The sequence below is a fragment of the Toxotes jaculatrix genome, chromosome 12 (genome assembly GCF_017976425.1).
Source record: "Toxotes jaculatrix isolate fToxJac2 chromosome 12, fToxJac2.pri, whole genome shotgun sequence".
NCBI classification, from domain to species: Eukaryota; Metazoa; Chordata; class Actinopteri; family Toxotidae; genus Toxotes; species Toxotes jaculatrix.
The window spans coordinates 24,228,971-24,293,328 of NC_054405.1; the positions used below are offsets into that span (position 1 = coordinate 24,228,971).

The following is a 64,358-nucleotide window of genomic DNA, read 5'->3' on the forward strand; positions in this document are numbered from 1 at the left end:
ATTTTTCTTCTCTAAACAGACTCTTGGTTTTTATTGTTTCAAATACAATAAAAAAAACAAAAAACAAACTGACTGTGATTTAATCCATTGTGAAGATATCATGCTCACTGAAATTCCCAACAGGTAAAATCTTGTTTAGTTAAATCTAGATGGACCAAATGGAAGCTGATGGAAACAGTTGTGGAGAACAAACCTGTGACATTTTGGTGTGATGCTGTTATTCACCTGTTCATTCACCCATACAAAGCTCCTCACTTCAATTCACTTCATGCTTACCAAACTAAAACCACTTCTTAAACCGCATACAGCCCCATGAAGAAGGGAGGATCCCCTGAAAGAAAGAGCAGGGGCGTTCCCACATACTCACTCATAACTTCATGAACTACGGCGAATGGAATGTAAACAGTGTTTTATGATGGTTCTGATCTGACTTGGGAAAGAGTTTCTGCTCAGTTTTGTGCATTCAACAGTGGAAAGACCTCAGTAGTGATTTCAGTTAGTTTAAATGTCCTGTGCCCGGATGGAACTGTACCTAAACAATTCATTCTACATACTGTAAGTTTCAGAGAGTGGTGTTTTTGCACCTACAAGAAATCAAAGTACTTTGCAGTTTTGTACTCCCTCTATGCAATGCACACTCAAACATCATTTCAGTATGCCTACTCAATCTGTTGAGTTTACTTACGTGCCACCAGCCACCAGCAGCTGGTTTTAGTTTGGCATCTGCTGCTTGTAGCAGCTACTACTGGAGCAGCTGCTGCTTCAGTCATTTTTTTTTTTTTTTTAGTCAACAGGGAGTAAATACACAAGACAACCCAGTAAACAACTGGAGTTCTGATGGCAGATCCCAGGCTCTTGTTCTGTTTATGTAAAGTTTAATTTAGACTGAAAATGCCTAAAAACGGGAGGAAATGGAGGCCAATGATCAGGCCAACCTGGTTTGATCAGTTATTTCGGCCAAATTATTTTCATAATCCCCTACTAATCCACTTTTTTACTGGAAATGTGTTTAGCTGTCTGCCTGACAGTTAACCTACACACATAAACATCATATATTGATGCAGCTGCACAATGAATCATCTGGGAAATTGATCTTACTATTAAATACACACTCGTTTTACTGGAAATAACTGCTCCAGTCTGGTACTTTCACCACAGAACTGTAAGCGGACCCACCGCTGCTGCTAATAATGACAGAATAATCCAGACGTGGTGAGACTGCAGCAGAATATAATGTTTCTAAACTCGCCCTCAGCGCTTCCTCCCTGCAGTGCGAAGAAGCCACCCTAACTGACTCTGTGGTTCATTAGTATAAAGGTTTATGAAAAGGCTTCATTAAAATTGCATCCAGCATTTCAGTGCCTGTAATGAAAGTTAGTGCAAGTGTCAAAACCTCTTCTGTTAACCAAACTCACCCAGCGCTGCGCTGCTGGAGACTCTTACATCATGTGGTCTGAGTCCTGGACTTTTTTGCTCTGAGATTTGCATCTTGTGTTTTTACAGCATAATTTATCCAAATCCTGATGGTGAAGATGGCATTGTTCAGCAGTTTCTGTAGTTACACACGAAGCTGCAGCACTTTTATTTTGTCCTCTTGCACATTAAATCTCATTTACAGGATGTTGCTGCTGTGTAAAAGTAATTAGCTGTGAATTGTTTATTAAATTTTTAAAATTAAATTTAATTAATTTATTTCTTTGACAGGGAGCTAAAGCTTTGTTCCACTGTAGCTCCAACCTGGTTTCATTTTACATCTAAAAATTTGGATTTTCTTGCTCCTAATCACAGGATGGTGGTGAGAGGTAAATGCAAACTCAAAGCTTCACAATCTCAGAAACCACACATCGTCACAGCTGTCCATAGAGCTCCTTTCCCTGGTCTTTGTGTCCTATGCTAAGGAATCTGGTACTTGGAATCTCTTAAAGTGAAAAATCTCTTTATGGTCCAGAGTAGATGATGGTCTGTATTTGCTGTGTTCATTAGTTCAGAGGTCTGAGTGGTAGCAGTCACTCCAGGTCCATCATCACCAATCCTCGCTCACTCTCTTTCCTGTTCTAATTGCATGAATAATCGTACTGCTGCTGCCCATTAGTATAATATCCATTAGTCTGCCTTTCCTTCCCCCAGACCACCACTCCCTGCCTTTACTACACCTCTGAGACACACACACACGTACACACACACACCTACTTATATTCAAAACATAACAGAGACATGTACTGATGCATGCAAAGGCACACAAACATGTACAAGCACAGTAGTAAGAGCCAGTTTTTCTGTTCACGTTCATGTTTTTTTCCCTTCATATTCATCTCTGTTCGTCGCCGTCTCAAACTCTTACTTCTCCGCACACCACGACCATCCTGTCGAGCTAATGTCGTGTTCCTCCGCAAGCCTCATGGTAATAGCTGAGCTCTCTGCCAACATGCTTTCATGAGAGTGGAGAAATGGAAAATGGGAAAATTATTTATCCCACTAACCCTTCAGGAGTGTCTTAAAACCTTTCCTTTTACTTAGCATCGGCTCATTCTCTGACACTTTCCAAGATGAGCCCATTGTGTGAGGAGGGAAGAGTTTGCCAGTCAAAGAGACTAAACACACCCAGGCCTCATTCACAAAGGTTTTCTTATTTTCCTCTTTTCTTTTTACAGGTATGTTGTAACTCTGTAATTTGCTGGAAATCAAAATGGTGGAGTAAGCAAACGATGGTAATGATAATTTTATGTGCCACCTCTTTATACTGTGGCCATGAAGACTGTAAAAATAATAACTTCTACAGTTACCCTGAATCAGGGTCTGAGCCACTTCTAACTGATGTTTAATAAAAATGCACAATGTCAGCTCCACTTAAGAGGACATCTTAAATTATTAGGTATATTAGTGGGTATATTATATTAGGGATATTAAACTACATGCAACCATAGTTACAATACATACGGTCCCTCACCATGATCACGCACTTGATATTAGCATGAGAACACACACCACGCTCTTTTTATGTAAACATTTTAAAGCTTGTCCACTATTTTAATACACAAATACATGTTATTATGTATCACTGCTGCATTTTGTTCCTGCATCTGATCACAATTTGCATTGTTAATGACCTGTGAAATTCACTGAAGTATAAAGACGACTTAAGAGGAGTAGCGAGAGAAGGATAACACGAAGAAGAGAGGGAGCAGGAGGGAACAGGGTACAGAAAGAAGAAGAGGACAGGAATGAGGGACTTCTGGCATATGATGATGAGAACTCATGGACTGGACAGACAGAAGTGGAGAAGCGATGGGGGATTACAGCATCATTATTTCATAGTCTGAGGAGGCAGGTCCACCTAAAGCTTCCCACAATGTCAAGCAGTCAATCAGCATCAGTCTGTGTGTGTGTGGGCGGTCACTGGTACATTTTAAAATTTTTATTCAGTGCTATGTATCTGTCACTTATTGCTTTGGGGCAATAGAACAGGTAGAAGTGTGGGTGGATTACACAAAGTGGAAAAAAAAAAGATTAAATATTAAAGTTGTACTCATTTGACCGGCCCAGTGAAGGCAGCAAACTGATCCGAAGGAGGTCAGGCCTTTAAAGGTCAGAGGCTGGGGCGCGGGATGAGAGCACAGACGAGGAAGAGGAGCTGTGGGACTTGCCCGTCCTCCCTCATCTCCATCCTCCTCCGAGTCCATCCCCAGCCTGGAGCCTCGGGGCAATTCACTGCAGCGGTTTCAGACAACTGAAGAGCAGTCGGAGTTTCAGCTGTCAGTTGTCGCAGGGCAGGAGATGTCGTAACCATAAGAGGTGCCAATCACAGGAGATTAAGGGAGGTCACTTGAGCGGCAGTCCGCTGGGATCCTCTGCCGTCAGGCTGTCGAGGCAATGAGACGACTACAACCTGCTTCCCTCTGAACCTGCGTTCACGTGTGAACAAACAAATATGAGCAGGCGAACCACACACACTCCCCTCCGGCATGAAAGAAAGATGATGGCATGAATGATGTATCGTACTGTTACACACTACAAACATTCGCTCAGACATAGATGGTGCAGGGCAAAAATTGGAGTGATATGATGCCTGTGATGAAGTCTGTCTTCTGCAGAAAGAAGAAATGGAAAGCAGAGAAAGAAAGACAGAGAAGTGAGTGACAGACGACTCAACCCCCAATCTATTCCTTCTTTGCTTGTAGAAGAAGAATGATAGATTTCTCACATAAGGCTGCTTTTCACCTCACCTTAAGGTGATGAGTACAAATAATTCAAAGGTGGTATTTGATCAGTGTGGTATTTGACCACTTTTATCGAACCGATAAAAGTGCGAATTGAACTGCAACACTTTAAAAGAGGAAGTCATTCTTACCTGAAAGCTGTTGTCCCCCCCGACTGGAAAATCAACCAATACCAAAACCATTTAAAGCTTTATATCAGGGACTTGGAATAGGGACATCATCTTCCTGTGTGAAAGCCCGAAAAAAGTTGGGAAAAAAAGACAGTTGGGTGTTTAAATACAGGTGTGCAAAGATTTCTTTTCCGTGTGCCTGCTTTTGGAAATCCAAACCAAATAAAGGGAGGAACTGAACCAAACATTGCTTCTGTTTTTATGGGCAGAAACTTCCTCAGAAACCACTGAAGGACTCTTATCATTAATCCAGGATTTACATTTACATACCAACTGTCATCACATGACTGATAACATCTTCAGTTTTCTGACTGAGCTGGGTGGAATCTCTGGAAATATGACCAAACATCAACAAATAGCGAGTGTGTTTGCCATTCCTTTGTACCACCACTATTTGTTCACCACCTTTGATTCATCACCGTTGCTCCATGACTGTTCCACGGCCTTATTATCATAACCATAACAACAAATGTCCTCCAACCTTAAGGAAGTACTTATCTGAATGAGGGTAAGGACAAGTGACCTATATAGTCGTTTAGCTTGGAGGACTTATTGTTGTGGGATTGATTCAGAGCTTTGCTGTGGGCACTGCAGTAGGTGTGGAGGAGATGTATGTCTCTAATTTTAAAGTAGCAGATTTCAACCATGAGGATCGTAATACATAACTGCAAGTTATAATTGACATTTGTCAGAGTCAGTTTACCAGGTGAGGCACTTTTACAGTAATTAAAAACAGAACATAAATTTGCATGAGTTACTACAAACATCGCTGGCGTTCAACGGAAGCCTGTTCTGTGCGGGTTCCTCTTTCTCAGGTGACTCAGATGGTGACTGGTAACTGCTGCACTGCAGTCCTGACATGACCATGCCACACCTAAGTGCCTGTTCACCATCTGAGTCAGCAGAGATAAGAACTTGGTGAATGATTGTTGTTGAATGAATGTATCAGTAGAAGGATTATCGCCAACACATTTAATTTGTTTTCCATCATAATATCAAACATTACGATACAATATCTGCTTTTAGCATCTTCAGCATTTTTTTAACTTTTTTATGGTCATGTCTGAACACTGGCAGCCCCGACACTCATCTGACTGAATACAGAAAAGCTGCTTTGTCCTGAGGTGCGATGTGTTTGTTAACACTTGACCAAAATCACAATCTTTCTGAACCTCAAAGTGCTTTTAACCACAGATGGAACTGTGGGTGGGAACCTCAGAGTCTGATATCACAGTCCTGTGCTCTGCACACCTACTGTACACCCTGGCCCCCTCCCAGTGTGCTTCATAAAAGCAGTGCTTCATTTACTTAAAGAGTTGCCTGATCCAGGCATCAATTACGCTTTTTAGTACAAAGTAATTGGGAAAGACATTATGATTTTATACCTGGCCTGATGTACGTATGGAGGGTTCTTGGTGCAGGGAACCAGGATTTTGGACATTAGCAACAACAACAACCCTAATAACCCTGACAACCCTTTTTACTCATGACCCCAGGGCTTGGACTGTTGGCTGACTGGTTGAGAGAGAAGAAAAACAGCTTATTTAACAGTTACAGGACCAACACCACCCACCTGCTCCCCTCCCTCCACCCCATTTCAAAACATAAAGGAGAAGCTTTTTATCTACTAACTGTCTCAGGGCAGGGTTTGGGATTTTATTACAAAAAGTCCCTTCTTTAATTGACAATCTGATGATCAACCATTGTTTTTCAGGTCCACTTGTTGAGAGTACTGAAGAGTACTGTGGCACTACATTCATATAACTGGATTATCAGCTGCTGATGATCTGATCTGATGATCTCACGTTAGCCTGTAAAATCAGAACTGAGCCAAATCCTCTGAGGTTTCTGCGGTTCTCTCTCAGGCAGCTGAACTGACATGTTAATGTCAACAGCAGTAAAACAAACAACAACAACAACAAAAAAAAAACAAAACCCATTCAGTGCAGGTTAAACACTGAATGCAAGCAATAAAACTATTTGTATCACAGTTTCTTGATTGTAATGTCTGATGCAATATGTATGTATGTTGTGTAGTGATTTGTTTTTTTTGTTATATTAAACAGTGATGCATGACAAGTTTCAGAAAAATCTGACAACTGTGTGAAATCGAAATAATTAAAAAATATGCTATAATTAAATCACAGACCACGATGGCCTATCACTGTCATTGCACTGCCTTAGTGATTCAAAGTTGGTCAGACCACGTTGTTGAATTGTTTTTTTTTTTTTTAATATAATCTCTCTCTGTCTCATTCTGCGAAATCAATACAGAGAAAAGCTAAAACCCAAATGATGAACTCTAAATGACCAAGTAAGTGGTGTAAATTGATTGTGTACCACAGTGTATTTAAATGTGTGTCTCTGCTAGTGCATGGATGTGTGTGTGTGTTCCTTTCCCTGGTTGTGTCCCTGTGTGTGTGAGAGTGTGAGAGTGTGTGTGCCCCACAGGGAGTGTGTGCTCTGTGATCCAGGTAATGCAGACCAGAGAGTGAACAGGAGAACAAACGAGAGGCGACCACTCTCCATCCATCTTCTCTCTCACTCATTGACCTTGTTCGTCCCGTCTCCTTTTATTGATCGATGGGATGACGCTGTGTTGTGTTTGCAGGGCGACCGTGACAACCTGGTGACAAGGCTCCACAGGGGACACAGGGGAGAATGTGTCCCACAACAAGAAGAGACAAAGAGATCCTCTGAGCCCCAACCTGAAACTGCAGGAAACGCAACATAAATGTTGAATAGAGCGTTGGCTACGAGTTCGTCTTTGAAGCTTAATATGCAAATTTAAGCTGATGATCAACAACTGCAACAACCAACTGCTTTAAGGACTGTAAAAGTAAAAATCTGCAGTAAAATTTTGGACTAAAAAATTTTCATTTCAGTGGGTTTGGTCACTGAAGTGAAATCAGTTGGGGCGAAGCTTTCATGTGGAGCTCAGCTTGCAGTGCTAGTAAAGTTGTCATGTTTTTTTACACATGTTTCTAAATCACAACTATAAAGTCACTATGTCACCATTTTAGTTAATCTGGTTTTTAAGATTTTCATATTTTCATATTATCTTTGTGGTCCACTCAGGCCTCAGTGCAGATGCAAACAAAAAGGTTTGTTTTTTGTTTCAAATGTCTATAGCACTAAAATGAATGTTCCTTATTTTGCTTTATTTTATTTTATTTTACTTTATTTTATTTTATTTTATCTTATTTTTTTTTTAAATCTCTCAGGTAATAATGATTTGTTGGCTAAAGTAACATGGTTAAAGGAATTCATGGAAACTCGACAATAATCCCCTTTTAATTGCCTTATCAGTGCTTTGTTCTCTACAAACCCATTATTCATCCCATCTGGAAGGTATTTCAGAGGCTTCAGTGCACAATCACTGCAGACATTTCCCTATCGGTCAGTCAATAGCGGTCGCATGCAATCTGTGCTCAACATTTTAGCATGTGCAGTCCTTATTGGCATTCCCTTCAAAAGCAGCATGTGATTATGGGTGTTGACATTCAGAGGGATCAGCTATTACACTGATAATTAGTAACACTGCACTGATTCAAATGATCCATCATGGCGATGCCTTGCAGATGAAGCCAGTGATTTATCATCATGTGCAGTGTCTGAAACATGGTTTCTTAAACTGCGGGCTGAGGACCCCAAATCAGGACCCTGTTTGTGAACCATCAGGGGAAGGTGTGTGTGTGTGTGTGTGTGTGTGTGTGTGAGAGAGAGAGAGAGAGAGAGAGAACTTGAGAAAGTGCAAGAAGGCAAATAAGGATGGTGAACAAAAAATGAAACCATTGAAAACCCAGTGATAAAACTCAAGTTTGCGAAGACGTTTTCATTCAGCTGAGGGCAGAGTTATAGTCTGTCACGACAGGCTCTTTAATGAGAGTCATTTAAAGTGCTATTTCAGATACGATGTGTTGCAGACGGGAGCTTGGACAGATGGACAGGCTAATTAATAAACACTTGGATTAAAGTGAGTAACTTAACACTGGACTGAAACGCAGAGTTTTGCTGCCCTCTCTGGTTTAAAGTTTCACCCTTGGCCACGCCTCATAATGATGTCACAGTGTACTGACACACCCTGGGGTACACTAATACATCATTTTTACAAAGTTAAACCACTAGATGTGAGGGGTGTTAGGTTGCTCTTTAACTATATTTCAAAATTTGTCTTATTTTAATATGACTGGAAACCTTAGAAAAAAATTTGTTGCTCTTGAACAACTTTAGATATTTTAACATGTTAAACAGTTTTCTTAGTCTTATATTAGGCCATCAGTGAAAAAAAATGGCTGGTGTTGAGTCAAGAATTATCTGTTCTTCAGATGTTAGTTGACAAATTAAACTGTTAAACATGCTTTAAACGTAGAGGTGTGGTTCTTCATGAAAAAGGTTTACACAGCACATACATCTTGCAATTTGCCAACTACAACATTTATTAATTCGTGGGACATTTTCAAAAGTAGTACACTGAATTGAAATAAACTGTAGTACAGCTGGGGATGGAAGATAAAGTCTGTTAGATTCAGAACCACAAGAATTGTTTTGTTTATAGTAGGAACATGTCTTGCTGTAAAACCATTTTAATGTTCACACAGATCAGCCTGTTTCTAAAGCGCAAAATAAAAGTTAATCATTGAGCGTCACACACCATTTAGAATAATTCCTGAGGCGTAAACAGCTGTGAGGCTTCAGTTGGTCAGATGTTTTACAGACGGCGACAGACACCAAGCAGAGAGAGAGTTAGGTCAATAGTGATAAAAGCACCAGTCGTAGGTTTGTCTGAGAGCCGGCAGGACAGAGACAGATGTGGCTGCTGCTATAGATCCACGCTGCATTATCTGTCAGGCCTCAGGCCAAACGACAGCCACTCAGGGCACAATAGGAAGCATAGGTATACACACACACACACACACACACACACACACACACACACACACACACACAAAGAGGAACATTTATTTTGCAAATAATTGTTGGTTTCCTGAGAGCCCATGCAGACTTTATAGGTTCAGTATTAAGTAATTAGTAGGAAGGGCAGCTGGAAAACTATAATTTTTTTCACTGAGAGAAAAATCACTGTCTGTTCAGCTCTCATTACATTTGTATGATCTCAGTGGTTTGGAGTTTAGTTTCACTCCTGTTTGTACTGTTTGTACAGGTATCAGCTTTATTTTACTGTTTATTGATTCACCTGTAACAGAGCTGTTATAAGTTTATTGCTTTTACTGCGAAGCAAACGTCAGCATAAACATGAATAAAACTTTACCTTAAACATTTAGTTTACGTTATGTTGACTGTAATATGCACCATGTCTGTGTCTTCACACACACTCTCACTCAGAAACGCTATATATGCTTTCACCTTTTTGAATCTCCCGCCGGCTCAACACAGCCAGGATATCCGATACACACACCTGAAGTGACACACACTCCTTGAAACAAAAGTCTGATCTCCTACCTGTGTAGCGCCACGCGCCACACAAAGCTGAAGAGATATCAGAGGTGTGTGTCGGTTTGAGCGGCCACCATCGCTGTTGTCTTGAAAACAATGACAGAGAAGAAGAAGAAGAAAGGATTTTTTTTTTTTGAACAGTCCACCCACGCCTGGAAGAAAAATCTTTTGTTTGAATTCAAAGAGATGAAGTGATTTGTTACAGATGGAAGATGAGGGGTTAACGGAAAAAGTGTTGGATTCGAGTTAAGCACCAGAAATCTGTTGGCGAGTGTTACCACTGTTTCTCTCAGGACGTGGTGCATTGATAACTCATAGAAATTACTTTATGGTGCAGGAGATGATCACATAGCTACAGATGGATGTGGTGAGTTGTTCATTATTTGCTGAAAGCATGAATTAAAAGCTTAGTAGCACTTTCACTGGCTAATTAAATACAACATTAAACTCATTCTTGGTCATTTACCAAATACATTTTCAGGGAAATTTAATTTCTGCCTGAACATGTGATTCAGGCAGAAATTGTGTGTGTGTGTGTGTGTGTGTGTGTGTGTGTGTGTGTGTGTGTGTGTGTGTGTGTGTGTGTGTGTGTGTGTGTGTGTGTGTGCAGTGAAGCCAGCTCTAAGAGGTCCGGACATGAACGTATGGCAACATGGCTGACCCCTGGTGCTGTAACACTTGTAGAGGAGCGCGCTGGCCTGCAGGTCCTATTGTTCTGCTCAAATCAGGCCCAGTGGAGACCAGGCAGCATGGGTCAGAGGGTGATATGGTCTTTTAAAAAAGAAGACCTTGTTTTCCAGATGACCCCCAATTAAATACCCCCTCCCCCTTCATATTTCCTGCCCCAGCTGACCTGACAAGACTTTGCTGGCAGAAATGTGGGGGTATGAATATGAATATTAGCTTTGTCACTGTGAGTAACAATAGCAAGCTTTGTTTTCTTTTTTCAATTTTATTTTTGGAGACAAAGTTGAGTTTATTTGACAGGATTGATTTGGGAGCAGACATTTTAATGACTATTGGTCATTTGATTTATTTTTCTGAGCTGATGAAGGAGAAATTCATCACCTCAAGTTATCAACAAAGCAAGCATATGACATGTCAGAATCTCTGTATGCAATTAAAAAAACAGTCAAACATGTTTGCACTGCAAATGGTACCTTTACAACTGTGACTTCTGTATCATTGATAGTTTTGTGCGTTTTTAATCTGTTGTCAAATTATTAGTATTTTTTTTTTTGTCCGAAAAATAAAACTGAATGAAAACACACACTTTCCTTCCATGTCGCCCATCATATATTTTGTGCCTGGAGGAAGAGCTGAGGGGGCTGGAGGTGGAGGAGAGGAAGAGACAGGAGTTATATGACAGCCTCTATAAAACAACACATCATCACCCGCCCTCCACCCTATTTTCTCTCCTCTCCTACCCCTCAGGGGCCTCTGTAACTCCCCCTCCTCTGTCCTCCTTTCTTACCCTTAATCCCTACTCTGATCTTTGGGGTTCATCTTGCTACTCTTTAATCCTCTGTCAGCTGCTCTCTTAAGCTGTGTGTCCTCCGTGGGTCATGGTGACAGTCAGCCAATGAATGCACTGGAATTTGTCTCTAGATCTGAAATGGTTCGAAGACAAAGTTACCTGCCTGAAATCAGGAATTTGGATTAAATGCAAATCAAACGATTAATGTTTTTATTGCTGCAGCTGAGCTTGTCTTCAATAGGGGAAAGGCCCTTTTTTTTAATAAGAAAAAAATTATTTCTTTCAAGCCTTTTATTTTGATACTTCCACCCGATACGTTCAAGAGTTTTCATGTGGTCTCACACCATTTAAAATGTGCCAAAACACACCTGTGTCCTGTGGTCCCACCCACTCAGGTTCAAGTTAACCAATCAGATCATTTCTGCCTACATCTGTTTAAGTAACACTCTGCCAGATCTGCCACATAAAGACCCAGACAGTGAGGACAGTGTTGTGGCCTGTGGAATGGCCTGTTGAATGTGAGAATGTGTAATGAACAAGAGGCATTCATTATAGATCACACACATCATTTATTCATCCGTCTGCTCTGTCTGTCTGTCTGTAAACATGCCTGTGATCCATGGTGTGTGTGTTGCTATGTAACTCTGTGGTTGCTTTTGTAGTTTATGTTCTTCTATGTGGGTGTGTGTGTGTGTGTGTGTGCGCGCAGTGGAGTGGAGTGTGTGTATTTTACATATGTTTTGCATGTCTGTAAATGCCAGCGATACATGTGTAAGTCTACAGAATCTTCTGCAGCTTGTAAATCTTTCTTTAAACTTTTAAATGTACTTTCTGTTGTAGATTAAATATTGAATTTAAAACTTATATAGCTAAAACTAGGTAAACTAGGTCTTTTGTGCAGTAATCTGCTCTCACTGGACATATTGTAGTTTATGATTAAGTGTTAACATGTTGCACAAGAGAAAATAATGTGCTGCAGATACATGCAGGATTTTGGTGTTTCCCAAACAGCCAGTATCCCAGTAATCTTCTGTGCATTATTATGGTAAAAAAAGAAAAAAAAATTGCACTGACTCCAACCACTGCCTGTCAAAACACGAACAGCTCACCATCAGGTAGCTCTGTAACTTTCTGTGCTCCCTGTTTTCATACAGTTTTCCTAACAATGCTCTCTGCTCATCTTAATGGCCTCTAAAATGCTGATATCAACAAAACGCATTAATGCTCCTGTGAGTGAGACAGCTTAATGAGTGCCGAGTGCACATGATCTATGGATCAAATCTTAGGGAGTCTCTCACCAAGACGGCAGGATGGTAATTTGTTGTGTTTTGACATGTCCAGATATCAATATGGTGCATTATGCCTGTGCACTTCATTTCAGCCAAACACACCAGGGAGTATGATTTGGAAAACAGAACAGATCTCACATGAACGCTGTGAGGCTGTACTTTGGCATGTTATGGGTATAATGTTTATCATGTTCACCATTTTTCCCCAGTTTAGTGTGTTATCATGCTTATATCTGCTAACTACAACTACACAACGAATTTGGTCATAAACCAACAAGTATAAAAGAAAATAAAGGAAAATTTTGATGATGGTGGCACAAGTATGGAAGTCAGAGGATTAAAAAAACAACGTGTGTGTCCTCTGGGGACCATTAATTTAAATATTTCAGTCTGAACCAATTAGAAAAAATTAACTTCAGCTTCATTGGAAATGAACTTGTTGGACCTGGCAACTGCACAGGTTATGATACAGGATGGAAGCAGGTTAAAGCTCAGAGAAGCAGGCAGCTAAACGCATTTGTCGGCAGGTGAGTGACAGGATTTGATGAGCGCCAAGTGCGGATATTATGTACTTGAGGTCAAGCAGTGGCTTAGCAAGCCTCTAAGATGGGTCAGTAATTTGCTGTGTTTTGACATGTCATATATCGATATGGTGCATTATGCTCTTGCACTTAATTTTATCCAGATACACGAGGGGATAAGAGCAGAAAACTGCTTAGAGTGCGTGATAGAAAACTGATGGTGACTTTTGAGAGTTTTGAGAGTGAGTTGCTGAAATAAAAAAGTTTGTTCTCATGGGACATTTGTACATATATGTATGTGTATGAAAAGGAAAGTCAATTTTCTGGCACATAATAAGACTAAGCAGTAACCATGTTTTGACTTTTCTTCCTGTATATATGTTGCTGTTGTTGGAAATCACTTGTCAATTAATTCTTACTTGTTCCATCATATTAGTCACATCCTAAGATCTTTAATTCAAGACATACATGTTGTTCTGGCTTGAGAATCAAGCCTGGTACAAGTGTGCCATTCATGTGCAGCAGCTGTCAGTGACAACAACTAGTTGTATGTCACCACAGAGTAACAGGATAGTACTCAGCACTTTGCAAAGCTGATCCTTTGGCCCATGTGCCATATGCTCTCCCATGGCTCCAGGTAAAGCTTAACCAGAAAGGCTGCTGTATGTGGTGCAGGTTCTTATTTCCAAGTCACCGTGTTCCTGTTTTCCAGATGTGATGGGGCTTCTCAAACTGTATTTCGAGCGTATTCTTCACTAAAGCAAACAGGAATTATAACCGTTGAAATGCCCCACACCACCATTTGCTATTGTCGCTGTACCTGCTTTTCCACTATGATGTGACCATGACTGTGTCCTGGTGACAGGTTTTATGAACCACAGAATTACACAAAACAGAAAAAAAAGTCAAGAACTACGGGGATAAAGTGAATTTTTTTTTTCAGACAGTGAGAGGCAGTAAAGCTGTTGAACAAACAAACAATCAATACCTTCCTCTGTTCAATTATGAGCCTTCCATTATCGCCAAAACAACCCTCATCACCATAACAACCCATCAGCGGCCGACCTCCTCCTCCCCTAATCAATCTGACTCTTTCCACAGATCTGCCCCTGAACACTGTCATCTTTTCAATTAATAATTCAGACATTTGATTGGCAGTTGAGGATCAATTAACCAATTAAGGGTCTTGCGTTGCATTTGGGTTTTTTCTCGTGTTCTGTCCTTCTCAGTGGGCAGCATAGATACTGGGGCCGATTTTGACTGACATGCCATGGAGCAGCCATCACACTTGTCACCTCAGGGCACAAACCGAAAGGTCCAGCTGATCAGAGGGCTGTCTGCCATTTTTCATTCACTGTAATTCTGAATTCGATTCTGTTGACTGAAGCGACAGAAGTTACTCTCGCAAACAAGAGCAACGATGCCCCCGTGGAGTAAAAGGCAAACAACTCTCAATTTCTTCATTCTCTCATTTCTTTCCATTCGAAGTGCTGAGAAGTTGTATAAATTGACTGTGTTTCTTCAGTCTGTTTCGATTCTGGTGGTAGAAGTCAACAAACACCCGGGAGAAACAGTGCACAGGTTCCTCAACCCAAACTTCTACCTCGGGGTAAAAGTACAGTAAAGTTTGGCATTAAATGAAGAGCTGAAAAAAGAGATTCTTTAGTTTTAAAGAGCAACAACAAATCAACCGCGACAGGCACAGTGATCTCTGGTAACTGTACACTAATTAAACAAGTTGGCAATAGACAAAAGTATGAAATAATGTGGTTACTGCTGAAGCTCTGTCACATTCATCTCAGCAAAAAGTTCTGGAATGAATGAATCCTGAATCATTCATGTCTAAGTTTACTTTGGTGAACTCTGACATGCAAATTCTCACTGCTGACCAATAGAAAGTCGTCTTTACAGTCAGTGCTGACAGGAACAACGAGGACGCCATCATTGTTTAACTGTTGGCTGTGTTGCATCATCGAGTTTTCTTTAATTATAACATCTTAAGTTAGCTGACAGCTAGCTAGCTCGGAGGCACACAGCCTCAACAGCTCAGTTCTCCAGGGAATTACATCCAAATTGGACAATTTCTCACCCCACCATTAATACCAGTGCCAATGTTCAGGGCCAGTGTTGGAAGTAGTGTGTAGAGAGGTGAGATGTGAGGGTGTGGAGGGCATGTAGGGCATCTTTCCCTAACCATAATACTGACGTTCAAATCTGGTTACAGCTTAAAACATCCTCCCACTGACTGGCATTTGTCTCCTCTTTCCTCTGTCTGTTTTAGCCTCATCACTCCTCCGCCCCAGGTTTCCCTCTCTCATTCCTTGTTTTTCCCTCCATCTCTCTCTCTCTCTCTCTCTCTCTACCTTGCAGTGGATGTCATTAAATATTCACAGCTCCATTCTGGGCTAATTGTCCTCAACATGGCAGAGAGCAGTGGAATGAAATTAACCCATTAGCCAGGAACTGCTTTCATCAGAGCACCAGGCCCAGGAAGTGCGTGTGTGTGTTTGTGTGTGTGTGTGTGTGTGTGTGTGTGTGTGTGAGTGAGACACTCATACAAACATGTGCACCCTCATAAAGCATGCTAAACAGATGCATGGCATGCAGCCGTCATCATTCGGGGAGCTGGAGACGTGTCTTAAGGCAGATGTGTTTGCTTGTTTGTAATTTATTTCCTTAGAGTCGGTGTTTTTTCATTTGTTTGACCTGTTTTTTGACTGGTGTCTCTCTGTGGAGTGATTCACAGCACATCTGTTGAAAACAAAATAAACAAATAAAATAATGTGCACAACAATATATTGTGTAACCTAGTAACCTGTAATTGTTGTTTTGCATAGGCAAGGTGATGTCAAACAGTGGTGAAACAGGCTGATAAATATAATATATAAAAATATAATATAATACCAACTTAGTTAAGTGTGAATACATTTCAGTTTTTAAAATTGTAATTAAAAAATGATGATACGATGATGAAAATGTTTTACAAATCTACTTTAATATCAAGTATCACACTTTGTCCTGGTGCAGCTCCACTGTTTGTTTTTTATTTTTTTTCTTTCTTTCCTTCTTTCTCGGTCACCAGGAGCCCCTCTCACAGCTCAGGTCAATAGTGATCTATTGAATGTATTGACAGGGTAAAGTGGTCCTACTTAACAGTGCAAAGCGTCTTGCTCTCGTGACAGTCTCCAGAGGCAAAGGACGAGTGAGGATGAGGAGAAAGGGAGGGTGAGTGTGAGAGGGAAGGAAGGAAAAATCAAAGCAGATTCTGGAGGTTTGATTATGATATTATGACCAAATGGAAAGTGGTGTGATACAATGACAAAACAACTGGACTTTTTTCTGGAAAAGTAATGGTTCAAAATACTGCTATTCTGCTTCAAATCATATGAACAGTATATGAACAACCGACTGATCCATGAGTCTGAGCAGTCCAAGTCTGTCTACGAACATAAATAAAATCTGATGAATCTGTCTAATGGGATCAGTTTAGCACAAAGACCCAATTGCGACTCAGTGAAAAGATGTGAGTTAACTTCATCTGCCTCTGGGACTGAGCTGCTACCTGTTGGCTAATTAAGACGCCGCCTCATTTCTGCCTCATTAGTGGTAATTTCTCTTCCCCTCCCCCCTTTGTTTATTTCCCATTCTCTCTTCTTTCTCCATCTCAGTGTACCCCCCTCCCAAAAAACAACCATTTCCTCTATTTGTTTGTTTTCCCTGTTCCACTGTATCTGTTGTGGTGGAGAAATTAAATTTGATAAACGAGTCGATCTTTAAATATTAATTATGTATTAATTACATTCGCAAGGCAAAACAAACCTTGCTTAATGATTTATGAGGATCAGTCCCACTTTACTCCTGATTTCATTGTCCAATGAGAATCAGGAGAGAGGAGGGAAATGGAAGGGCTGGCAAATTAAAACAATGAAACAAAATGTGATTAGAGAGTGAGAGAGAGACTGTGACTGTGCGTGCATGTGTGTGTTTATTCATGCTAAACGTGCAGGATTACTGTCGTTCAACTAACTTCCACACTGAGAAAGAAAAGAAAGAAAGAAAGAAAGAAAATCTTCAGCGTTAAAAAGATGAAAGAAAGAAGAAAACGAGGGAAAAATTCAAGATGATGAGGTGAGATGATGAGTCGCCACTCTCTGGTCATGTCTTGACCTCTGACCTGCGAGCCCTGTCGTCTTGAGTTACATCCCGTGTGAAGACCTATGACCTGTGACTTCACCATGACCTTGGGTTCTCCAGAATCTGAGTCTCTATTGTCTTTATTTGTACTTTCTTCTCCATTTGATCTTTTCCAAAACTAACCAAGTAGTTTTTAGACCTAAACCTAATGTTGTTAATTAGAACGCAGCTCAGGCACATGGGACACACATGTTGATGGAAACGGTTAAATTTCTGTGTTTTCCGTGTTATTTTTATGTTTCCATGACTGTAAATGTTGAAATACAGCGGATTTAATTTGACCTGTGGTGAGAAACAAATTCTCTCAAATATAGGCTCTGCACACACACACACACACACACACACACACACACACACACACACACACACACACACACACACACACACACACACACACACACACACACACACACACACACACACACACACACACACACACACACACACACAGAGGGCTACTTCTGAACTGATGCTCATTTCCAGACTTGCTCACACGTTTCTCTCTCTCTCTCTTTCTCTCCCTCTCTCTTTTACCCACACTTATCACCTGTTCCCCTGATAGTTGGCTGTCTCTTGGGCAGCCTCCCACTTCTGCACACAAACACACACACACACATGCTGAGCCTCCCAAATCTAATAAATATTTCAAAGGCGGAAAGTTTAGTAAACAAAGGTGTGTGTGTGTATGCATGTGTGTGTGTGTGTGTGTGTTGTACTGCAGTTTCTGAGGGATGCTGAGAGGAGGTGTCATATTTGCCTTCTACCCCTCTCTCTTCCTCTCGTCTCTCTGAAACTCGACCTTGTTGTTGTGCTGTTTAAACCAAACAAACACTGACCACTGCTGCGTCCTGTGTCGAGCGAAGAGGAGGAGGGAGGCCTGACCCACAAACCACAGCCTGCAGCATCATGAACACGCAGATACATTATTAGTGTGTGTGTGTGCTCCGTTTGAATGTGTTACAGTGAGAGTGTGTGCTCTGCATTTTCATGTGGGAAATTCAGCCTAATCTAAATGAGCCACTTGGGTTTAAGGCAGTTTTGTTTTGATTCTGGACTGAGATGCTGTACGTGGTCATGTTTGGGATTTTTCCTGTAAAACACAATGTTGTGTTGAAGTTCACATCCCTCGTTTCTTACCTCACATTTAACAACAGATTTATGTTCTCTCGCTTTGCGTTTTCAGATTATTAAATGAGACGGTGGAAAAAAAACAAACCAGAGGCTTATTATCACCCACAGTTTAGGTGTTGTTTTCTTTTTGTTAGATGAAGTTAGTGACCGTAGCAATGATGACAGGATCAAAGGAGGAAGTCTTGACGTAGTACATGGAGCGACAAAGTCCAAACCATGGGTCGACAAAACACAAGAGTTTTCACTCTTTGTTTCCAGTGTAAAACCTCTGGTCAGCGTTGTTTCTTTTATCCATGACTGACCCAAAATGTTGACCCTGTGTTTATTATTGTTACCATGGCAGCAAAGGTCCAGTATGCCCGCTGCTGGTACTCTTCTATGGGTCGTATCTAATGGTGGGGACAAACAATATAGAAGATCATTCAGGACAAAGGACTTGTTATATTGAATCAAGGACACAAATCAAAACTTTGTGTGCATGTACATGTACACTTGTTACTGAATCATTTACTAATGCTTCCATTATAATCTATTAATAATAACAACTGATAACAGCAGGTAGTGAAAAATCTCTCTCCCTCCAGTCCATTTAACAGAAATCCATTTATTAACAACTCATTAACATTAACAACCCATGACTTCCCTCATGGTTTCCCTGTGACCTGTGTTTTACACAGTTAGAAATGAATAAGCAAGTATAGTATTAATGAATTACCAACAATTATAAATATAATCAAATTGAAAGAATAAACTCCAGAATTAGTGAATTTTTATACCCTGCCTTCCCAAAACTGGATTTTATTTTGGCGTGGAACTGATCTATAAAGCATTAGTGAATAATTTATTAGCCATTAAAATGCAAGTTACCATTTATAACTGTTAGTAAGGCCTTATTAGAAGATATCACAACTTCATACCATTGTCCATAGACAGGTATTGCATGGTTACAAGCAACGACACAAAATGTGCGTATTGATTTTATGTGTGTCTAAATCCATGTTTATGTATTTCCTCTTGTGCATGTGCATATCAGTCCATATGTTCTGCTATGTGTGTGTTTGTGCTGCAACACTACACTGTCAACCAGAAGTGTGTGACACAAGAAACCCCAACTCCCCACAGCAGAGGCAGAAATTATCATACCGCAGCTCACCAGCTCCAAGTAAATAAAACATTAAAGACTCACAAATTTGGCTCACAAATTTGGAGAGTGGGAAAAATTTAAAGTGCTTAATACTTAATACACACTTTACAGTATGTTCTGCTGTATCAATATGTAATGAGGACTAACTGCCAGTCCGCTAATCCAGTTTCACTCCTCTATAGTGAAGATATGAAGCGTGACAACTTATTGTCCTAATAATTTTTTTTTCCACACGAGTTTCAAACCTTTCATCAAACACAGAAGTCAGTTGAAAAACATGGGAAACTCAGAGGCTCGCTGGCAGACAGAGCAGAGACAGAGCAAGAGCTTTGTCACGTGAATGACCTGGATTTGGCATCCAACCTCTTGTTTATCAAGAGTTTAATTGAATTTCTTTTAAAAAGTAATGGGACGTCTGTTTAAATTACAGATGTCATACAAGTCAGGCTGTAACAAAGATATGAAACAATTATGAAAACAGAGGGTGGAGAAGATGGAAAAGCAGCATCGGTGGTATGGGTACATGGCTTGCTATGTGTGTGTGTGTGTGTGTGTGTGTGTGTGTGTGTGTGTGTGTGTGTGTGTGTGTGTGTGTGTGTGTGAGTGTGTGTGTGAGTGCGTGGGGGGGTCAGCTAAGTAGATAGGTGACAGCAGTGAGAGCAGGAATTGTGAAACTGTAGCCGACCCTGAGCCGCTGACAGGGGCCCACACAGGATGAGAGAGAGGGAAGGAGGGTGAGGCTTAGGGTGGAGACCCGGGGGGAGTAGGGCGATGCCTGGGGGGTAAATGCTGAGAGGGAGGGCGAAGGGACGCTGTAGGGTGGCTGAAAAAGGCTCGAGGTGAAAAAGAGACTACAACTGAAAAAATTTGTCCTGAATGGAAATTCAGGACTGATCGTGGTCACATTTAAGGAAAGATCATCCTAATGCTTAAAGACAACGACCTCCAATCTAAACGACTAAATGACCTCTTCGCTAAATGGACTCATTTATCGTCTATCTAGAAAAATGTCACCTGACCTGCTGCTGTATTACATGACTACTTAATAAAACGTAACTATGGGTTACCACATCCTCTGGTGTTAACATGTCATTAGTACTGAATGCTAAATGGCAAATTAGTAGTTGATTGACCTACTCACAGTCACACAAGTGATGTGTAGGAATTCCCTCCCTCTCAACAACCGAATACATACAACAGAATAAATACGAGACAGTAGAATAGTATAGATCGCAGCAAACCAAACAACAAAATATGCTGTTTGTCATTGCCTCCTGAAACTGATCAGACGTGTCTGTTAGCAGGACGCCTTCATTTGTCAGTGTCTCGTCAGTGTGTCGTCTGTCTGGTGAGGACAGTCTACGACCACCAGTCTCTAAAATCAAACAACAAAATATGGAACTGTAAAGTCAGTCTACAGTAAATGTCTGGTAAATGTTTTTTCTACCACAATAGTTGTGGCGAGGGCTGAAAGTGGTGGTGGGGTGGGGGAGAGACACCATAGTAATGGTGGTGGTTTGGGGGGTGGAGGGGGGGGGGGGGGGGGTGGTGGTTCTGCTGCACCGAGGATAATGGGAGCAATGGGAGCAGCCCAGGCAGCATATGGCCAGGCTGGGCTGCCTGCTGGTGCACCAGCTGTGGAACTGGTGGCCGAGATCACACAGCCACTAAAGAACCCATCATCCCTCCCTCTCTCCCTCCTCCCTCCCTCCTCCCTCCATCTCTCTGTCACTCTCTCTCTCTCTCTCTCTCTCTCTTTCGGGAGTTCAGTTCATTTTACTTTATTTCTATAAATAGTAACAAATGCTTAAAGCCAAAATGGAAACAAAAATACGAGTAAATAAAATATGCCTGTCATTTTACATAATAGATTACAACCTTTTTCCAGTCTGTCTTCATGCATTACTCACATTCCATATGTGCACCGAAAGTTATTGTTATAACTTGTCCTGTTCTTTCCCTGTGTGTTGTTTTTAGTAGTTTATAAGTGTGTAAAGTGAGGTATGAGTGAGGATACCCGGGTTCTCCACAGGGAACATCATGAATAACATGTTCTCATATGTGTCGCCCATTTTATTGGTCTTGTTTTTAGGTGCATCACACATGACGGCCTTTTTATTAACTCATTAGTTGCGTTTACAGGACATTGTTGGATAGGTGGATTTATTGTTTCTCTTCCAGAACGACATTTGTGGCTGTGAGGTGAAGCCTTCAAACCACTATGTTTAAACATGAAAGGTATAGGAAACAGAACTGATTTGTTTATAGTACAATAAATAAATGTTAGTGGAAAAAAATAAAATAATATTGACAGACGAAGCCCTGTAGCTGTCACAGTAATTATTTTGTCTGTCTGGAACAAAAGACAAAGTAAGGTGATAGATGTTGAAATATTTTGTCTGAGTGATAGGGTTGTACTACATTAGGACTCATGACCTCAGTAAAATCCTGCAGGGTCAGAGCCCAGCAGGGGCAGACTGACATATCCTAGAGTAAACTTGCAGCTATAACGCTACACCAGCAAAGAACCAGGATGAGGAAACTCCTTTGATTTAGCTCATTATGACTGATCAAGCCTCATAATAGCTTCAGCTGCTAGCTCCAAACTCTCAGTGTACATCTGGCTTGTGAGTATTAAACAAAAACATTATGTAGAATTGAATGAAATTATAAATTATATCAGCATACAACATACTAAACCCCAGCCTCCTCCCCACCATGTTGCCCCCTTGTCACCCTGGCTGCTCCCATGTACTCCCTCAGCTAACTTTTATTTAAATGACAGCTCTTAACAGGCCGACCCCCCCCCCCCACCCCCCCCACCACTCTACTCTCTTTCTCGCTCTCTCAGTATCTCTCTGCCTCGCATGCCCCCAGGCAGCTCCTAATGCAGAGGGACAGGAGGTTGATGGGAGTGTGTGTGTGTGTGTGTGTGTGTGTGTGTGTGTGTGTGTGTGTCTGTGTGTGTGTGTGTGTGTGTGTGTGTGTGTGTGTGTGTGTGTGTGTGTGTGTGTGGAGGGGGGTTAGAGAAAGATGACTCAAGAGTCTGGTGTGTCATTTAGCATAAAAGCTTTTCTTTATCTGTGTTTGAACGTCTTCCTTTTCCAGTGTGATTTTTCCTTCCTCTTTTCTTCCTCATTTCCTCCTTCTTTTCCTCATCTCTTTCTTTCAACCCCTTTTGAATTCTCTCCTCATTCCTCCTCTCCTGCTCCCTTCTTTTCTTCTTCTTCCACCCTTCACTTCCACTCTTATACTTTCCCCCCATCACTCTCATCACCCATCTCCTCCTTTCCTTGCGGTCTTCCCAATTTGTCCTTTCGTCGTCGCCTCTTTACTTTTCATTTTTTTCATCCGTTTCCACTGCTACTCTTCTCCTTCCCCTTCTCCTCCCTTTTTCTCCACCCCGCTCACCCCCCCTCCTTCACTTCCTCTCTCCATGCTCCTTTATGTCTCTACGAGGAGCGATCAGAGCTCATGGTAAAGATGATGTAATATGTAATATGAATGAGGTTGTCTCAAAGGCATCAAACCGGCAGCAGAGCATCCCAGAAGGCCGAGGGACCGACTTCACATGCAGAAAAATGCTCAGAGACGCTTTTTGCCGCCTGCTTTTATCTGCACGCGCTCCGGCGGCCATATTGGAGGTCCAGAGCTCTTTGGCAAGAATGACGTTTTACACCTGACTGTAAATTATCATCACAGCCAACAAAAATTGTTGTGTCACTACATTTTGTTTTTTAGTTTAGGAAGATACTTCCTAACACTGAGACAAATGAGCACAAAGAGTTAAGTAATTCGACTTTGTACAACAAGACACAAATATCAAAACAATTGAATAAACTAAAGGAAGATGAATCACTACTCACCTGTTTCATGGCCCAGCTCTTCTTCCACTTGATTTGGAAGAACCCTGTAAAGCTGTAGATAAATTCCTCTCCTGAAATACCCTCATTCCTGAACATCTGACTTTGCAGATGGTAAATCATGAATACAAACAGCGTTAACTTTAAATATTTATATTCTCTCAGGGGAAGTCATTGTCTTGTGGCTGCTGCGTGGGGGAGTCATGGCTTCATAAATACATGTCTCTGTATGCAGAAAACAGCATCATACCATAATGTTAACTTACAAATGACAAATATTTAAAAGGGAAACTATACTTTTTAAATTTTAATAGTGTTTTAGTCTGTGAATCAGAATTAAAGCATTTTCAACTGTTGCTTTACAGATTACAGAGTTTTATCAGTCATTAGTTTGTATGTATTTCTGTGCTGCTGGCACAATTATCTGGTTTCAAAGAGAAACAATGATTCTTCAAATTGAGGAAGGATTACTGAGGGGTTTCCCTCTGCACTGTGATCAGTGTGTTTTCAGAAATAAAACATCAAATTACGTAGTGAAAAGCCATAATATCACTTGGGTTATCGGGGAAGCTGCAGGGGATTGTTTCAGTGTCTTGGTGGTATGAGTAGATCTAAAATGTAAGTTAGCAAATTTAAAATATATTCAGTGGCTGTTAAAATCACGAGAAAATGATTACAGATGAGATATTTACTAGTGAGAACATACACTATATATAAACTGAGTGCCTTAAATGGTTTGAGCATCTGTTGATTTCCACCAGACCTCGTAAATAAGAAATCGCTCTTGTACAACTTAAATTAAGGTCAAGTAAAAACATAAAAAATGCATTCCCTCTTCAATGGAAGACTGTCAGGGCGGCCAACAAAGGTGATAGTTTATTCTGGAAGGCAGAAGAATTATTTATGATGATGTTGCACTTCAAGCGGACTGCCAATCAATAACATGTGGCCTTAATCACACTGACAAAGTTGTATAAAAACCCCTCCACACACACACAGGCACACACAGAGACACACAAAGAGTGACATCTCCCCACAGTCTTAAGCATCCAGCAAATGCTGCCGTAGAAAGGATAGCTATCATCGCAGCATCAAGTATTAATCATGTTTTAGAGAGAGGAGGAAGGAATCCCTATCCAACTGCACCATCCCAACGGAGAGAGAAAGAGAGAGAGAGAGAGAGAGAGAGAGAGAGAGAGAGAGAGAGAGAGAGAGAGAGACTGAGGAGTCCCAGTCCACTAATCCCAATCTCTGACTGAGAACGAGAGACTTAGAAAAGTGGTCACCAGAAACGAATTGACCGGCTTCCTCATCAGGCCTCTCTGCATCTTACTCATTCTCCTTCCTCTGAAGCAAACATCCTACCTTTAAAGGTACGATGAGGAAGATAGTAAAGATTTAATTATTTAAAGGAAGAAGTAACTCCCAACTGAATGAATTAAGTTGGTGACAAAGCCTGTAAATCTGTGATTAACAAAAAAAAAAATGTGTAAAAGAAAAGGCAGATATCCACCATTTGAATAATTAAAAACTGGGTGAGTGCTTAATAATTCACTGGTACAAATGAGGGGAGAAGGGGAGCGATGAATGTTTTAAACACAGAGAGAAAATCTCTAACTGACCGCTGACCTGCTGAACGGACTCACACACACACACACACACGAACATGAGAGTGGTATTAGTCCTATCATTACTTGGCAAATATGCATGTTTCCCAAAATGTTGAAATATTCCTTTAAAATGGTCACACCTGTGGCTTGGTTTAGTTATCCCATTTATGTGTGTCCTGGTTATGTACACAGTTCAAATTTGCTGTCAGGTGGGTTCTAGCGTTGAGGTGCAGCTTATGAAAAGCTATAAACAGGAGGGGGAAGTAATGTGGGCAGGTGTGACGGTTTCAGGTGCGACACAGTGAAAAGAGCTGAGCACTGAGGGCTCGTACACACATACGGTGTAAACTTCCAAACGTTTTCTAAAGTTTAAAGCAGGCACTTTATTTATTTTTTTAAAGTGTCAACTACACTGACTCAGAAATAAAGATCACACACACACACACACCTACACACACACTGCCACTATCGCTGCAGACACACAATGCTGATGCAAAGCTGATGTGCAGTTCAGAATACCATGGAAAACAGATGGGCAGCCAGACACAAAACAAAAACACACACTATCAGTGCATCAGGCTCATTTGCTGCTGCTGCTGTGAGTGTGTGTGTGTGTATTTGTGTTGTTCATTCAGATTGTGAGGAGTTGCAGTGCACACTGTTTGATATACAGGTGGTCTATAGGCAACACACACAAACGTCAGAAAGATGAGCACCCATGGGAGTCCTTCTCTCCCATCTCTCCTCTCTCTGGCTCTTCCCTCGTCTTTTTTTCTTTACTTCCTCCTCTCCCTCTTTCTTTTACTGCTTCCCTCTCACTCCCTTTTTTCAACTTTTCCTTGCTCTCCTCATTCGCCCTTCCTGCCTTTATCCATTTCTTTTTCTTCTCTCTCTCTCGTTCACTCCCGCGCTCTCCCTCACATACAGGATGCGAGTGCTGCGCCTGTGGTTGCCAGGCAGTTACCACGGAAACATTCTGCATTATTGATGGAGCGTGCTCATTGCGTCCCACCAAGCAGCACCCAAACTGTCCCAGCAGAGCTCACCAAGCAGCACTGCTTTCTTACAGGCAGAGAGAGCATCAGCCAGCAGGAGCGGAGTCAATAAAAGAAAAATATTAACTGTAATGCCTCTGCAAAGCTTTAGAAACCCACTCAACCAAGATATCAGTTTCATGTGTCAAGCAGTTTTCTGACAAAATAAGTTTTTCCTGAAGAGGTCCTGTGATAGAAATTTCAGCTTTTACTGTTTCGAAAGAAATGACAAACAGGAAGTTAGCTGTAAAATAAATAAAATTACAGCATGGTCGTGATTATGAGACAAGTATGTTTATTTTATGTTTGTATTACAGAATGCACCAAAAACACACTCTAAGCATAAACAAATTTTTATAATTGTATTAATGTTTATTTAAAATGCACTTTTCAAAACCAGCATTTTACAAAGTACTTTGCAAAACGAAAAACATAAAACAAGAAAAACAGGAAGAAACAACTAACAAGAAAACATTTGATTTTAGAATTGAAAACACTGCCAATACTAAAAAAACCTGCACCAACAAAACTCAAAAACATACATGAGAAGCTGAGATTACATACAAGAAGATACTGGTTTTGTTGAGTTTATCATTTGTGCCTTTAGTCGAGGTGCTCTAACAGCCAGCAGAATCTCAGACCTCAGCAGGTTGATAAGGGCAGAGTGGCTCAGCAATATAATCTGGGGCCAGGCCACAAAGTGCTTTAAATGTAAGGAGTAAGATCTTGAAATCAATTCTAAAAACAAACTGGCAGCCAGAGTAAAGATGTTAAAAGGGGAGTGATGTGTTTTCTTTTCTTTTTGTCAGGGAGTTTAGCCACTTCACAGTTCAAAGTCTTCTCTGATACATGTCTGTGTACATGTAAACATGTGTGTTGCAGTTGCAGTAGCACTGTAGCTCTAATATTTGTGTGAAATTTCAAACTGATGAATCTGTATTTATGCTCAGTAAATGAGAACAGTAACATTAGATATGGATTCTGGAATAAATAAAAAAAACCCCCAACAACTCAGAAATGTTGTATTTCTCTGCCTAGAACAACGGTTTCAATTAATGTTGTCACAACCAGTGAGACTGCCAACACGTGTGTCTGACACGCAGTGTGAGGGGAAACAAGATCTGCTTGAACATGACACTTGGAGGCCATGCAGCAGCAGGAGTCTTTCAAGCCACCCAGCCAACGGACCGGTCAGCCATCCAGTCAGCCCGTCATTTACGGTGACTGAAGGTGAAGGTGTCGGGATCTCTCTTTTGGGCCTGGTTGTTCTTACAGTTGCTGACATTTTAACTCCCATCATGTTGTTGAACATTCTCCCATATGTGTAAAAAAAACAGTGGTGGTTGCTGAATTTTATAAATGTCACTAGTAAACGTGTTAAGATAAAACAAAGCAACATTTTTCAGACTTCAGTACCCTAAGCCTTTGATATTCTACTGTACTTTCACGGTTTTTCATATATATTTTGTTTATTGTGACCTGATCAAGACGCAGGCTCGTGTTACCTGCTCTCCTGTCCAAACCTCTGTCACTGGTTTTAACTGTGTGTCACTTACTTCTTTGTGAGAGCAGACTTCATTCAAACAGCACGTCATCAATGCCAGCCAATCAGTAATAATTAGCAAACGCTCAGTGCTTCCAGTCAGCCAGACGGACAGTCAGCCGGGCAACAGCATCACTCACCTGTTGTGCCCCAGGCGTCGCCTCCCCCGATCCCCATGATGCAGCTGTCATCCCAGCCACTCCACCGCTCTCTCTCTTTTTATCCTTCTTTGTTGTCCCTTGTGCCACCTTCACATCCAACACTGCCACTGAATGAGGCCTATTGTGCAGCATCCATGCTGCAGCGTCATCCTCCACGACCCTCTGTGCTCTAAGTTTTTCCTCACAGTCTATAGCGAGTTTGTTCAGCCATCATGTTGCATACAAAATTATCCTGCTTCCTTACACCAGAGAGAGCATTTCTTCTTTTCTCTCCTGCCTCCTGTGCAGACCTGAGCGAGATGTTAATCTGCAGTCATTGGGGAATACTGAAAAAATGTGCTACATCCTTTATATGCTGTAAACATCTGGTCTTGGCCAAAGTACGTGTATGGAAACTGAGAATGCATCCCACAAATCCCAGCTATTTCTTGTTTGTAGTCCTTTGGTAAAATTGAGTGAAAAGAAACAACAAAAAAAGAAAAAAACCCCCAGAAAAACAAGAGAGAGCAAATAAAAAAATAAAGATGAGGGCAAGTGTAGCGCGTCCACAGCTGGCAGGCCGGAATGTGTTAAGGCCTCAGGGCTCCGATGGATGCTCCCTGTGCCTCATCTCGGGAAGAAAAAACAACAAAGAAAAAGAATGAAAAAAAAGAAAGAATGAAAGAAAGAGAGCGAGCAAGCAGGTGCCTCTGCTTTGAGCAGCAAACAGGAATGAGGAGGAGAGGAACGAGGCTGGAAGTTTATATGTGTTCTCTCCCCCTGAACCAGGGGACTGGCTGAATAAATAATACAATAGATATTGCTGTGATGAGGTCTCGGCGCGCCATTCATAATTATTTCATTGTAGCTGTAATGAGAGCGCTGGCCCTCCCGATGCTCCCTGCGCTGGCAGGTAGGCCTCTCCAGAAACAAGGGCCCAGAGACAAGATCCAGCAAACCTGCTCGGCCAGTAATGGGGAAAGTAACTTTTCTAAAATAACTAGTTAATCTTTGTTACTTTCCAAAGTCGGTCCACATTCTTTAAGACCCTGGATTATGTTCAGTTGCAGTTTCTTAACATTAAGTGCCAATGTTGTTTGATTGTTACAGCGCGAACTTCAATACGTGTCCAACAGGATTTAACAAGTTGCACAACTCTTCTCCAGTGCACCAGGCTTTCCTCACTAAAAGCTTTTGGCCGTCTTGCCACGTGATGGTTGCCAAAGCTGGGTGTACTGGAGAGGAGTTTGTGCAACCTGTTTAATTCTGATAAATATTTCAAAAAGCAAACATCAATGCAAGGTCTGAGACAGGATGCAAAGTGTCCAGTGTCCAGAAAACACTGGTCATTAAAGAAAGTAAAAAAAAAAAAGGTTCAAGCCCTGAAACACCAGGTACATGTGGAATAACTGTTGCTGTGAAAGACTGAACAAATGCTTTGCTTTACATTGGCTTTGTCAATCTTTGGTCCTCGACTTGGGCACGAAAAAAGATGGGGGTTAACATTTTTTTGGGGGGCTGTTTTTTTTTCTGACAGTACTTGACAACTGACTGTTGCCCCTGAATAATCCAGTATCTGTCACTATCTAAGCAGGCAAGGTGCGTGATGAACTTTTTATTTCTCCCGTCAAAACATTTCTTCACAAAGAAACAGTACATGAGGATTTTTATGGTCCCGTCTTTCTTATCCCCTCGTCCTCATTTCGTCTCGACCCTGGTTTGAAGCAAGCTGCTCGTGACAATACGTCACTCATTGGGAATTCAATCTCATACATACGTACAAACACTCAGACCCATGAAAACCAGGGAGACTTACACCTTCAGAACATTCATTCAACCACACCTTTTTGTCTCTGATGGCATAACAAGCGTGAAGAGGACACTGTTCAGTGAGGACAACAGGGACAGCTGCTGTGGCTGAGGGGACAAAAGGGAAGGGGATGTTGCATTTATCTCAAGTTTTACATTTATTTGCCCAGGAGAGGTTGAGGGAGAATGCGATCCTGAAGGTCTACATACCGTCCGTAAAATCTTTTCCCGTCACAAGGTTTTCAGCCATAATGTCTTTCCCTCCAGAGATTTGTAGTTTAGTTATGGGTTTAATTCATTTTCATCATCTTGAGAGAAATGAGCTGTGTGTTTTCTATTTTGTCTTTTGCTGTGATTTGTGAGGATTAATCTTCTGAATTTACTGAGCCATAACAATAAATGTTTCATAGTTTTGAATAAACATTTTGGGGGTAAAAACAAAAAACATATGTCAAATCATCAACTGTACAAAAGAACACGCGGTTTGTTCCACGAACATGCACACACAGCGTGCTTAGACACATGGTCCAACACAAAAACACACAGACTCCCAGTTGTGTCTCCTGTCCCTAGGGGCCTCTGTCTCAAAGCTTCTGGGATCCCTCAGAGCTACATACACTTTCCCACTGTGCCCCCCCACACACAGACCACCTTTATAGCTGGCTGTCTCTCGCATGTATACGTCCTGAGGTCTGCTGAGCGAGCACCTTCCGTCCTCTAATCCTGTTAGTGGGAGACGGGGGAGTCAAGGGGGTGTGAGGCAGTGTGTGTGAGGGGGTGAAGACAAGAAATGGGGAGGTTATATGGGACACAAAGACCCCCACCGTCCCACACCAGCTGGAGCCCTGCGGTATATGTGAGACCTGAATACCCCCTCTTACAACACGCACATACAGTATGTTGATTCATGCGATCATTCATTCATTCATGGTTCTTTCCTGAAGTGAGGCGGTTAAAATCAGCCAAAAGACTCTGACTATACCTGAATCTAAATTTTGCACAGGCCTGAAATTTCAGGCTGAGCTCAACCTACAGACTCAACTGGACCAAAAGCAACTCTTCAGCATCAGAACTCCCAGAACAGACTGACACAGGTTCTGGTTCTCTCTTCATTGTCCGCGGTGTCATCTGGTCCATCATGAGGCCATGAAGTGGTGTTGACTTGTGAACATCATCACTTCGACTAAGACAAAAATCTTTAATGTGTAAAGGAATTTACATTCATTTAACATTTACAAAATACTGTTACCCAACAAAACTGAAATATTTCAGGCCTTCACCACCCAGCCATGAAAGGTCAGGGCCATCAAATACATTTTCATCACTGGTCAAAGTTGTGTCTCATACAGTGCATGTGTACATTCAGTGAATTGCTCAGACACATGCTTTTCTCATGACTTTGAGCCAAAGCAAACACACTGAAGCAAAGCTAAAAAAAAATTTAACCACTGACCTTGCTCGGGGTATTTCAGTTATTGCACATGCCCCACTGTGCTCCATTAAAACACTGGACCACACTGCTTTGTAAAGGGAGTGAATAATGATTTGAAAACAAAGCGCACAAAATAGATAAACAACGGCCGGGAAGAATCAAAGGGAACGTGTTACTTTGCGTTTACTTGCGTTACATTTTGCACCAAGCTTTTTAAGTGCTATTATGGGTTCGGGTTTGGGGTTGGAAAACCACCAAGGAGCTGAAGAATCCTGCCTCAAGCTTCCTGTCACATCAGGTCCACAATGACATTTCTCATAACACTCACAGTATCAGCCAGTGAAAAAAAATAAAACTGGATGGAACAACTCCTCAGGAAAACTTCTTTTCCTTAGCATATTTTCTTAATGCCTAGCAATTCAGATGTGATACACATAGGCTTACTGTTGTTCACAGTGCAGCTGTGCTATTAAAGTGGAGCCACAGTTTCACACATAAAGTTCAGTTTGTCTGAAGTACGGTGAAAAACTTTGAAAACTTTGAAAGATACAGCCATGGTCAAATGAGCAGATGCTCCTGTTTCTGGAGCTGGACCCATATTCTCTCTCATCCATCTCAGGATCATTCCTTCACGCTCTGCTGCCTTGTCATTCATCCATTTGAAGGTTATTTACTTGTCGTCATATCACGGCTACATTTGGGAGCAGAGCTGAAACAAAGCCTCCACGCAGCTTCTTCAAATAACTCTGACACATTTCCTCTGATTCTTCTGAGCATCACTGTCTCTTTTCCTGCTTCTCCCTCCAGTCCCAAACACCAGAGACATAAGTGGAAAAAAAGATTAATTTTAATTTACATACATACACTCTTCTAATCCTTGTTATTTCCTCCTTATCCCAGTGACATGTTCATACATCATTTTGTTTGTTTACTTGTTTTCCCTTTGTTCGACTGCTCTCTATTCTTGTAGTACAGAGCAGAGAGGAGCTGAGGATTTTGTTTGTATGGAAATTAGCGTGGTGGCTCTCTGGGGAAACGCTCTGAGGGCTGAGCTGTTTGATGCCTGGCCCTCTGCGGCACTTCGGGATGTCATTGTCGAGAAATGTTGAGCTTAGGAGAAAGGCAGAGCAGAGGGAGGAAGACCCCTGATGTTGCATTAAGAAGTCAAAATTCACTCTGTCTGGCTGAAGCAGAGAAGAATAAAGTCATTTTAGTGCATTTTATTAGCGTGGCAGATCTTATTTTATCCCTATCCTTCAGAGGATTATTGACTCTGACTTTTATCTGCATGTAGGAGATGAAGCTTGTTTGAGTTATCAGATAAATGCCTAAAACATAAAGTGAAATTCCAGCAGGATGTTGCTTTGGTACAGACTGATCACTTGTTGGGACAGAAGTTGGAGACAGGTAGTTTGATCAGGCAGAAGGTTTAAAAGTACAATGCTCTTTTGAATTAGATTTTCATTTTCTCCATCTTTACCACAAAATAAAAACTGAGACATCTGTAGTTGTCCTGAGCTGCTGCCTGAGTTTTAAAGTGTTTTCGAAACAGTTTTGACTTGAGTTTTTGCACACTGTGGGACATTTTGTGCATGTTTGAGTTGATGTTGAACCTGGCTGCTTACTACTCATCATTAACTGGAAGGTGGACGCAGGATTGTTTCCAGGCAGACCCCGTCCCATCACAGTTTGCTCGGTTCGGTTCGGCATGACAGCGGTCCCCTTGTACTCTCAGAGTAAACAGGCCCGCGGTTATAAAGCTTTTACACGCCAATCCTGCCCAACATTCCCTTTATGTGCAAGTGCTGCAGGGCTCAGATGCATAATACATGAGCACTCAGTTAATCTATTGATCCAAAATATGTCTTCTCTCTTTCTCTGTCTCATTTACTGTCTATATTTCTCTCATTCTGTCATTCTGTCTCTCTTTACTTGTTGTTCACTGCTTTTCTCTTCTTCTGTTCTTTCTCCATCAGCGGGGCCAATTACAGCACGTGAACAGACACGACAACAGATTATAAAAGGAGGAAATGAGTGAGGGACACACATGAAGAGGTGGAGATAATGAAAGGTGTAACCATGAAAAATGCTGAAACCCTGAATAAGAAATAACCCTGTGAGAGAACAGTGGCTAAAATAAAAAAGGGCAGAGTAAGAAACACTGAAAACCACTGTGATGATGAACATATACACAAGTACAGCAGTAAAACCCAGCGCTATGTAAAGAAGGGTAGAGATACAAGCAATCTCACATTCAAAAATGCCACAAATCATAAGCCACACGGCGCAGGCAGAGACAGCATTAACATCCCTGTCAGCCACAGGTTGGAGTCCAGAGCTCGGCCAGACCCTTTGGAGATGCAAGAAAAAATTTAATTTGACATGACTGAGATAAAACTGGGAAAATAAGGCGCAGGGTGAAGTTGAAAATGTTTCCAAACAATACCAGGTAAATGTTAACTCTTAGTAACCGTCATCTTAACCTAAACCCTCAAAGAAAACAGTCCACACTGGCAAATACTCAAGAGTTTTATAACATGAAAACTAAACAAAAACTAAAAATCACACCGATCAGAGTGAAGGCTGTAGATGGTTAAGATTGTAGAAAGATCATGACTATAACAAATAAATCATGGTTGAGCTATGATAAGCTTTAAGCAACTAAAACCTCAGGATTTTTCTTTTGGACAATCAAACAAGCGCGCTCACTTCACGCAGCAATCATCTTTTAACCAGAATGTAGACAACAAGGAAATTCTTAACACAATGACAGACTCGTCTGCCTTCTCTGCTCTCTGAGAGAAAGAACGACTTGTGAGTTAATGGATGAGCACACTCGTATTCCACTGAGATTCATCCTCAAAAAACCCCTCAGCGCTCCCCAGCCATTTCACAACATGACCGCTCTGACAAAGCTGCACCAATACTGTAACATCCTGTCCTGGTTGCTCAGTTTACAGTCCCACCTTCATGCATATTTTACTTTTCTCTCTACCTCTTTCTCTCTTTCTCACCCACTCACCTCTCCACAGAGCCTAAAGAGTGATGACATCCTCCTGTAAAGAATCTCTTAAAGCTTGAAGTCCTGCTGTGGACTGATGAACCCTGAGATCCTGGCCCAAACTTCACCTGAAAACTCAAATACAGGACCTCTCTCACTGACTGGGGCTGTCTCAGAAACCATGGAAACATCCTCCAAGCATGATTTAGCAGGTGTTTCTAATGTTTGTCAGCTGATCTACTGCCAGCCTTGAATCCTGGCAGAGTAGTAACTAGTTAGCTAGTTACCTGCTTCTGCAGATAACCCATTAATAGACATCTGACAGACCTAAACTGGCTGATTAATGAGCTGATTGCCTGGAAGCAGAGCGCCGCAAAACAAATATGGTTAAACATCATATGATCACTAAATACAGACTGTGGTTCTGTTGGACAACTCTCTGCTGAGACTATGCATTTACTGAAATCATGGCACTACTGAAAAGCATTACATGCAAAAAAAAAAAAATATTTAAGAGAACAAACAGATCATGTCTCTAGGAGCTAAATTTATGCAAGTTGTGAAATCATCCATGTGTCTTTAGGCAATCGATGGTGGTGCTAGCACTCCATGCTAACACTAAGTAATATCAGTGTGTTGTGTTGTAACTATTAAATCAAGGCATTAAAAATGGCGTCCAAGCGCGATTACCGTCTCTCTCTGCACATGCGCAGTAGTGCGCAAGGAAGTGACCGTTTGACCTCTCTAGATCTCGCGCGAGACCACACCTGCAGCTACGGCTGCCAACCGTTCGTCGAAAGTTTGTTTTCCGACCAGCTATCCATCGATTTTTGGGTAAGAACGTCAGTATTTATACTGTGGAATTTACCGATGCATTAGCAACAACAGGCGATAAGTGTTTTTTTTCTACTTTTAATATGCATTAGGTCGTGTAACCGTTACTTTGATGTATCATTTCAAGAAGCTTGTTGCTAATGTTAGCTTAACTCTGCTTATGTTTGACCGCTTGTTGTACCTATCCTTGGTACATTAACTTAGCTGTAAGTTGAGCCGTCTAACAACGCGGGGTCTCTGGCGTTCTGTATACATTTAACATTAATGTTAGAAGGGTGATTTGAAAACGGGAATTTTCCTCTTTCCTTTGCACAAAATATTCCCTGGGTGTTGACATTAGCTAATGTAACTTATCGCGCCCGCCACATTTTAAAATCAGAGAGGCACCAAATCATGAAAGGTGAAACCAGGGTGTTTCAGTTGTATTGTAATACAATATTGGTTAATGGTGATGATTTTGAAACCCTCAAGCTGGGATACCGTGTGTTCGCGCGCGCGCGTGTGATAGAGGGGAAGAGAGAGAGAGTGAGTGCGCGCGTGCACGCGTGTGCATGCTTGCATGTGAGTTACAGAGAGACAGGGATAGAAAGAGAATTGACTGTGGATCATTGTGCGGCAATTACAATGTGCATAATATAATATACAGCAGTAGTAGTAGTATTGGCATTTGTATTGGCTACTACTACAAATACAATATAATACAAATAATCCTATATAATACGTTGTAATATCATATTAAGCCTAATGTTATTGCCATACAGTGACCCACAGCGTCAGTTCTGTCTCTGCCTGTCTGTGTCTCACTCTTAACATGCACATGTACACACACACTCACACTGCCAACTACTAAATGTGCAACCACAATCAAAAAGAACAACACAGTAAATGCATGAAAGTACAGTGTAGCAAAAAAGTAATGTAAACAAATTGCAAAGGTATTTTACCTGAACCCCACAATGCAAGATCATAGATGGCTACTTCACAAAGGCAAGAGTTTTAGAAAAGTCACGCAGCTGCATGCGATTTAATATTTTTCTCACTTTTTAAGTTGTGCAAGTCGGCTACCATCATTCAACACGGCATGACGATCTACTAGTGATGCACGGATGACTTTAATGTCTATGTTCTCATCACTCAAGGCTAAGTCAAGCAGAAGGACAGTCTACCACAGTCTCCCACTCTGTTTCCTCTAAGAAAGGAGAGAGATGAGAGGCGAAGCCCTTTTCCAAACCTGCAGGCGCAGGTAAAGTGCTGAGGATCTCTCCCAGTGCAAACCAACTAACCTTTTCCTCCAGCCTCGTGTCTTTAATTTGTACTGGCAGACAATGAAATATTTACAAGGAACCCTACAGGCAATTACATTAAAAGTGTGCGGTTAGACACTGCCTACCCTTCGGCAGGCCCCCTTGGTGAGAAGCTGAGGCCGATTTGGTGAATGGTCGCAAAGTTTACAACGTCAGATTTTACTCACTATCAATAATTCAGAGCTGGAAGAAGCAGAGAGGGGGAGGAAAAGAGGACAAGAGTGAACGGAAAACAGGGGAAGGAGAGGAGGAGGCGAGGGCAGGAGAAGGGAGCGACATGAGGAGGTGTGCGTTCAAACTGTGGTGGATGCTGGTGGAAGGCTCCACTTCAGTGTCCATTTGCTAAATGTGGCAGAAATACGCAGTGTGGCGGCCATGTTCTGCTCGCTGAAAGCTTCGCTGGACTTTTGATCCCTCAGAGTCCATCCTGCACACACACACACACACACACAGCCACCTATGCATGTTGGACATGATCTACACACACTCACGTTTTTCTTCTCTCACACACATACCGTTCATCTGACACATGCACCTAAACACACGGACAAACACTCACACACAGTCATTTGACATGTCTGTTAACTGGTGTAAAGTCCTGACTTTTTTCTTTGATCCTCAGTAACGTGTTTGTAGCATGTTTTAAGAGGAAAAATAAACTCTGCAAATGCTGTTGCTTCCGTACAGGTGTACTCCATACAGGTGTACTGCATGATGCAATTATTGAAATTTCCTTCTGTCCAAACAGACCCAGCAGGAGTGGTCAAAATGGACAGAGGGAAAAAGTCTAAGTGACTTTGAAAGAGGGTTCACCGTCAGCAGATCTGAACCCAGTCAAACATCAATGGGAGACTTTGGAGTGGCCTGTTAGAGGATGCTTTCCCCCGCCATCATCAAAATCATCACCAAATCAGGGAATAACTTCTGGAAAAATAAATTGAGAAAACTTTCATCTTTCTTACAGTGGACAGCAAGTAATACATAATAAGTCCAAAGCTGAGCAAACAGTGGAAGTAGACTTAATAAATTGTTAATTCAATTACTTTCTCTTGCAAAAAGTGATGAGTTCAAAGTTTGAGCTTTGAGGAAAATCCACTTCCCGTTCCTCTGACTGTTTATTTCTTCTTTCTCTCTAATCTCTCTTGTCTGAACTCTTCCTCCATCCATTCATTCTGTCTCTCTCCTCCCTCCCACCCCAGATGGACTCCCTCCATTTTGCCCATCCGGTGTCGCCTTCCCAGAGGAGCGTCCCGTTTGCCGGCGTCCCAGTGGAGGCGGGTGATGTATATTTGATGAGCGGGTGCAGGGGACCCTCTGATGGCCGCAGCTACAGCAGGACAATGGGCCTCGCTCAGGTTTCCTGCTGGCCGTCACTGACACTGCTGCTCTTTTTGAAGGCGAAGCTGGTGAGTCAAGGCTGGAGTTTCAGCCAGGAGCAGACCAGGAGGCAGAGTTACAGCACAGTCCAGTCTGACGCACATTTTCAGGTTTTGAAGTTTAAAATTAAAGTTAATTAAAGTTGTTAAATTAAAGTTGAAAAGTTTACTTCTGAGCTATTGAAAAGAATAATATTAATAAACTGATTTATTTAATTTTTAAGAGTTATTCAGGAACTTATTCAAGTGGTAAAGTAGAATTTTAACAGAGTAATCTCAAGGCAGCTGTACAAATTTTTCCATCCACTTCCATCAGGTCTCTTTAAGCTTTGCTTCGCATCTCTCCCTAACATCACTGCTGTATTACCGTTTTTACTTTTCCCTTTCTGTTCATTTATTTTCTGTCCTCTCCCTCACATTCATATTGTCACTGACACTAAATCAGCTTCATTCACCAACTTAAAAGCAGAACATTAAACTGTTTTATCAACACAATAAAAGTATTTTTATTATATTTGATTTGTTGCTCCCTACTAATTTAATTTGCACCATAAAAACTGAAATCTTCATAAAGTTTTATAGAAGATTTAACTGTGCAAAACATGCAGGCCTGTATGAGTCAGTGCAGTTTAATATATTTTTTTTTTATACCTGTAACACTGAGAACGCTGTACTACAGTTAAACTGTGGTGCATTTTAATGGACAACAAGCAGAGATGAACAAATGTGGTGAGAATGTTATGTTCACAAGGAAGTGAATGAATTCCTCAAAGACGTCCAGACATTTTCATTATGGAGACAACATGATTTAAAACAAGGCTGATACACACTGAGCACAGGGTGGTCTTCCTCAGGGTCAAACAATCACACGCAAGTGAAAAGTAAGATAAGGCTTCAGTCACAGATGTCAGAATTTGTGTAATTATTATTATTATTATTATTATTATTGTTGTTGTTGTTGTTGTTACTATTGTTATGTAGCCACAGCCCGTCCAACCCCTCCATCCATCCTTTGACCCCTCCTCCTCGGGGAAGCCTTTAGGTGATTATCGCGATAATTATTCCACCTTATCGCCAGTGTGTCTGCCCGCCGGAAATCCGCTTTGTGGCTGACAAGCTGCCGCCCCGGTAACCCCGGTTCATCTGTGTTTCATCGTCTGCTGCTTGTGCTCTTTGGGGCCCATTCGGGCCTGTTATTCTTTAATTGCGAGAATTCTCTCTCTCTCTCTCTCTCTCTCTCTGTGTGTGTGTGTGTGTGTGTGTGTGTGTGTGTGTGTGTGTGTGTGTGTGTGTGTGTGTGTGTGTGGGATGGGATGGGATGGGATGGGATGGGGGCATCTTTAGGTTACTACAGCCACAAAGTAAATGAAGCATGATTAATTAATGTATTAATTGTCGAGAAAGTGAATGGGGTTCAGGCCGAGGAATTCCTGCGCATCTTACCATGTGCCATCAATTAATAATCGGAGCTGAGCAACTCTCTCTCTCTCTCTCTCTCTCTCTCTCTCCCTCCCTCTTTCTCTCTCTCTCTCTCTCTCTCTCTCTCTCTCTCTCTCTCTCTCTCTCTCTCTCTCTCTCTCTCTCTCTCTCTGTGTGTGTGTGTGTGTGTGTGTGTGTGTGTGTGTGTGTGTGTGTGTGTGTGTGTGTGTCGGAGCAGGTTCATAATCAAACGCTTGTAATTGTTGCATTGTTAATGCAGAGCAGAGAGATTTCAGTACACCGTACCACAGAGAAGGAACGAACCGAATAATCGGTTGAAGTTATTAACATGGATGTTACGATGGATGGACGCATTGTAGAGATGTAAATGTGTTCTTCAGCTGTCAGCTTTGGAAATAGAAAAATATAGATTTAAATAATTAAAAAAAAAAGTATGATTCAGTACGAGCTTCGCGCTGAATAAGACCGTATAGTATTTCTAAAATAATGTGTCTGTGCTCTGCTGTTGCGTCTCTGCAACACTCTAAAAAAGATATGTTGACATTTCATCTTGTGATCCTGTCCGGGTTTCCAGAACAAAAACGAAAGACTCAAATATCTCTTTAAATATAGCTTTAAATAATTGATCTGCTTTGAGTGTTTGAAGGCCAAAATCAATCATTTCCCCGTGAGACTTTCTGACATTTACATTTGAGGATTTTCACGCCAGAAAATTACAATTATTCAGTGTTTGCTGAACATGTTTGTGAAAATAATTGTTAAACAGAATTTAGATTGTTGCAGGACACTAAAACTCAAACTATAAACACTAAATCTATATATATATATATATATATATATTTATATATTTATTTATTTATTTATTTATTTATTTATTTATTTTTCTTATTTAGAATCTCATTGATGTCCAACCTTTAAACTTGTCTCGGGATTCTTTCTTCACCAGTTCTTAGCAGTGGAACATTTTATTTTCCACAAATGTCAACCGATCATTTTTAACAGTGCATACAGGCAGCAGCATCCTTCGCCGCTGCTGATTTACAGTGAGCCAGGCATGCTTGTAGGGGCGTGGCTAAAGACGCCTATCTCCACGTGATTGGTGGAGGCTTCCAGATGGACGGACAGAGGACCACCAATGAGGAGGAGCCTGCGCGGCAATGATCCAATATAGGCGCTGGAGGCGAGGAGCATCTTTATTATAGAAGTCATTTACAGGCGAGAAGGAGACCGGAGATCCGCAGGAGCGCAGGAGTTACCTCTCCACTTTTCCTCTTTTTATCCGAATCTGACTTCACCTGCGACCAGCGGCTTTTCATCCAGTCTGCGTCTGGCAGGTTTTTCCTCTCTGAGGCGTTTCTTTATAGAAAACCACCAAAACGGAGCCGAACGAGGAAGACGGACAACGACCCTCCCTCACTTCTGCAATCATGATGTCGATGAACAGCAAGCAACCTTTCAGTATGCACCCCATCCTCCACGAACCCAAATACACGCCTCTGCACTCCAGCTCGGAGGCCATCCGCAGGGCCTGCCTGCCCACGCCGTCGGTAAGCACGGAATTCACTTCTCTGCTGACTTCATGCCTCTCCTGACTTTTCCCAGCAGAACTTCCAAAACTTCACATTTCAGGCAATAGAGTGAAAATATACTCATGGTTTGGAAAACTGGCTTTTTCGCTTAGTCGATCAATAATTTTTACAGAGAGTTTTACAAAGATGTGAGGTTGAACCAGGAATCGTTGACTTTGAATTAAGGCCAAATGCGTTTCACTTAAAATATTTTCCAAATGAATTTATAGATGAAACTTAACCTCTTTTTAGTCATCTTAAAAAATAATATCACATTTTAATTAGTCCAAATCTTAATATTCAATCACAAGAAAGGGTTTGGACACCGCAATGAAAATAAAATTGTGTAACTCTCGAAGGATGACCGAGATTAATAATATAAAAAATGGACTTCATCAGAGAGCACAGAGAGGACAACATAGGAAACAAGACAATCTCGTTTCTTAAAGCGCAAACTCGGTGTGTAAAGAAGCATCGTTGTCTGTGAAAAGCCAAAACCCGTTTTCAGGAGAGTGTGAGTGATGGAGTTAAAGGTGAAGGAGGATGAAAGAGGAGGAGAGGCGGCGTGGACTCTCCGAGCGCGTGTTATCTCATATTGTCCCATTCATATTCAAACTCACACTCGTCTCATTTCATTGTCCGTAGAAATTATTCAAGAGATCGTAAATATTAATTTTAAATGAATAACCATCCACACTGACACACTTTCTAGTCGTCGGACAGATCCAGTAATGTCCAGGTTGCAGTGGATTAAATCATTTTAAACGTGGGGGACAAAGTGAAGTTTTAATTTAGTTTTTGATAAAATAAAATTGTTATTACGCCTTTAAGCAGCAAAAAATCTGTATATTGAAAACACTCGGAATAAAAAAAAATTATACGCCCATTTACCTGTTTAATATTCCAGTTTTAAAAGTTTGATCACCTCCATCTCACAGGAAGAAAACCTCAACTTAAACGTGAAACCTTCACGTGTAAAAACTGTGTAAAACAATACAACAAAATAACGTAACTTTTATTAATCATGTAAAAAAATACCAGTAGCATCACCTGGCTGATGATTGTGTCTGCGGTGGATTCATGTTTCGTTTTTTCACATTTATTGTTTCCTCTTTTTCTCACAGAACAATAATTTCTGTACCAGGAAATTTAAATAGAATAAGAGGATGATTCGTGCGTAACAGGCTGTGCATGATGAAAATGAAATTGATGAATTGCTGACTGATGACTGCATTGAGTCGGTAGATTGATTTTTGTTCGGTTTCCACCTCTGACCGACCTGACTCTGCTCCTCTCGCAGCTTCAGGGCAACATTTTCGCCGGCTTTGATGAGACGTTGCTGCAGAGAGCCGAGGCTCTGGCCGCCGTGGACATTGTGGCCCAGAAGAGCCATCCGTTCAAGCCAGACGCGACCTACCACACCATGACCACCATGACCAGTATGACCTGCACCCCGACGTCCTCCTCCGCGCACCTGCACCACCCATCGGTGCTTACCTCCCACCACCACCCGGCGCATCATCAGCCGGCGCAGGGTCTAGAGGGCGACCTGCTGGACCACCTCACACCGGGCATCTCCCTTGGAGGCATGCCCGGCTCGGACGTCTGCTCCACGGCCTCGCACACCGCCCACGCTGCGGCCCACATGTCAGCCATCAACCACATGCAGCACCACCACCATCCACAGTCCATGAACATGCACCCACACGGACTGGGGTCCCACAGCTCCCTTGGGACCGCCGGTGGAGACGCGGAACCCGATCCCCGGGAGCTGGAGTCGTTCGCAGAGAGGTTCAAACAAAGGCGGATCAAACTCGGGGTGACCCAGGCGGACGTGGGCGCTGCCCTGGCCAACCTTAAGATCCCCGGGGTCGGATGTCTGAGCCAGAGTACCATCTGCAGGTTCGAGTCCCTGACTCTGTCACACAACAACATGGTGGCCCTGAAGCCAATCCTGGAGGCCTGGCTGGAGGAGGCGGAGCGGGCGCAGAGGGAGAAGATGTCCAAGCCGGAGATCTTCAACGGCGGAGACAAAAAGAGGAAACGCACGTCTATCGCAGCCCCGGAGAAGCGCTCTCTGGAGGCTTATTTCGCCGTACAGCCGAGGCCCTCTTCGGAGAAGATCGCCGCGATCGCCGAGAAATTGGACCTGAAAAAGAACGTGGTCCGGGTTTGGTTTTGCAATCAGAGGCAAAAGCAGAAACGAATGAAGTTTTCTGCGACGCACTAAGACCAGGGGGCAAACCAGTGGGTCTCTGCCCCGTTTATAAAAAGACAAATCAGAGACAAGCTGCTGTTGCACACTGTCAGAAAAACAAGGTACACCGTTGTGCCTTTTGTTACTGGGGCTTCACCTGCTTGACACCCAGCCAGGGGCCCGTAGGTGCGCACTTAAAAACATACATTCATCTTAACAAGTCATTTAATCTCTTATTGAGTCTTAAAGTCCTTGACTCTTTTCTTTTACCATAAAAGTTTCTTATTGGGTGATTTTTGCTTTCCTGAGTTCCTGAGATGAAACTGCATCTAACATGTAAGATGCTGCATCACCTCATTGGCTGAATTCGTCATTTATTGAGGAAAAAAAACATGTTTTCTGACTAATTATGGACTAAATGTCTTGTTAAGAGTAAAACCAGTGTTGTCCACCTTGTAAAGGAGCAGCATTCACAGCCGTGTTTTTGCACCAGTGCCTGAATTCAAGCTGTGGAAACGATTTCACAGAAAGTATTCAACACAGGCCGCGACGTCTGTGGCGTGTTTCAGTTGTATTTTAGAGACACTGATAGGTTTGGATGTGGGACACCTGACGACCATTCTTCACTCAGTATAAACAGGAACTCTCTCTTTTTTGTTTAATCGTTTTGTGGAGGGTCCAGCCTCAAGCGGCGACAGAAACAACCGGATTCAGCGGTGTACCTTTTTTTTTTATTCTGACAGTGGAGACGGAGCACCGGGGACTGGGAGAAAGACTGAGACCCTGTCCAAAAACTCAAGACTCTCAAATCTCTATGCTTCTCCACAGTATAGGCCGACTCTCTCTGAGAGATGGGAGAAAGTGATCAACATCGCGACAGAAAAAGAGGGAGGAGGGGAGGGGAGGGGGGGCAATGCTCCGTCCCATTCATTCATATGGCAATTATTGTACAAAAAATAAGAATAATAATGACGGGAATCGAGGAATAATTGTTATTATCCTCCTTAGTTGGAATAGCTTTTTTATATTTATCATTGTACATATTTGTGAATATGTTGCACCTCCGTGTGTGGAAAAGCTCATTGAAATGTATTGAATTTTTGCTGTCTTTTCTCCCAGGTGTTTGTTTCTGTAGGGAATTTAATGGTTTTTGGGGACAGATCGGAGCACACGAGTGAAAACTTCGATCTGTTGCTAATATATGAGGCACAATAACTACTGTAACCCATTGCATGGTTTACTCGTAAGAGGGAGAGGGGTGTTTTCTGTGCGTCTACGGCTCCAAAAATACGAAACTAACCCCCCCGAAGTGAATGCATTGCAATAAGAAGAAACACAAACACACGCACGATTACACACATTCACACGGTATAGCTGTGTGTCTACCTCATTACGCAAGTGTTGGCACGTTCATGGTGATTTAAAAACACACACACGCTAAAAAAAAAAAAAAAGAGGAGTAGGATCATGATTTTGTTTTTTTCCAATGTGTTTTTTCTTTTCGTTCCTCTTCCACCGGTTTAATGGTGAATTAGGCCTAGAAGACTCACTGATGTGTAAACCTGTTGTATGTTCAAGTTCACTGCAATGATGCTTTGACAATCAAATTATTATTATTATTATTATTATTATTATTATTCATAGGTTGTTGATCTCCCCCCTTTGTGTCCTCATGAAAACGCATCTTTTTGCATATTATTATTATTATTATTGTCACTCACACCTTTGTGGAGCGCACTTTGTAGATATTCTGATGAAGGGAAATAGTCGGCCTTATTTATACATATTTTTTCACCACTTCTGAGAAAACTTTAAGTTTTGTTTTGTTTTCTTTATATTGCCCTTATTTATTTAAACTTAATTTATTTTGGAGAAGAAGAAGAAAAAAAAACATATTTCATTTGTGAAAGTGTGCTTTAAATGTGTCTGTGTAAGCGACAGAAGCTGAAATAAACCGTGCACGTTTTACTTCATCCTCTGACAGCCTCTCTTTGAAAAAAATAAAATAAAATAGAAAATAGAAATCAGGGGATTGAGTCTCACAGGAAGTTGAAAAAAAAGATGTATTTTCTCTTTTGCCTTGAGATTACTCTGCGTGAAAGCAGCTTTTGATCCTATAAAATAATAAAACTGCGCAATTAAACGAAAATCTCAGCTTCGCGTCAGCACGACGCCTCAGATGAGGCCGGTGTTTGCTGATAGAGGTGTTAATAGTCTTTAACAGAGGTAGATTTAAAAGAGAGATAGATTTAATGGACAAGTGCAATATGAGCTTTGAACAGCAGTCTGCCTGTGTCTCTGTCTCTTGGATACAGTGTGTGTGTTTGTGCAGAGAGCAGAGCAGCTGCTGCTCTGAAACAGGAGAAGCCTGGAGGTGAAGGAGGTCCGTCTGAAAGCTGCTTCCCAGCGGTGATGAATAGGGTTTGATACTTGAGTGACTCTAATATTGATCAACTTTGCTGGGTATGAAGACTAACACGGCTCTACCACCTCGTATCTGATGCTTTTAGCCCTAACTAACGCTCCTCTCTGAGGCAGAAAATACCCCGAAGCCTCGGAGGGTGGAGCCAGTGGAAAGCCGCTGTTTTTAAAAGTTAGAAAACTTGAAAAGAAAAGAAGAAGCTTTGACCCAATTAGCGATAAAACGAAATGGAAATGCGTTTCTTTTTATCGCACCAGTCAACCGAGATACCTGTAAAATACCGAACGAGGATTTGGAAAGTGAACTAGACTCTGGGATGAACTGGACACTTGTTACGTCTGATCTTCTGTCCCTGATGGTTTAACTCAGGCAACTGAAACAAGTTTAAAACCCGATGGAAAAGATTGTAAGGCTCAGAATTAAGAGAGAGAGAGAGAGAATAAACAACAATAGCTTATGCAGGACCAGAGCCAAGATTTTAGAAATACTGTGGTCATGGGCTGACACATGATGCACCAACACCCTAAGAACATCTTTGAACATGAATTAAAAAAAAAAAAAAGATCAGATTTTTTCTCAGTAATTATTCATTTTTGTAAATTCAGTTTCCCAAACTGAATTTCTAAACGCTATTTAAAGCGATTTCCACTCTGCAGGGAATGAAATTCTGGCAGAGAACACAGCTCTTTGTTTATATGTTATTTTGTTGGTCTGATAATATTCAAAATTAAACATAATCATCTGGAATCAGCTTATAAAACATCAGCATGTGTCCCTTTGCAGAACTTAAAGTGAATGTTCCTCAGTGTTTGCTGTGGCTCTGAGTCCATAGAAATGTTAACTGCTCCTTCTCTTCTCTTTTTCAGCAGGCGACAGTCAACGATCTGAAGTCACTGAGGATCACACTGTGGCGTTTTGAGGTTAATGTTTTGTATAAATGTACATTACATTTCCAAATTTCTTACACAGAGAAAACATTACCTATATGGTAACACAAACTTCAGAGGCTTCTCTAAAAAAAACAGCTTATTCACTTTGCAGAGTAATGGTGACAACATGAGTGTGTTTCTTTTCTTCTGCACTCGTTTCTCATCTGCTTCAAATTTAGAGGAGTTTTCAGTTACATTCATTCATTAATTAACTATTGGCCGACATTCAGGTTAGTGGACGTTTCTGTCGCCTTCTGGACTCGAAAATCCAAAGTTCATCTGTCCTGCAATTAGCAGAGCAGGGGAACAACAACAAAGAACCCAGTTCTCCCTGTAAGAGCAGTGGATTTTGGGGGAAAAATAAGCTTTCTGAATACAGTCCACTCCTGGTCATGAAACCTAAAAATGTGTTTCCTTTCATTCCTCTGCTCATGAGGCTTTATTCTGAAGGCACAGGACAGATTTTAAACACATTTTATAAATATAACACTTTTCAAGATACTCAAAGATGATTTACTCGAAAAATTAACTTAAAAACAAAATTATATATTGAAATAAATCCCCATAGTGTAAGTACTGTAAAATACTTACACTAAACCTTAAACATATATAATATAAACAAACCTTAAACATACACGATTTACCTGTAAAATAAAAGCAGACACCTGTACATGAACCTTAAACAGGAAATCCGCACAGCCTCAACTTTTTTTTCTGTTTGTTTTTGTTTTTGTTTTTACAGTGTTTAGAGAGGCACAAACTGACAAACACAAAATGATCAACGTGATAACAACATGGCAGCACATTCACCTGGAAAGAGAAAAAAAAACACAAACTGAAAACTGACTCTAAATGGGAAGCTTTCAATTTAAACATCAACTTGTGAGTTTAGTCTTGAGATTAAACCATTCAACCATGAAAATCTGTCTCTCTGTTTATATACAGTACTACAGTATCTGTATATTTTTGTTTATTAGTATTTTTCTTTTCTTGTCTCTCTTCAGCTCAGCAAGTGGTTTGGGCCCCTAAACTCGTTATTAATGAATAATAAATATCAGCTGTTATGATACTATTGATTTTTGCATGTGTTTGTTAAGAAGCTGCCTTTCTCTGTTGTACAACAGCAGCTCAGGCCCCAATCCCCTTGGAGCAACCCAATAAAGGCCTTTTAAGCAGCGGGTCCCAATGTGGGGCCTGGGGACCGCTGGGGGGCCTCGATGGAGGATCCAGTAGATCCAATAGGTAAAATGAAAAACACCTAAATTTCACATTTTATTACTCAAAGATGTAAAAATAACACAGCTGGTGTAAGTTTTACTCTTTACTTTTGTGTTGGGTGATAATGAGTGACTTTTACATTTAGGCTGAACTCATCCTCTAAAGAGCTGTAATGCAAGAATTTCATCATTCTGGGTTTTAGTGAAGAGTTTTAGGTGTTAGTGCTATTTAAGAGGCATGGATGATAACTCTGCAAAGACACAGACTCCTTGGAATCTTTTAAAAATAATCTTAATTCTTCTATATATCAAATGTATTGTACTGAATAGTGGCACCAACATTAGACCTTCTTCATCATGTCCAAATCTTCTCAGATGTGAATCACAACATCTTTAAGTAAAGAAAAAGAAATCACAAGACAATAAACTGAAAAGGACAAAGAGTCTTTCACAAGCCACTGAAGGAGAAGAGAGACGACTTCGCACGTCAGCAAATGAAAAACAAACTAAACTAATATGCAAACGAGCTAAACTGAAGCAGAAAATAATGAAACCAGGCTACATTTATTTCATAAGAAGAGAAAAGTTAACAATGGTGAAAATATAGTGATAAGTTTCCATAAAAAACATTTGTTTTTCACTGTACTGTAAAAAACGTATTTATTTATTCTCAAAGTGTTTCACTTTACGTAACTGACATTTAATTAAAATTTGGACTATCACGTTTAACATATTTAATCATCATCATTTGAATCTTGCCTGATGTCTAATGTGTTTCACCGTCTTATCGACGTATCATTCTCATATTTTAAGTTCAGAGAAGGGAAAAAATTGACTTCTGTATTGTGCATTTGTCAATATTTACAGATATTTTTTTTTTGCCCACCAGGCTGGTGACTGGTGTGTTGGTCTATAACAAAGAATGTAGTACATGGCTTCATCAAAGTTTAATCATCGAGCAGCTCTCCAGTTGAAGCCTATAAATTATATATAATTGACCGTGTAATCAATGTGAACAGTGTATCAGGTTTTCTTGAGACAAAGTGACGGAATGCAAATTATGCAGAGAATAAAAAATAAACTTTAATATCACCATAATATTCAGGGAGGTATAAGTTAATTCTCTTTTGTTTAAAGCCACTTTATATTTCACCATCTATGCTATCACTAAAATATTCCTGCTTTTGTAGCCCTGCCTTCTGTGTTGGTTTTCAAAATGCTTGTAAAAATACACTGGGTGATGAAGCTGTTCATTGTAAAGTGTTGGTGGTTTTATTTTCAAGAGGGAGAAGTGGCTGAAAATGGATTGTTTCCTGTGAGAAAAAAGTAAAACAAAAATACCCTAAATTTTTATGGCAGACTGCATCAAGCTTTATTTAACTCATCGCTGATATTTGTCCAGTTTTGCTGGACAAACCTCGGCGGTGTTATGAACAATTTTGCAACAGAAAATGAACTAAAAGAACAGGAAGCTGTGATTTAGGAGAAATCTGTGGTCAAGTCAAATCAAGCTTATTCATACCAGAAGTTACCTCACGGCACTTAGAGCAGGTGTCGACCTCTTTACAGTATTATTTACAGTGACCCAATATTCTCCCATGGGCAAGCACCTGGTGACAGTGGCAAAGAAAAACTGCCTTTTTAACAGGTAGAAACCTCGAGCAGAGGCAGCCTGAACACTGCACAGCACCTGTACAGTCTAAAATTGTTGGTTTAATAATTAAAAATGACAAAAAAAAAAAGACTCCATTGGCTGGTGTTTTCCATGTGATCTGTCCTCCTCCAGGCTCCACCCTGGCTGATGTTGTTGTTGTGGATGAGCAGATAAAAGAGCTTTTCCCAGGACAGCCGTAGTTAATTGTTTGATTTAAATAATTAAGAAACGGGAGGCCTCATTTTCCTCTGCTGTGTTTTCCTGTGTTGGATCCAAACAAGCTCAAATCAGACTGCAGCTTTCCTTCAGCGTGTATAAACACACACACACACACACACACACACACACACACACACACACACACACACACACACACACACACACACACACACACACACACACACACACACACACACACACACACACACACACACACAGTATCTCTTGTTTTCTCATTCTCAGACATCAGTCAGTCCATGCGCTTACGTCCTGATGGAGAGATGTACAGCCTCTCTGCTGCAGGCCCAGACTCAGCAAAGGACCAAACCATAACTTAATGTACTTCAGTTGTGGAACTCAAGTCACTTAGCCAAAAATTATTGTCTGTCTTCAAGGAAAACATCTAAGTCACTGGGGAACATGTAGGTTGGCCATTGCCAGGCTCGTTCAAGTGTCTCCAGTCTGGCACTGGACTCTTTAAAGCCATTTTCTGTTAAGTAGGGAGGCATGTTTAACCAGTCAGTGTGACTGATGCATCCAGCAACTCAACAACACAAATCATTCAAGTCATTCCCTTTCAAAATGACCCTGATGACTATTTTCTGATCTACTGCCTTTATGGTTAAAGTTCAAAAATCAGGCCTCAGTATCTGCGTAGGTTTACTCCGTGTAGCCACATTTGTTTGGATTCTTTAGCAGTTACTTGACCTTCTCAGCCAAAGTCACTTTAATAAAAGCTCTGATTGGTGCAACATTCACAAGAGCAACAGCAGCAACCACCCTCACTCTGAGTCCGGCTCTGTCAGAGGTTTCTTCCTGTTAAAAGGGAGTTTTTCACTGTCACCAAGTGCTTGCTCATGGTGGGAACAGCTGCAAACCTTCCTGCCCCTCAGCCACCTGATTTGTCCCCGCCCACCTGCCCACCTGTTCCTCCTTTCCCAATCACCTCCTAGTATATATACCAGCCCATTTCCACTGGCCTCGTTGTTTTTCCCACTGACTCTGGTGTACAAAGGGCCCTTTCTCACATGCCCGATCTCCAATTTTGCAATCTTACATGATATCGGAGCTTGAGCCAGAGAATCATTTTCTTTGCTTCTTTCAATCTTTCTCAAGCAGTTAGTTTAGTAGCAGTGTTTAGCAGTGTTTTAGTTTCCTCAGGATGCAAACCCAGGTCTTGTGTGTCAGAGTTCTGGTAGTAACCATGCACCCTGACCTCCTGTTTGATTGGAAAAAGAAAAACACTGCCAGACAACCTAATCCAGGCAGCAGTTATGTTTCCTCCTAATGCATTTGAAAGGGACGGGTGAAGTGATTCATTCATCACTGGTGATTGCAGTTCTCTCTGTATGAAGCATTCACTTGCTCTTGTTAAAGAGGAAAGAGTTTTCTTAGGCTTTTACGTATGAATTTGTCTCTTGTTGTTCAGAGAGTAACCCACTGGTGTCTGTACCAGGCAGGAGAACATCACTGGAACAGGCTGAATCTGCTCCATCTCTTCTTGTCTCTGTTGCATGCTCACTGGGTGGATTTTTTTTTTTAACAAGCAAACCTTCCAGGCACCGATACAGGAATAGAGTACTCCAGCTTTAAAATGGGCTTCAGTGCAACACTCCAGACCCTCTGCCATCCCTTGTGCACAAACCATTCTGGTTTGAAAACATGCAACTCAGTCTTATACAGCACCAGGGGAAGATATGAACATCAAGTCAACTGGAAAGTGGTCTGTACGGTTTTTGGTCCCTCACCAGCACATGGTAGACCTAACATTGCCTTGTGATAGCACACAAACCGCCCAGAAGGGAGCGGAATCTATACGAATAAGCGGTAGATGCTGTTAATTCCACTCTCTTTCAGATTACTCCATCCACTCCTCTCTAGCTTGTGTTTTCCATGAAGCGAGGAAGCGCATTTTCATAAATAGACCTTGGCCGAGCGCTGCGGAGATGAAATTTTAATGAAGCTCCGAGTCTTGAGTGCAGCGCTGGGGCCTTGGAGAATCAGCCCTGTGTTACATTACTATGGCTTTCTCTCTCTCTCTCTCTCTCTCTCTCTCTCTCTCTCTCTCTCTCTCTCTCTCTCTCTCTCTCTCTCTCGCAAATACACACACTAATGCAAACATAACCCCCCCACCCCACCATCACACACACACACACACACACATTCAGCCCTGTTGCAGTGGTGCATGGGGCAGCCGGTTGCATATTGACTGCATGGCTGGAAGGGGACCAGACTAAGGGGGGGGTGTGGGGTGTGTGTGTGTGTGTGTGTGTGTGTGTGTGTGTGTGTGTTGGGGATTAAGAAAATAGTGGGTGTGCATGGAGGGGGTGTTATGAGGGCAGCAGTGGGGGTCTAATCTGTGTGGGATCTTTTTGTCCAGTTATTTTTTTTATTGTATCTTGAGGGGGATTGACCCCCGTTAACGTTACATTATGGAGATAAAAACCAAGTTCATACTGGCAGCCAATAACACACACACGTGCCAACACACTTGCACACACACACACACACAGGCTGCTGCTGCAGACACACAGTGGAAGTGTTCAATTCTGTCAATGCAATATTTATCAGCGACGTTCGTAGATAAATCCTTCGTTTCAGCCGTCTGAAAGGGTGTTCATTTTTGAGGAGGCAACACACACACATGCTCACACACACACACACACACACACACACACACACACACACACACACACACACACACACACACAAAGAACATGTTGAGAAGCTAGAGTTCTTCCCCCAATGGAAGACATTGTCTATAGGTAAAATCTTATCACACAGGCTACAAATAAAATACAAACAAAACTAACAATAACCTCACACGCTTCCTCTCCTCCTCTTTCTGTAGGAACCCCTCTGCGAGGTCAAAGGTCAGACCAACCCAAAGCAGGCAGAGGGTCAGCTTCTTGCTCAAAAGCACTACCATGTTTGAGTCCACCAGAAAACCAGGAAATCATTTAAACATACTACCTCTAAGAAAGGTCTGGATGGGAGGATGGCGATGGGGGAGGTTGGTGTGTGTGTGTGTGTGTGTGTGTGTGTGTGTGTGTGTGTGTGTGTGTGTGTGTGTGTGTGTGTGTGTGTGGTGGGGTTGTGTGTGGGTGACGACATTATGCATATGAGGCGGTAATTAAAACATGGCGGCCGTAATTAGGAACATTGTATAACTAATCAGGCCTAATGAGCATCGGGGCGGGCAAGGCGGTGATCAAACGGCCCAGTTATGAGGCTTAATGGGCGGAGAGCAGGATGACAGTCCCACCGTTCATCCAGCTCCACGGCATCATTACTTCTTATTGTTGGAAAAATAACGAGAATCAAGAAGCTGGGGAAGGAAAGTCCAGGTTGAAACTGAAGACAAAAAATGTGGAATATGTTCTGGAGATGCGCGACTGTGAACTTTATCATCATCATCATCATCATTATTATTATTATCATTATTATTATTATTACATCGTTTGTGTAAACAAAATTGTTGCAGGATCCACTGAATAAATACCAGACGCAATGAAAAATGCAATGGCATGAATTATGAAAACCACAACAATATCGTGGCAGCGATATCAATATTTACACAACAGGAATCCCCGATCCTGGGAAACCCTGCTTCTTCAGCCTACTGAGGAGGAAGAAGAAGAAAATTAGCGCGACAGGTTAATTACCTGAACAGGCCTCTGCACTACTTGCCACGGTCCAACTGCCAAATAATAATAATATTTCGGATGAAAAAAATGTATGCATATATAACACACAGTCAAATTATTGTTGTTATTTATTGATTGTGAGATTGTTTAGCAGCCCGGGAGGACCTGAACGGTTTGACAGAGGTTTCACTGAACTACCAGAATGATAGGCTATTCAATAAGAAATTAAACTTTAACTCCTATTATGGGCAGACATTTCCGGCATCACTCTCCCGTTAGCCTCTCTGTCTCGTTTGTGTCAGGCTTCACGTTAAATATGCGATTTCAATTCTTATCAATAATGTAGCACACACCCGCCATTTAAATATTCATTTCGCGTTTGCACTCAGTTTATACAGACAGTGGTCTGTATTTGTATTTGTTGTGTAAAGTTAACATGAGTCATACACTCTGTTAAAATTAAGAAAAATAAATAAATAAATAAATAAATAAACTGCTCCGCTGCAGACGTTTCATCGCTTCCTCTCCCAACCGGTAACTGCATCTTTATTTAATGTGCGCGAGAGGAGGCGTGAGGCCTCCCCACCGTACCTGCGCAACACAGAGCCTCTGTTATAAATACATTACACTCATACTGTACAGAAACGCACGCGCAGGCACACACGAGCAGACACTGGACACACGCATTCTCGAAATCACCAACCATAACCTAACACATAAACCACGCGCATATTATAAGGCCTGCTGGGTAATACACTGAGAGTGTTGGCTCACCCTTTTTCTTTTTCTTTTTTCTTTTTCTTTTTTTTTTTTTTATTTACAGGGAACACCTGAGGAATAATTAGGAAGCATGAAATCAGACAGGCCTAAAAAGGATCTGCTAATTATTTCAAAATTAAAATTAGAAAATAAAAGCCCCATTTAATTTAATTTGATAAACGAGAAAAAAAATAAAATAAAGTGAAATGTTTAACTGAGTCGCTTAAGTAAAAATAAAAATAGATAAAATATCTTACATTTTTAGGGAAAAAATAAAAAAAACATTAAGAACGTGTTAATATCTATTATTATTGTTATTATTATTATTATTATTATTATTATTATTGTTTTTGTTATTTCAATTGCAAGTAATATTTCTTTATCTTAAAAATTACAGCACCTCAGCATTTCAGCATCCTGGGTCTGGACAGCGAAATGTTTCCTCTCTTTCTCCCTCCCACGCGCACACGCACTCACAGCCGCACGCACGCGCACACACCGGAATTATTTATACAACAGACCTCTTCCAGCCGCTGCTGGATGCTTATCAGCACCGCATCGATACACAAAATAAGAATCAGCAGTGAAAGTTAATCACACAGCCCGCGGGGCTGCAGGCTGCGGAACCATCAGACTACATCTGAGCGTTAAACCGGAAATATGTGCATCTTGTCAGGACCGGTAACGGGACGGCGCGCAGGCCGGAGAATTACAACTTCAGATCTGGATGTTTAGATTCACTGAAAAGCAAAAAGAAATCTGCGGGTGCTGATGTGACCTTTCGAAGGTGGTGATTTAACCTTTTCATTTTTCATGGATGGAATCACAAATTCTGAAAGCGTTTTATTTCTCCTTGATAAAAACCAAACACCATTTTAATAACCACCATTTGGTACCTTCTAGAATTAAAAAACAAAAACGAAAAAGAAAAAGAAAAAGAAAGGTGGGCTTTCTCCTCGACATGCAGCTTACTGGACTTTCCAAACCCACCCAGCAGAACCGATCCAACACGCTATTTTGAAAACTGACTGGAAGAAACAAGATATAAATATGAATTTCCACTTAATTCAGAGAAATATGTTCAAAGAGACGCGCTAGTATGGGCTTCTCTAATCATGTCTCATCAATAATGCATTTTAAAACTGACAGGATGCCCGAAACGCAGAGAGGCTACAACATGAAGCCCCGTTTCTCGGACGGACACCGGCTAAACTTCAGCGTTTAGTTACAGTACAATTTTAATGAAATTAAATTTATTGACGGCGGAGAGGAGAGTTCTGGTTTCAGCTTGATGAAAAGCTCAGATACTGTAAAATGGATTTGAGCCCATGTTGCTGCAGCATATTAAATCACTACAAACCACAGTTACCTAGTTTATTTTGTAATAGATCAGATTTAGTATTTCATAATCCTCATGGGGAATGTGTTACCAAATACAAGTGACAAGGTACCTACGGGGTGTTATAATAAATTTATTGGAAGTAACGCAGTAAATAAATAAATCACATAAATTATTTTGTTCTTCTCCACCTTATCAACAAGAGTAAATATTCAAAAATGTGTCCAGAAATTAAAATAAGGCCTCCATGCATTTCACATAATTTTTGACAGTTGGAGGACACAGACACTGGAGGTACAGTGTGTATAACATATGTGTATAATCAGCATGTACAGTAAACAAATTATAAGCAGGTGTGGCATTTATTGCTTATATGGCATGATGCAGACAGTAAATAATTTGAAGTGCAAACATCCTGGTCAATAAAATCATGTTATTCGAGAGCAGGAGACATACATTTAAAGTTGTTTTTGCTTTTATTGCTGGTTGTTTAAATCCTTCTTCACCGCTCCAGAATATCGCTGGACCTCTGCATTTTTAGCACAAACACAACACACACCAATACACCGGAAAAAATGCAAAACAGGCTGGATAAAAAAAACTCGGAATTGGGCTGCTGGGCCACTTTGATTAAAAAGCAAACTCATCTTCCCAGCAGTCCCTTTCAAATGCAACAAACTGACAGAAACAAACTGACAGAGAAACCAATAATTGGTGTGTGTGGAGGCTGGATGGATGTGAGGGTGTGTGTATGGTTAGTTGGGGCTTGTGTTTGGGGATTCGCTCCTTGTGGACTCAGTTGCTTTATTTCTCTGCCCTATATATCTGTCCGCCTTCAATCTCTCTCCCTTTCCCTCTCTGCTCTGGAGGCTGAGGCTGCTGCTGCTGCTGCTGCTGAAGGGATGTATGAAGCGCTACTTTCTTGTCTAGGTGATGAATAATGCAGGGCTCGGAGGCCAGCAAGTTTCCAGTTAAATACCAATTTGCTTAACCAGTGTTTCCAGCCTCTGCCAGCTCCACTCAGTATAGCAGGGAGCCACACCGGCTTTTGGTAAAAGAAAAGATCTATATCTGGAAAAATCCTTCCGCCCTGCATGAAGTCGACGAAGGGTCGTCCTGTGTAAACTCACAGAGTCAGATTTTATTTATGAAGCTGAAATTTAAAGACGAACAAATCACCAAGTAACAGAAAGAATCTGCTGAGATGTGTTTGTGTTTTAAAGGTGTGAAAATGTTTCTCAATGAACAGAAAACAGGGACCTTTATACTGACTGTTTTAAAAAGAATTTCAGCAGCTAATGGACTTTTTCTGACTGAGTGTGATTCTAATTCAATTAAAGATATATCAACATGATGTGAATTATTGAAATGACAAATGACTTGGGTCTAAACTTATGTCCGATGTCCATCTAATTTCAGCTTTCAGATGACATGAGATAAGTTTGCTGTTGAGCGTTAAGATAGAGGACGTAGTTTTGTGGGTCCTTTTGGAGGCTACTTAAAAAATGTTGTAATGTAGGTGTGTGGGTCTTGTTGCTTTATTCTAAATAAACTGGAAATGTTTGTCTTTTGTGCTCTGAGTTGAGTCTTTCAGGCTCACTGTCCTTTCGGTTTGTGTGCAGCAGGTCTGATCCACTCATGACTCCAGCCGCTGACCGCACATTGTTGTTGTGATGGGTCCTTTAATCTGGCAGATTAGAGTCTATGTTTATTTTGTTCCGTTGGGTTTAGTAAAATATTTGTGGGTCCTTTTCAGGTCTGGTTCAAATCCTCAGACCGGAGGAAGCTGCTCGTCTGTGGTGTGTGAACACTGATGCAATGTTGTTGCTGATTTATTTTATTTTTTTTATGTCATTGGTTGTCAGGCCTGTCAGACGTCAATCCCCATCAAACAACCAATCAAACAATAAAAAAAAAAAAAAAAACTTGATTCACTTGTTATATGAAGTTGTATACTATGGAGGCCTCCTCTCTCCATATGATCTCACCTCATCTGACTCTACATGTGGATCCAGCAGATACCATTACAGAGAGCAGAGTGAGGTCAGCTTCCCCACGGCTCCCAGTTCGCAAACAAGCAGCAGGAGCCTGAATGTCAGGCCGGACGTCAAGCGGAGTCCCCGCTGAGTCCCAAGCAGCTCAGCTTCCTTCCGGATGAGGATTAGAGCTGGAACACAGCTCTGCACCATGCGTAATGACCGCCTGCGGCCTCAGGTCGTCCTGTCACCCGCCCGCTCTCCCTCCCCTCCCATCTCAGTAATCAGCTCACCGAGGCGAGATGCAGAACAGAATCAGTCCTCCTCCCCACCAACCTCGAAAAAGTAAACACTGCCTCTCCGTTCCCTCGCCAATTGTTATTCATAGAGCAGATAAATATTTAATTCCATCTAAGGATACCTTTTGTTAACAGAATTACCGTACAAGCCTTGCAGCCCATGAATCCCTCAATGAATTCAGATTCTGTTCGTTCTCCGTTCGTGTGTGGGTTCAGTCCTCATGCTGTCGAATGTGTGTGTGAGAGTGTGGTGATGCTGGTGTGAGGAGGAGTGAGGATGAGGAGAAGCATTAGAAAGAAGATGAGGATGAGGTTGAATGAACAGAGGAAAAGAAGGTGGGGGAGGAGGAGAAAATGACAAAGAACAAGGGTGAAAAGTGTGAGATGGAGGAAGAAGCAGGGAGAGGGAACAGGGGAGCTGATGACGAGTTGGAGGAGCAAACCAACCCAACAGGAGGCTGAGCAGAAGGATGAGGTGGAGAAGATCTGAAAAGTCATGGAGCTGGATAAGAGAAAGTTGGAAGACAAAGATGGGGAGGTGGTGGTGAAAGAGTTGCAGGAAGAGTTTTACAACACAAAGAGGAAGAGCAGGAAAAAAGGGAAGGGATGGGATAGAGCAACAGTAGAGGAAGGAGAAGGTGGTGAAGGAGGATGTGGTGCAGAGCAGGAAGAAGTGAAGCCTAAAGAGGAAGTGAAGGTGGAGGAGGGAAAAGGAGAGAGGACGAGGAAGGTGGGAATGCAGAAGAAAAGGAGAGAGAAGGTGAGGATGAAGTGGAGTGAACAGAGGAAAGCAAGGTGGAGCAAGAGGAGGTGTTAAACAAGAGGACAAATAGGTAAGGAAAGAGATGAAGGAAGATGTTGAAAAGAGGAAGTAGATGAGGTGACGATACAGAAGAGGAGGAAGAGGTGGTGAGGCAGTGGTAGGAGGAGAAGGTCTGGGGGAAAGGTTTAGGACAAAGGAAGAAAAGGAGACAGGAAGGGTGGTGGTGGAGGTGGAAGAGAAGGTGGCAAAGGAGGTGCAAGAGGAGGAGCACATGCAGGAGGTGGGCAAAGCAGACAAAGGGAAGAAGAGGGAGAAGGAACACGGGATGGAAGAGGACAATGGGTCAGCGAAGGAGGTGCGGTATGAGAATAAAGGACACAGAGGAGGACAGAATATGGAGGAAAAAGGAAGAACAGAAATGGGAGGGAAGCAGAAGCGGAGGCGATGATGGGAAACAAGGAAATGGAGGAAAAATAAAGAAAGCGAGAAGGAAACAGAGTGAGCAGGCGCAGGAGTGGCAGACAGAAGCACAGCAGGCTCCATTGATCTGGAGCATGAAACGACTCCCTCACTTCTTTGTATTCCTTTTGAGCCATAAATTATGGATTGATGAGTTCTGATGAGAACATTAACATTAGGGTGAACTTAATGAGCACACTGACTGAAAATGATCTGACAGACTAACACTGTAATCACCCAGTTGAATCACCATGATCCCAAACAAAAATATGTGGAAGCCTATTGATTCCAAATAAAGTCGGCGGCTTTGATTCCTGAAGACGGGGCAGGGAACGAGTCAATAATTTTCCTCCTGCTTCTACCTGAGCTTCATTTCAGTCGACACATTTGTTTGGCCAGCCACCGGATATTAAGACCTGTTGAGGCCACTGTTCGAGACAGCCCGAAGACTGTTGGCTCACGATTAAAGTTTAATCAGCCTCGCTTGGCGTTAATAATATTCTCCCCCCGCCTCTTTTTTTTAATGAAATTCTTCTTTTTTTTTCTATAATTCCCCTAAGCAGGACTGAACGGATGGTGGGGAAGAGGGTACGCATTTCTCATGGAGCAAAAAGGTTTCAATTGGGGCTCTTTGATAGCTTTTAATAATATCCCCATGGTTGATGGATAAAATCAAATAGAATGATTCGTCTTTGATTTATGTCCTGAACATCAAACCAACGTGTGGTTATAACAGAGCTGAAGGAGTTCGTTTGACTCATTCCTCTGGTAAGAAATAATATCCTTTGCCTGATCCAGGAGCTTTTGAATTAGTGTGATCACAGAGTTTTCATCCAGCTCCACATGTGGTGCAGCAGTCTGTTCCGTCAGCCTGCCACGAACGGGAGTTTGAGGGCGTGAGCCGGAGAACGTTCAAAGCTTTGCTGATTAAGATAATCAGAAATGTTTTACACTCACATCATTTGGCAGATGATTTAAAGGATAATTCAAGTTTATTACAACTTGTATTTGTTATAACAATAACTTGCTTTGCTTTGGCCATCATTTCTATTGTTTATCATGGTGAAAATTCACAACATGTTTGGGAAATTATGGGACTTTTCTGTATATGAATTCCTTTAAGGAATATGAATGACATTTTTAAATGTAATGTAAGTTTTATTTTTTTTGTGTGTCTTTTAACAACCACAATCATGGTTGTGAAAACAACCATGATTTTAAAATTCTGTTTAATACAGCAACTGTACACTGACAGGCAGGGAATTCACCTTAAGTATGTAGGGTCTGTATCTTATGGCAGATTTAATATTAATAGGTTTTATTAGCTTCATACATGCTAGCATATTCATGATGGTCACCTAATGGAACGGAGTGGTGCCCTCTCGCTGCAAAAAATGTCCACTTTGAAGGATGGTTTCAGCGTGAATGGGGCCTCTGCTCATTTCAGGAGCTGATGTCTTTCCTGATTATAAAATATTGAGAAATGAAAAGAAGGAAGGAGCAATTGCACGTGCTCTTCTTTAAGATTTAAAGTGTAAGACTGAATGCTGAAATTAATGGCTTCAGATGTACATTTTTTGCAGCGTACCAGCAGCTCAAGGACTTGTCTTTAACCCTTATATTCCAGGAAAGATTTGCTGACCAAGCATTTTTGGAAAAGTTCTGCTTCATATTCATATACTGCAGCCATGATTTTACACCACGGGTGACATTAAAGCAGCTTCCTCAAAAGTCTGTATGAGTTAAAATATTAGAATGATAATGATAATATTTAATGATAATATTTGATGATAATTCTCTGAATGTTGGTCTTTATTATAAAGACGTATATATATATATTAATACATTTTTTGGAATGTATTAATGATCACTGTACTTTTAGCTTTGAACAGTTTCCTTTCCTTTCCTTTCATTATCATGCTGCCCACAGTTTTTCTTTCCCAAATCGCCGGTGCCGTGTCCACAAAGGTTAAACGCTTTACTTCTTTTCCTGGCCTGAGTGAACAGAGTTTTCCTGAAAACTTGACAGTCAAACACATGTTTGCATAATTGATGACAGCTGATTTCATTATCGAGCGACTGTCATTAAGCTTTATTTTATTCCTGCTCTTCAGATGACCACAGAGTGAGTGAATATAGGTGCATGCTCCTTTTGTGTGTGCATGTGTGTCTGTGTGTGTGTGTGTGTCTGTGTGCTGTAACTCTCATCTACCCATTGGTATGAAAACTCTACAGTGAAGTAGATGATAAAATTTTCAACACATTCAATCTTTCTGTGTTGAAACATGAAAACTTGAAAGGACAGCTTCCTCTGTTTTGGCAGAAAGGGACTAATCCTACACAGTCGGAACTGGTGCAGGCTTCAGAACCTGGTGAAGCTCACAGGTCAGTGTTTAACACATTTGCACTCAGAAACAAATACAAAACAAAGTTACATAGACTGTTAGAGTCTCAACAACCCTCGTTAACCACTCAGATTAAAAACTGTGCATAGCCATTTCCAGCAAACATTTCCAGCAAACTACTGTGTGCTACACACCCAGTATCCAGTATTTATAATAATAATAATAATAATAATAATAATAATAATGTAGGTATCAAAACAAAAAGCTTTGATATGTTTACTCTGATTGTTGGTGAATAGCCATTATGCTAACTCTTTGTGGGTTGGGACAAGGCGTAGATGGCTGAGGTAAGTACGGGTGTGTGGGTGGTGGAGTTGTTGCTGGTGATGGTGGATGAGCGGTGAGAGTGATGGAGGAGCCACTCTCACTGCCGGAGAGTCAGAGTGGGGCGAATGTCCTCTCTGATTAGCAATGGCGTCTGTGAGTGCACTAATGCACCTCGCTATTAGCATGTTTCTCCTGGTTGCCACGGGCAGCGCCGCGCCGCCTCCCCGTTTGACATGTCAAAACGCATATCAGTCACAGCACGCCGTGGCCCGTGGGCTTCACATCACTAAGAGAGAGAGAAAGAGGCTGTGGGTAAGAGCAGTAAGTGCGTCAGTGAGCGTGTTCTTGTCCTTGGTTGAGTTTTATCTCTTTGGAATGAGGACGTTTTCATGGGGTGAGGCAGTTTCAGCATGTTGTCACTTCTTCCAGGGGTTAGTTTAGGGTTAGGGCCTGGGTTTGAGGGCTAAGACTTAGAGCAGGATGGTTGAGACTTTGAAAAATGTCAGGGTTTTAAGAAAGTGTGTGGTTTCTGTAAAAGACAAGGGAAAACTATGGATGATGCAGGGGAGCATCAGGGAACAGGCAGAGAAACAGAAGGACAGTGAATCTAGTTTTGTGGTTTTACTTTCAGGTAATTTAAATGTTTCTCAGCTCTTCAACAGGCACTCCATGTATAGTACAGAGCTTATAAAATCGGGGGACTTTAATAGGTCAAGATATCTTTGATATAAATCCTTTCTGGAGGCCGACAGGAAGAGACTGGATAAACTGGTCAAGAGGGCAGGCTCTGCCCTGGGATGCCCCCTGGATACAGTGGAGGTGGTGGGAGAGAGAAGGATGATGGTGGGAGAACGTCTCCTACCCCCTGCATGAGCCTCTGACAGCACTGTGCTACTACCACAGCGACCGACAGCTCCACCCGTGGTGTTCAAAGGAACGATACTGTAGGTCTTTTCTTCCTGCTGCTGTCAGCCTTCCCAGCAGAGTGGAAGCTGTCATAGCAGTTGACTAATGCCCTTAATTTTGGACTGACGTGATCAGCAGTGACACATAAGTGTAAGGTTCAGGTGTCCACATACTACAGGCTCCAAATATGTAGTCAGGTGGAGCAAGACAAAGTGGGAAAATGTAGAGAGAAATAACCTAAAATACTAAAACAAAGTGACAGTTTACAGAAAAGACAGAGAACGAAAGAGACAGAAACAGAGACCTCAACACCAGTACACTTGGCTGGTCTGTAGAGCTCAATCAATCATGAATAGATAGATGGAGGTAGGGAGAGAGAGAGAGAGAGAGAGAGAGAGAGAGAGAGAGAGAGGGAGACGGTGGGGCAGGTGAATGAAAAAGATGCCTGAAGGAGGTCGAAAAAACAGAGCTGAGCATGGGAGGATTGATAGAAAGAAAAGAGAAAGAGGGAGAAATGCCCGAGTGGAGAACGGGGTGGTGGAAAGCATGAAAGGCCTCGGATAATGAGCGCAGGGCCGAGGAGCCAGGCGTTCAGCAAGATGGGAAAACAGTGGAGAGTAAAAATCCCCTTAACTTTTCTCAACATCAGCTCCAAAACCCTTCGACCGACCGCTCCATCCCCCCATCCCCTCCTTCCTCATTGTGCTCCCACCTCCTATTATTTTTCTCCCATGTTGCTTTCTTCTGAAAATTGCCCCAAGGCTAGGCACTCTCCTGGGTGGCTCACCCCCAAGCAGAGCCCTTGTTCCTCGCACGCTGGTAATAAATTGAGCCTGCTGAAAAAGTCAGGGCTTTTAGAGGGATCAACCTGTACACACTCCTCCACCGCCTCCTCACCCCGCCTGCATCCCAGGCATCGAGCCTTCTCCCCTGCCGCTGCTGCTCCACGCGCCTCCACGTGCCATCTCCGCTCTCTCTTCATCCCTCCCCAGGGTCCCTGGACCTCCTGGTTCTTCCCTCCTGCCCTGCATCCCAAGTCCCATTCAGAAATGCAGCTGTAGCCACCTGCCATATATCACTCCTAAGGATCTCATAAGGAGACAGAAAATATAAGAGACGAGACAAAGAGAATGAGAGAATTGTCTATGTTGTTCTCCAGAAATGTGGTGAGGAGCACTGCTGTGGAAGAAAAATAAAATTGGAGATAGAATGAAGGAGAGAAGCAGGAGAGAGGATGAACAGAAAAAAAAAAGAACAGTCACTCTTCTGTGGATTCATGCATTTTGTACAGCCGCTAGACATCACCGTCTCCATCGTCCAGTTTACAGCTGTCGTCTTCCAAATGCGGTTTCATGCCTCTTGCCGCTCACAGCCAGTCCTGTCTCCTGACATATTTACTATTTAATCTCTACCAATCAGCCCTGATCTACCAGAGAATGAACAGTAAGCACTCAGCTGGAATGAAAATACGACTGTTGCTCTAATGCTGTGAACATTTTCGGTTTAAATTTGCGGCTATAGACTAACGTACCCATACGTTTGCACTTGTTTCTCATAATTTCGATAAAATCTGTCTCAGCTTGTTTTACTGCTGCTAAGCTGGAAATATCATGTCTATGTTTTGTAGCACGTTTAGACATTGGCAGCCGGGTTATTAAATCGTTATCCACTTTTGCACTCGTAGCTGCCGAATTTCAGCTAAATGTCAAAGTTATTTTTCCCGTCATTGATGGGGATTGTGAGCATACTTGTCCTGAATAATGCAAAAAATCACAGTCTTTACCAATTATTTTGAACTTTATTGAACCCTTATTCATTTTTAAACAATCAAAAAAAAAAGATGAATGAATAGGAGGAGGCTAATGAATGTGTTTGAAGAAGTCCTATTCATTTTTGACCATAGACAGTGCGTGACAGGCTTGGATAGGCATGGAACTTTTTTTGGTTTTGTTGAATCATCAGTACAATCAATTGAGAACAAGAGACACATTCAAAGAAAACAAACCTGTGCACACCTGAGCCTATGCTGTGGTGAAATTAGACACTGAGCTTTGTAAGATTTGTTGAATAAAATCAGAATTGTGAGTCTGGAGTTGGATTTTGGATAAAATAGTGTGGTACACTACAAAACTGTGCATCTGTTTTTGTGTTATTTAACTTAATGGACTAAACAGACAGACATATTCTTTTTCAAGGTCTAATATTAATCTTTAATAAGGTGGTGTTAGCCACACAGTTTTTTAATTTAATTCTCACATGTATTGTGATGAGGGACATTGTATGTGAGCAGCAGCCGGGGGGAACTTCTGGCAGGGGAACTTTTGCGCCCAGGTTCGTCTAAGGGGG

General features: G+C 41.7%; 1 protein-coding gene across 1 annotated transcript; it reads left to right on the forward strand.

Annotated features, from left to right (window-relative positions):
- Positions 1 to 40,214: 40,214 nt before the first annotated feature.
- Positions 40,215 to 44,631, forward strand: pou4f4 (POU class 4 homeobox 4). The gene is made up of 2 exons (XM_041051563.1): positions 40,215 to 40,533; positions 41,855 to 44,631. The coding sequence occupies exons 1-2, from the start codon at positions 40,414 to 40,416 to the stop codon at positions 42,782 to 42,784; spliced, it is 1,050 nt and encodes a 349-aa protein (XP_040907497.1). The 5' UTR covers positions 40,215 to 40,413; the 3' UTR covers positions 42,785 to 44,631.
- Positions 44,632 to 64,358: the final 19,727 nt, after the last annotated feature.

Excerpts from the sequence above, each read along its gene's own strand:
- pou4f4 (XM_041051563.1), top strand. The coding sequence starts at position 40,414 with ATGATGTCGATGAACAGCAAGCAACCTTTCAGTATGCACCCCATCCTC. Across the intron at positions 40,534-41,854 it reads CCTGCCTGCCCACGCCGTCG|CTTCAGGGCAACATTTTCGC; the intron begins GTAAGCACGGAA and ends CTCCTCTCGCAG.